The 70,019-nt window shown below is 39.5% G+C and overlaps 1 protein-coding gene, 1 non-coding gene and 1 pseudogene across 2 annotated transcripts; 2 read left to right on the forward strand and 1 right to left on the reverse strand.

Moving 5' to 3' along the window:
• Window positions 1–4,095: 4,095 nt before the first annotated feature.
• LOC104773674 (GPCR-type G protein 1-like) lies at window positions 4,096–46,647 on the reverse strand (annotated as a pseudogene).
• Window positions 43,169–43,275, forward strand: LOC147943821 (small nucleolar RNA R71). The gene has a single exon (XR_015558686.1). It is a non-coding gene; the product is annotated as a small nucleolar RNA R71 (small nucleolar RNA).
• A 3,701-nt stretch (window positions 46,648–50,348) lies between the features above and the next one.
• LOC147943822 (uncharacterized) lies at window positions 50,349–50,732 on the forward strand. Its single transcript, XM_087452739.1, has one exon. The coding sequence runs from the start codon at window positions 50,349–50,351 to the stop codon at window positions 50,730–50,732; it is 384 nt and encodes a 127-aa protein (XP_087308865.1).
• The last annotated feature ends 19,287 nt before the right edge of the window (window positions 50,733–70,019 follow it).

A 70,019-nucleotide genomic window follows, 5' to 3' on the forward strand; every position in this document is an offset into this window, starting at 1 on the left:
TTTGTTTGATTAAGTTAGAGGTTGTGTTTTATTAAGATTAGTTAAAGAATCAAAGCGAAACCACACTGTGAGTAAATTAGAGGTTGTGTTTAGATCTCTTAGTAAATTTAATCCTTGTGAGAATCTCCCAGTTCTGTCTGTCGATCACATTCACAGGTTTCGCTTTGTTAGATTGTTTGTTAGATTGTTTGTTTTGTTGATTAAGTTGAGATTAAGATTGATATTGTTTGTTTTGTTTTGAGATTAAGATTGATATTGTAAATTTCGTTTTGTTCATTAAGTTAGAGGTTGTGTTTGATTGTTTCGATAATACTGATTGTGTTACTTTGTATTGGTTAAGACTGATTGTGTTTGTTTTGTGACAGGTTTAACAGACAAAAAGGAAAAATTTCTCGGGTGATCTCTGGAATATTTAGAAGGAAATTCGATGGTCCTTACTACAGCTGGAAGGTTACTCCTAGACACATTCAAGAGAGATATTTCAGGACATTTGCGGTAATGTCTTATAGCTTTCAAAGTTTTATTATCTCTCATAACTGACTTAGTATTATCACTAACCATTAACTCAATTGTAATATGTAGCGGAAGTTCTATTGGGATACTGGGATTACTGAGCTTGTCAGAGAGGGGTTCTTAAAGATAGCCAAGAAGCGAATGAAAGGCATTGTTAGTCAAGCTAAAAGCAGTGGTAAACAACCTGTTTGGATCACCAGTGCAGAACTGTGGGCTGAGATGTGTGATCATTGAACGAACCTGATGTAATGGAGAGGAGCTCAAATGCCTCGCAGTGCAGAAACTCCGATCGTGGTGGTCTTGGAGTCCACAAACACCTTGCCGGTCAGAAATCATATGTGCAAGTTCATCAAGAAATGGTAATTTAACATTGCTTCCATGATATAACACCCTAAACACCTTGCTTCCATGATTATAACACTCTAAACACCTTGTTTCCATGATTTTAACATTTAACAATTTCTTTGTAGGAAGAAGAGTTGGGCCGTCCGGTATCATTTGCTGAAGTGTTCATGAAGACACATACTCGAGCTGACGGATCGTTTGTTGATCAAAAAGCTAAACAAGTAGCTGAGACTTATGAGAAAACATTAGAGGAGAGACTGTGTGAAGTGGACGATGATGGTCCAGAAAATTCAGTGAATTCTTCTGAATGTTCAACTCATCGTACTCTCAGCATTGATGAAAAGAATGATATCTTTCTTAAGGTAACTCCTTAGTTTCTTTATTTTGATGAGTGTGTATGATTATTCTTCATGATAACTTTCTAACCTTGATGTTTCTAACCTTGATGTTTTTCTTTGTTTTAGTGTACTCAAACAGATGAGAAGGGAAACCTTTTTGGTCTTGGATCTCTTGTTGAGACAGTAAGGAAAGGGAAAAGGAAGGAAAGCTATGCAGAATCTTCTCAACCATCACTTCTCGAGCTTCATGAAGAACTTCGCAAGAAGATAGCTCATCTAGATGCTGAGAATGCCCGACGTGAGAAGGAGCATCAAGAGCTTCTCATCTACGTGAAAGAGAAAGATCCAGCATATGATACTATTATTGCTTCCTTGCGACCAAGAGTACCAACAACAACACCAGCAACCACACCTGAAGACAACATACCACCAGCCACCGTGTCAGGTACTCACCAGCCACCAAGTTAGACACAACACCAGCCACCACATCCCCTTTCTCCACTTACTCCAAGTTATAAACATTGTCTTTTTATCTAAAAAAACATGAATTGCTTGTTTGAGACATTTATTTGTTTTTGCTTTAGGATGATCTTTTTGGTTAATACAATGATTATGCTAATCTTTATGTTTAATGAATGATTTTGATATCTTTTGTGGTAATTTGGTTTTCAATTTTAATGTATTTTGATTCATACAAAATTTGATAGATAAAACAGGTATATTATATGCTAAAATCTCACCAATTTGTGACCAAATTTATTTCTATGAAATTATCAGACTAGTGGCAAAATGGTTACTAATAAACGAGGACTATTTTGCGACGATAGAAAGGATTCTGAAAAAGGTCACATATTTTACTCACTAACTTGCGACTGAACTGTAACTACCTTTATGATCGAAGCTTCCTAATATAAAGAGTCTGTAAAGAGTCGCTTTTTAACGACTATATTAGAGCAGTCATAATTCCGTCGTAAAATTGCGACCATTTTGAGACACCTAAATTTTGCGACCATTTTTTAACGACTATCTGAAATAGTCGCATAGTAGTCGCAAAATAGGTTTTTGCAACAGATTAGCGACGAATTTCGGAGTCGCTAAACGCAGGTTTTCTTGTAGTGTTCTCGTTGCAAATTAACGAAAAGTATTTGGTGGCCATTAGAAGCTACTAGTTATGCAGCTTTCAGTTGCTTTGTGTATCAAACAAACACAGTAATTCGTAGCAAATGGTAGCATTTTCCCACAAATTGTGTAGTCTCTAATTGGTAGCACTTTGCGACACTTAGTGACGATGGAAAAATTTGCTACGACCAAATAGTTATTAAATTTTTTGGTCGCAAATTTGTAACTAATCTTTTCTTGCTACAAAAATCATGAGATAACTACGGAATTATTAGTAACTATATGACAAGTTTTTACTAGTGTTCACTAAGAGATCCTCCTTTTTTAAAATCAATTGCAAAATCCCAGACTCCTCTATTGTTTTGTTTCCACTCCCACAAACTGAGTATAACTCAATCATAGTCACGACCTAATCCAAATCTCTAAAATTCGAAAAACTAATCAAGTTAGAAAACACATTGCGATCGACCACTACCAAATTGAGCTTGCGAATTGAGAGGAACCGCTACCAAATTGAGCTTGCGAATCTAGAGGAACTACTTCCAAATTGAGCAGGATCAATTCACTAAACTAATATCTGAGCTAGAAAAAGTTAACAGATATCACTGTAGATGATGGAACACAACGATGAGGCCTCAACAAAGCAAACATGTCTTCACAAATTGAGCATAATCAATTGACTGAAATGCGAGAGAAACAATTATACTCCCTCTGTTTCAAAATATAGGATGTTTTAGTTAAAACACGCATATTAAGAAATAGTTACTTTTTTAAAGTTTAACCAATCATAAACAAGACTGCATAATATAAAATATAAAATTAATCAAAAAGTTGCATAGAATGTTGTAAACATCCTATATTATGAAACAGATATACTTCTCTAAACATCCTATATTATGAAACGGAGGGAGTAGAATTCAAGGAGACGTCAGAGGACAACAACGACGGAGCTAATTGTAACCGGAAGATCTCGTCAGAAAATTTTGTGCCTTCATATCTCGTTAGGGAAAATAATTCGAGTTGATAAAATCTTCACACAATTTGAGTTTAGAATATGCAAGGGTAAAAGAGTCATTGTGTTTATTAATGAATGGTATTAATGGGAAAATAAGGAATGTGTGGCATTTGAGGAAGAAAAATTATTTGGATGGTATTTCAGGGCATTTCTCTAAATCAGTAAGTTATTATTGTATTAGGCCCATTATGTTATTAGATGGTTTTGAGTATCTTATCTTAGGTCCATTATTCTTGGTTTATAATGTAGTTAAAATAAAAATTATAGGCTACTTCAGTTCGAATAAACCAAAATAAAAAATAATTTGGTTAATTTCGGGACAGTTTATAAATCCAATAACCGATCCGAATAAACCGAGTACCGAATAAACTAAAGGCATTGATTAAAGCGAATGCCCAGGCCTGTGTTGGTAGCTTAAAAGCCGGAATCAAATTTTAAAGGCATTGATTAATTCTGAAGAGAGGTTCAAAAGCTTACATCAAGAGTACTTCTAGCGAGACCAAACATACAGAGATCGAAAACCTTCTTGACTTAATCGTATCATCACTCCTTTAGCAGGTGCAATGTACAAATAGACATACTTCAATGTTAATGGTACAAACAAGTATGAATCTTTGAAATGAATAATTTAATCATTCACATAAACGTCAAAAGTATACAAATAGCCAACGATAAGCTATACACTAAAGCAACCATTCCTTTAGTTTGTGTAAGCCCACAAAATAACAATAGAATTCTCTCAGACACCATAATTGACTAAGAAAGTTACTCGATGGCGTGCTTATCAGATTGACGAGACGTGTAATATGCAGAAAGCAAAAGGAGAGAAAGAAAAGCGCTCGCCACAAAAATTGCATCAAACCATCGATGATAGAAATCAAACTGAATATCTCAACCTAACACATCCGTTACAATTCCCCTGCCAAATAAAACATCACTAAAGCTTTAGATCCCAGTCTCAGATCTTTCATACATAGGAAAATTGTGGACAAAAAGCAGATAATTAGACTCGGAACATAGAAGCAATAATGACTATAACTCTAACCAAGGCAAGCCAGTAAGTACTTGTATTAAGAATATAAAGTATTATTATCTTCATCATGACCAGAGAATTTTGGGTGCCTGTACTCATTTCTCAAGCTTTTTCTGATTAGAAGAATGGAAGACCAAAAGTACATTCCCATGATTTCAGATAGGAAAAGCACAACATTCCTTGAAGACCCACTTCCCACTCTTGAGACTGCAAAGAAAAACTGCACCATCCACAAACTCCAATTGATTAACCAAAACTACATATTTCAAATTCAGGAGACTCTTATGAACCTCTTTTAGTTCTTGGAAATTAACAAAGACATGAATGCTTAGCTCCCTCTTAACCCTAGTTCTCTCTTAGAGATTAAGGTTAACTCTTGGGGCTTCTTTATTATTGATGATGTGAGGATCCTTATATAGACCCATTACAACCGACTTATCTTATAAAACAAATAAGTAGAGATTCCAAAACCCTAATCATATATATATAATTAGAGTTCTGATCTCTCCTTATTGGTCGATTGATATTAAATGGTTTTCTAAATTTATTGCCTCTTTTAAATTGCTCCATGATCCTCTTAGTTACACCACATCTTCGTCTTAATTGTTTCCCATAAATGGGTCAACATTTCTCTTTATTACACCCCTTAAATAGTTCTACGATCTCTTATATTCCCATATAAACGAAATTAACACAATATCCTATATTCAAAAAACGCTTTGCTCCACGATCTCCTTAATTACACGGTCAACAATTTATTGTCTCTCTTAAATTGCTCCACGATCCTCTTAATTACACGGTCAACAACTCTCATTAATTCCCATATAAACGAAATTAACACAAAATCCTATAAATTTATTGTCTCTCTTAAACCTTAAAAAACCGTAAGTCATTAATTTCCATATAAACGAAATCAGCACTATAAATTATAAATTAAATCTTAGATTCCTAAAATCCAAAATCGGCTCATTCAGATATGATTCTACGTGTTCCTCAAATTGTCTCTGGCCGGCTTCTACGTAAATAGCATGCAAAAGCTTTCCATCAAAATGGCAAGATTATCAGCCTAGATTTCCTCCTACTTAATGAACAGGTATACAACTTCCATATATTTATATACATCATTCCATCTTCTTTATTTTTATATATTTTTAGTTCTATCTGCAGTCTACCTTGATTCAAGTTTCAATCCCATCTAACTTTTACAAGTTTTCCCCCACCTACTAGAACTCAGTCAGTCACATGTTTTACAAAATGAGAACCTTTAAAGAAATTAGCATAACCGATTGTCATCCTCACCGTTTCACCTTTTCTTTAAATTGTATGTCAGGTTAGATTTATCCCGTTTTGATAAAGCTTTGCATTGTCGCATCTCTAGGTCCTGGCTATAAACACCGAAAAGAAAACAACAATTACTCGAAATCATCTTAATACTAACCAAAACATATGTGATCACAAACATTAGAAAGAATAGAAAACTAACATGTTTTAGTGAAACAGGGAATGTGATTTTGCCAGAGAGCTCAAGACTTTGACCAATGTCTTTGCACATATCTCTCCAAGACTTGTCTTCGAGCAGGCCACACGCTTTCGCTCTCTTCAAGCCTTTTGATCACATCTCGCAATAGCTCTGGAGGCAGATTCGCCCAAGGGGTTTCTTGAACCGTTACCAAAAATTTCCTCGTGAGAATCTTGAACCGAACCACGAGATTTCTCACCTTCTTTGTTCAAGCTGCTTAACTTAAAGTCAAAACTACGCCTGGACAGACTTCCAATAATGTCTCTCACATCACGAACTATGCTGTGGAACGAAATTTCTCTCTACCTCTCTCTCTCTCTCTCTCTCTCTCTCTCTCTTTCTCTCAAGGTTCTGAAAGACAACAAAAGCAGACTTTGATTCAAATTCTGAATGATACTTAATAACAAAGCAATGACAGAAAATAAGATTCTCATCAATGGACCAAAAGCAGGAACCACCAGAGGCAAAAGAGAACATAAAAATTTTCAAAATTGAAAGACAGAAACTGACAATTCAAAATGAAGAATCTTCAAAAGAAGTACCAACAAAAAAAAACAAAAGGAAACACAACAGTCTCTGCTCCCAAGAACAAAGTCTCGATTGATATATGATTTGTCTCAATTCTCCCCAAATAATTGAGATCTGATTCCAAGTATAAACCTATTATTATTCTTTGGATTTAATTGACAAAAGATAAGTCTTTACACTACTTCAAGAGGAGAAAAAGCAAAAAAAAAACTTTGGTTGATTAAATTGGTCTATAAAGAAGATAGATCTAGAATCACAGCTTTAAAAGCAAATCAACCAAACTTACAAGAAACACACAAACAGCCTCCATCAACTGGAAACGTCGGTCCCTGATTGTCAACTTCACCATTTGAAACAACCCGACCCCTTTTTTTTTTAATAATTAAAAACAATATATAATTAAGCATCCCATACTACTTAATTAATCAACCCAAACCACAACTCAACATTAAACCAGCAATAACATTAAGCACAGCGGAAACATACCAATAATACAAAACCAACAAATCATCAATACAATAACATTCCTAACCATTCTATCCGGCAACCTACCATAACACTAACCAAGATTCCAACAACATAACCAACAAATCCAATAACACACAAACGAGACCCTAGATCATCCTCGTCCTCATCGCCATGATTCCACGATCACACTTTTGCCTTTACCTGCACACCACAAACAACAATTGAGATGCGTAAGTATTATCATAAATACTTAGTGAGGCCGTCCTCCCATCTACTAGGTTATACACACAAGCATATGAGACCCTCATGTTTAAGCAAAACAAACAACACACAACAATACATCAAACCAGGAAAACAAGTCTCGGCTGAGACCAGTGTCGACCGATGCCTCACGGTGTCGATCGATACTACAAACAATGGTGTCGACCGATGCTAAACAGTGTGGACCGATGCCTCTTCTGCAGACACGATCTGCGCAAACACGAACGTCGAACTCCCCTTCCAAATCATCTCGAATCATCTCAAACTCACCCAATTACCTCGGAAATCACTGGGAATCACAAAAGCAACGAACCCAAGCAACAAAACAACACAAACAGCAAAGAAAACACCCAAACAAGAGAGATCTCATGCTTAGATCAACCATGGTCAAGCACTCACCTTATCAACGGATTATAACAACCAGTTGAGACCCTCCTAACGTCTGAAACAGCCGAGAAACACCCTACAACAAGCCATACAACCAAAAACGACTTATAGCAAAACTGGACAGAAACATCATAAAAGAACAGTCTCAAAGACGAAACCCTAAACTAAAACCCAACCGTTAACTATCAAATCGCTGCGGTGAAAAGCTACCCCTAGACGTCACGAAGCTTCCCACAAAATTTCATCACGATCAGGCACCACACGAGACCATGATCTCAGTTACAATCTCCGATGGTCCCAACTCGCGTCTGAGAAAACGTGTCTCACGAAACTGCCAATAACTCATCGAGTTTAAATCCAAATCTACTTCTGTAAAAAGGCGAATGACGATGAAAGACTTGGAAATAAACCTACCATATTTCATTACCTTTGAGAACGATTTGATATGCCGAAACTATTTCCTCCCAAACCCTAACGATTCTGACCTTTCTCCTTTAATCTCCTTCATACCACAATAGGCTCTCTCCTCTCTCTCTATCTCTGAAAACGGTGACAAGACACCCTAAAACCCTTAATTTGTCGCTTCTCCACTTATAACACGATTTATGGATTTTCCTTGAATCAAACCGAACCAAACAGCAATTAAAACGAACCGGACCAAACCAGAAAACATGGTGTCGATCGATACACCAAGGGTGTCGATCGACACCCACACCAAAACCTTAAAAATTGGTTCGCGGATGTTACAATTCTCCCCCACCAACAAGGATAAGTCCTCGAATCCCCCAAAACCGTCCAACTGTAGGACCTCCGTGCCACCGTCAACACGGCGCGCACGTCCCCGACCGGACTAAATACCGTCAGCCAAGGTTTCCCTTGCACTGTCGCAACAGCCCGCACACCTCCGACTGAACCACGAGGTCTCCCTCTAGCCAATATACTCGCATCAAAGACACTATTTGCTCACAACTCAGTGCTTCCTCCGTCCGTGGTCGCAACCAACGAATCATGCCGGCTCGCTATCAGGCCAACCGCCTTAAACTACGGCATCCGGGAAGTCACTCACACACACTTTCCCCGCTCTCGGGTCGCAACCCTTGAGACATACCGGCTCACTGCCAAGCCGCGGCTCACAGCTACGGTATCTAGGGAGTCTCAAATATCCCGCTCTTGGGTCGTCACCCTCAAGCACGCTCTCGGATCGTCATCCGAAGCCTCATACCACTCCCACTCTCTGGCCACAAAGTCCATCGAGCTATCGGTATCACATGAGTTGGGCCCACACGGCCTTGAGCAAAACAAACCTGATGCCATCGAGTATCTCCCGGCTAGATCTACCTCAACACTTCCCACAAAAATTCCCCTTTTAGAAACTTTCTAATTCTGGAAACTTTTCTTTTGTGGAAACTTTCTATTTATGGAAACTTCCAAAAATAGAAACCCGAGCTATTTCTCTTTTTTCCCATGACGACAACAGTCAAACATAAAGGAAAATACTCATCTTATTAATCTCAAAATGTCATAATCATTACAACCTCAACGAAAATACAACAGAAACAATAAGATACAACAATCCAATCCATCAACCCGCATTCCGAGCACCACCCGCTCAACTACTCTGCACGGACCCATGTACCTCAGACTCAACTTAGTCTCTGACAATGACCTGTTCGGACCCCGCAACATAGCCATCTTGAGGTACACTCTATCGTCAACCTGAAACTCAAGATCCTTTCTCCTCTTATCAGCATAGCTCTTCTGCCGATCCTGAGCCTCCCTCATGTTCAGCCTCAGAACCCGAATCTTCTCTGAGGTCTCCTGAACAAAATCCGCACCATATATGCTCCTCTCCCCCACCTGAGTCCAACATAACGGTGTACGACATGGTCTCCCATACAAAGCCTTATAAGGAGCCACCTTAATACTTGCCTGATAACTGTTGTTGTAAGCAAACTCTACCAGGTTCAGGTGATCTGCCCAATGGCCACCCCAATCCAACACACAAATCCTCCAGCGTCTGGATCGTCCTCTCAGACTGTCTATCTGTCTGGGGATGATAAGCTGTACTCATATGCACCTTAGTGCCCATCTCTGCCTGAAATACCTTCCAGAACAGCGAAGTGAACTTAAAATCCCTGTCAAACACAATGCTCGCTGGCACCCCATGCAATCTGACTATCTCTCTCACATACTTCTTAGCCAAGACCGCTGCTCCATCAATCTTCTTAATGGATAGAAAATATGCTGACTTAGTCAACCGGTCCACAATGACCCAAATAACATCAAAAGTTCGTGACACTGGCAATCCTACCACAAAATCCATCGTGATCATATCCCACTTCCACTCTGAAATGGGTAGACTCTTTAGTAATCCGCTTGGAACCTGATGCTCAGCCTTCACCAGCTGACACACGTCGCACCTCGCGACCCAACTAGCTACAACCTTCTTCATCCCAACCTAATGATAGTACCTCTTGAGATCACGGTACATCCTAGTCGCTCCTGGATGAATAGAAAAACATGCTCGCATGAGCCTCCCTCAAGATCTCCTATCTCAAATCCTCATCCTTGGGCACACAAATCCGACCGTGCACCAAGATAGTACCATTAGTTGAGACCTGATACTCTGAATCAACATCCTTAGAGACATTCACCAGCCCCAAATCCTTCTCCTGAGCCAACCACACCCTGCTCAGAAGATCCGCTCCATAAGCCGCCTCCTAACCCAATGGTTCTCGAGGAACCACACACAAGCTCAACACACTGACCTCTCCTACCAGAGACTTCATCTCATGGTCCTGTAGTAACCTATCAAACCAAGGAAACTCCTGATCTTAGTGACATTCTGTTGTCTAGGCCAATCCCTGATAGCCTGAATCTTCTCCGGATCTACAGAAACTCACTATGGAGAAACAATGTGACCCATAAAGCCCATCTCACGCTGCTAAAAACTGTACTTGCTCCACTTAGCAAACAACTTCTGCTCCCGCAGCTTCTCCATAACTATCCTCAAATGCACTGCATGCACCTCAGGACTCTTAGAATAAACCAGGATATCGTCGATGAAAATGATGACAGATACATCCAGAAACTCCTGAAACACATTGTTCATCAATCTCATAAACGATGCTGGCGCGTTAGTCAATCCGAAAAGCATCACCACAAACTCATAGTGCCCATACCTCGTCCTGAAAGCAGTCTTCCTCACATCTGCCTCATCTATCGGTATCTGATGATAACCCGACGCCAGATCCACCTTAGAGAATCGAGTAGCACCTCCCAGCTGATTCAACAACTCATCAATCCTGGGAAGAGGGTACTTTTCTTGACAGTGACCCGGTTCAAACCCCATTAGTCAATGCACAAGCGGAAACTCCCATCCTTCTTCTTAATAAATAACACCAGTGCTCTCCACTGTGATACACTAGAACGTATAAATCCCTTGCTCCATAAATCCTCTAGTTGCTTCCTCAGCTCAACTAAACAAATACTCAAGTATGCCGACATCAACTCGCCGCCACCTAAATATCAACCCTCTTGTTCGTCCAAGAACCTCTAGTAACTTGCCACTTAGGGAAACTTCCCAAGATAACTTATTCCAGAAATAGCTTTTCCACTTGGCAATTCTCCACAGTAAATCAACAATACGAGCGTAATAAAACAAACAAGTACCATACGTTCGCATATTCTGATTCACCGCGTCAAATGCTTTGCAGGCAGCTAACTCAAACAACTTGACTTATTCCCTCCAACAAGTTTACCAAAACCTTGGATCTAGCAACCCTGTCCAACTCCAATGAACTTCATCCAGCATCGTTACAACGATTAGTTTATCCTGCCATGAAGGCTTTTCGTGAACTTGTGTATCTGGCAAACATGCCTCTCCCGGCTCAATCCTGCTGTAACTCCCCTTCCCGGGACTCCGGCACCACCGGCCTCACAATCCTGGCACACAGCCAAACATTCATAAACGCTATGGTCATAAAACCTTGTCCCAAAAGTCAACACATTCAAAACCCGAGATTAAACCACCGTCAATCTCTCAAGGTCTACATTCAATCGTTATGTTTATACTCACGTCCTAGGAATTTCTTGCTCCCAACTCTTCCACTCTTAGGTCGCAACCTTCAAGTCATACCGATCTCACTCTCAGACCAGCGTCTTCGAGTTATACTGTCTCAATCTTGGACCACAATCCTCAAGATCTCGGTATCAGGGGAACTACTCATCCCCTCAGGAGAACAACATTCCCTCTGCCACTCTCGGAGCCCTCAGCCCCTCGAGCTATCGGTATTCAGGGGAATCACCATCCCCTCAGGAGCAACAATCCTTAACGACTATAAACATCTCTCGACACAACTACCTCCTGTGGTCCGAGTATAACATTGCAATGTTACACCTGCCCACTCAACTTATATCCAACTGGATTAACCACCAAGCAGAGAAGTATCTGCTCCAACTGCATATGTCCACCTATCCGCCTCTATAGGCCCGATGCCTCTTGAGAATAATCTCATACCGGTCATCTACAACCGCTCCATCCTCTTAACATAAGGTGGAAAGTCCTCAACATCCGTAGCCCTCGACTTCACCCCGCCACATGCGGCACAACTGGAGCCTACACTGGTACCCCTCTCGGTAACCGCTCCAACAGCACGCCAACAGATCCGCCAAGCGATCATCTCGACCCTGGGCTCCACCTGCTGCAACCCCACACCTGGGTTCCCAGCACCCCCGACACGCTCACCGGCTAATCCCCTCTGGTCCCTCCTGATACGCTTGCAACCCTCTGACATACCTCCTCGTGGAACTCTGGACCACACACTCGCTGGCCTCGGGACCCGCCCGACAATGACCATGACCACGTCCCCGTCCACGACCAACTACTCAAACACCTTAACCACTGATCTTCCAAGAGCAGAGGCTAACAAGCAGAAAACAAATCAATACCACACAAAGAAACATAGCAATAACTCACCGTGGAATCTCATTGAAGGCTCGAAGAGGATGTTCTAAGACTCCATGCCACACACAATTGACTAACTCACATAATCAATTCAAGCATGCAAATCCCAAACATCTACAGCACAAAGCCTAGTGAACCCAAACCTAGAACCGTAAGGGCTCTGATACCAAAATGAAACAACCCGACCCTTTTTTTTTTAATAATTAAAAACAATATATAATTAAGCATCCCATACTACTTAATTAACCAACCCAAACCACAACTCAACATTAAACCAGCAATAACATTAAGCACAGCGGAAACATACCAATAATACAAAACCAACAAATCATCAATACAATAACATTCCTAACCATTCTATCCGGCAACCTACCAGAACACTAACCAAGGTTCCAACAACATAACCAACAAATCCAATAACACACAAACGAGACCCTAGATCATCCTCCTCCTCATCGCCATGATTCCACGATCACACTTTTGCCTTTACCTGCACACCACAAACAACAATTGAGATGCGTAAGTATTATCATAAATACTTAGTGAGGCCGTCCTCCCATCTACTAGGTTATACACACAAGCATATGAGACCCTCATGTTTAAGCAAAACAAACAACACACAACAATACATCAAACCAGGAAAACAAGTCTCGGCTGAGACCAGTGTCGACCGATGCCTCACGGTGTCGATCGATACTACAAACAATGGTGTCAACCGATGCTAAACAGTGTCGACCGATGCCTCTTCTGCAGACACGATCTGCGCAAACACGAACATCGAACTCCCCTTCCAAATCATCTCGAATCCGTCTCAAACTCACCCAATTACCTCGGAAATCACTGGGAATCACAAAAGCAACGAACCCAAGCAACAAAACAACACAAACAGCAAAGAAAACACCCAAACAAGAGAAATCTCATGCTTAGATCAACCATGGTCAAGCACTCACCTTATCAACTGATTATAACAACCAATACAACCAGTTGAGACCCTCCTTACGTCTGAAACAGCCCAGAGACGCCCTACAACAAGCCACACAACCAAAAACGACTTATAGCAAAACTGGACAGAAACATCAGAAAAGAACAGTCTCAAAGACGAAACCCTAAAATAAAAACCAACCGTTAACTATCAAATCGCTCCAGTGAAATGCTACCCCTAGACGTCACGAAGCTTCCCACAAAATTTCAGCACGATCAGGCACCACACGAGACCACGATCTCAGTTACAATCTCCGATGGTCCCAACTCGCGTCTGAGAAAACGTGGCTCACAAAACTGCCAATAACGCATCGAGTTTAAATCCAAATCTACTTCTATAAAAAGGCGAATGACAATGAAAGACTTGGTAAAAAACCTACCAAATTTCATTACCTTTGAGAACGATTTGATATGCCGAAACTGTTTCCTCCCAAACCCTAACGATTCTGATCTTTCTCCTTTAATCTCCTTCACACCACAATAGGCTCTCTCCTCTCTCTCTATCTCTGAAAACGGCGACAAGACACCCTAAAACCCTTAATTTGTCGCTTCTCCACTTATAACACGATTTAGGGATTTTCCTTGAATCAAACCAAACCAAACAGCAATTAAAACGAACCAGACCAAACCAGAAAACATGGTGTCGATCGATACACCAAGGGTGTGGATCGACACCCACACCAAAAACTTAAAAATTGGTTCGCGGATGTTACACCATTTAATCATCTCCAAAAATATCTCCGCTCTGCAGCCTCCATCTTAACACTGTCTAAAATTGTCTTTATTGTTTCCAATCTCGACCTAATTTCTTCGACCCGTTTGATTTTCTCTCACAAATTCTTTGTCTGGAAAGTAGATTCTAGACGAAGAAGAAGATATACATATGTATGTATAGTTTCAGCTTACCAAACAAAAAAAAAAAGAGGCACACGAAATTAGTTTTGGATTGTATTATAAGTGGCCCATGAAATAGTTTGGGCAATTGACAAAAATAGCACATTTTTAAGTTTTTCTTCCATAATTAGCATATGTTTTTAAATGTTCCAAAACTAGCACACATTTATATATCATCAATTTTGGAAACAATTAAATTATCAATAAATTAAAGTTTATGTCGTTTCCTCTCTGCTTACACCGACACGATTCATCCCTTACCCAGATTTCAATATGAACACCACCCACGAATCGGTAACTAGACACGAAGAGCGAAAATATATGTGTTATTCTCAGGCACAATCGAATCGAGAGGGCTCCGCGTTTGAATCGAGACGTCTCCGTGTTTGAATCGAGACGTCTCCGCGTTTGAATCGAGACGTCTCCGCGTTTGAGCAGCTGGGCGTTAGCTTCTCTCTCTCTCTCTCTCTCTCTCTCTCTCTCTCTCTCTCTCTCTCTCTCTCTCTCTCTCTCTCTCAAATTGTTGAATTCACTTTTTTGAACTGGTTAGACTTGCTTATCGTCTTGTATCATGTGCAGCATCTTAGTCTTGGCTTTTATGAATCATCAACTACGATTTTTCTCTCTGTTTACACTGTCATTGATTATCACTGAATTGTGAAATTCTTCTAAGAATGGAATTTTATTTGTTTTCTTAGTTTGCAGTCCAAAGCAGAGAAGAAGATCCTTATAGTTGAGGAACTTGAGCGGGAGAAGAAGAAGAAGGAAGAGAAGGTTTGACTTCTGATTTCTTACAAAAATTTTCTTGGTTACAGCTTATTTAACACTTACAATCTCATAGACTATTGTGATTTAGATTGTGTTCAGTTAAGGGAGTGCTTAGATTGTGTTCAAAGGTAACTGCGAATCTGTGGGATTTAACTCTTACGGGGAGGTTCATTAGGAGGATCAGCAACTGTTGCAGTAAAAAAATGTACGATGTCACTTGGTCGTGATACTGGTGAAATTCAGGAAGGATTACACGAAATTCAGGAAGGATTCTTAGAACTTCATGATGACCTTCATAACAAATTTAGGTTTCAGGATGACTTACATAAAAATTCTGGATATTGGTAAACACTAGGGTAACACATAAATGATACCATTACCCTTTACTAATGGAGTTTTCTTTCTATGTTTCACATTTTTTTAGTAATGCTGAGTTTTTTTGTTGAACTTTTCTTTGTTTCATGAATTCAAATTTATTTTCATAAAATCATTATTTATAGATGGTTCCTTGATAGATTGTAGTTACCTTCTCATGTTCTTGTAACTTGGGAAACCAACAACATCTATCATTACTACAGAACGTTTAAACTTTTGTTGATAACCCAGTTATATTACACTATGGAACCTATTTTTATGCACAATAAAATATTTAGGAAGGATATCTCGTATTTTAGTAAGACCTTCATAAAAATAAAATAAAACATCATGCTAGATATTCTTATTTTCTACCTTTGTTGTAAAACACCAATATGTGCACCAAATCAAATTATTATACATCATTAATGGAGTAATATGTGAATGTGATACAATAAGGCACAAAACACATATAAAGAAATTTAAGAACACATTTTTAAAATATTTAGGAAGGATTCAATAGCTTTTAGGAAGGCATTCTTGAAATTTAGGAAGGCATTCCATAATGACCTTAACTTTTATGAAGGTCTTCCTAATTGTCTGAAACCAACATCTATTTGAACATTTTCTTCAGGTGTGGGTTCACCACTGTAAAATATCAAAATGTTCAATTTTCTTGTTGTCAAGTGTATTAAAGTACCTGCCTGCACTCACACAACAAATGACAAGCATATCAAGACATATCGACAAGCATATGAGAAAATCATGTGACAACCCGTCCCGCGGACCCCACTAGCCCACCGCTAGCTGCCCCAACAGACCGTCTGTGGACCCTGCTAGCCCACTGCTAGCCGGCCCAACAGACTCCAAGCTGGCCCTGCAGGGCATCTATCCTAACCCATCACTGTGGATATCCCAATCCCCCAGTAGGTTATTGGTGCGCCAGGCGTTCCTCGAACCCTGGTCCTCACCCTTTAACAACCTTCCCACAGGACAAGCTGTCACCAATTGATCTGAAGGTCAATTGGTGACAGCTTGTCCTGTGGGAAGGTTGTTAAAGGGTGGGGACAAGGGTTTGAGGAACGCCTGGTACACTAATAACCTACTGTGGATTTGGATGAATAGTTCCATTTGCCCAGTGAGGGGTTAGGATCGATGCCCTGCAGGGCCAGCTTGGGGTCCGTTTGGGCGGCTAGCAGTGAGGCTAGCGGGCTAGCAGTGAGGCTAGTGGGGTCCACGGGACGGGTTGTCACAAATCAAATATAGGTACATACAATGCAGCTCCTTGAAAGTGGACGCACTTACCTTTTTCTTAGTGCAACATGAAATTTGAGTTCCTTATCTGTCACATAAATCAAGAATCAACCTGATTTTTATGCACAATAAACACAGTTGAGCAATGCTTAGCATCTGTTCCAAAATCAACCTGAAGAAAAAAAGAGAGACAGAGAGAGAGAGATGTATCAGTTTTCACAAGTATGATCAAAGTCAACAGAATAGTGTCTTACTCAATGTTCCATCATAATTATCAAATACAAACCTCATAGGCGCTCATATCAGAGAGCCTCATAGGCGCTCATGCAAACCTCATAGGCGCTCATACAAACCTCATAGGCGCTCAAATCTTTTCAGGAAAGCCTTCACGAATATGAATTATGTACCAATATGAATTTCTAGAAAGCCAATATGAATTTCATGAAAGCCTTCATGAAGCGTCACTTCCAATAATCGTGATTGTGTTTTGCAATGGAACAGAGCGTCACTTCCAATAATCAGTTCCTCGATGCTCCATCGTAAGGGTCACAAAGATTGAAAACGTAATTAAATTTATCCCACTCAATTCTGAAACTTTAAACCATAACAATTTCCAACAAAACAGAGAGCTTAATACACATATAGATATAACAATCCAACAAAACAGAGAGCTTAATACACATAAATTATGAATCCCAGAATCATAGATTAGAGGGTTTGGTGGTTCGTACAGTCCCACTATAGCAATGAAGGTCACCTTCGCTGAGTCCATTTTCACGGTCGTGGCGGTGGGAATTCGCAGGACTGAAACAACGGTGGCGGTGGTAGAGGAAAAAAGAGGAGGTTTGACGATGAGGTTGGAAGATGAGATCTCAACGTGGATCTAATGGAGCTGGAGAAGCTTCAGTCGTCGATCGATTTGGCAAGTAATTGAAGCTTTAGTCGATTGTTTTGGCACTTAATTGAAAAGATATGAGATCAGAAATGAAGATCTCATATCAGAATCTTCATCGCAAGCTTGGTCGGAGCTATGACTGTAAAATTGTTGAGGATGAAGGCGAAGTAAAGGCCCAGAAATAATAATATTTCTCTCTATTAATTACTCAGTATTAAGAAATGCTAGTTTTGGAACATTCTAGCGTGTGTGCTAGTTTTGGAACAAAAACCCAAATATGTGCTATTTTAGGGTATTTCTCAAATAGTTTAGGTTTTTCCAAAATTGGCCAACACAAAAAAAAACCAAATATTCTATTGGACGTGCCTAATGTTACATGTTAGAACAATCACATTTTATGGTTTTAGAATGGTAATTGAAATATGTAGTAAACCTTCTTGACAAAAAGTTATAAATATTTCTATTTTACTTATACAGATGGAATACATTTAAAAAAAAAATTGTCAATATTAATTATTGTATTTTAATAGTCTATCAAAATGATTCACATCTAAAAATTGAAAACTTTTAAAAAGTTTTAGCTATTTTTATGACATGTTCTAAAATATTTTATATTATTATAGTTTGAAAATACAAAACAAAAATTGTTTAATAGATATGAGTTTTAGGAGAAGCATATATTATTATATCATCATATATATAAAAAATAACATAACTATTAATTTATGATATTATTGGACCATATATACATAGAATTCCAGAAAAACTATTATCTTATTATCTTATCATCATCATTTGCAAAAATTATTAATTTATTGGATTTAATAATTTATAGAGTATTGATTTATAGTGGTTTAATTGTATTTTTATAGCATGTTTACATATTTTGATGTCAAATATTGGCAATTGAGGGGGAAAAAACAACACAATGTTTTATCACTATTTAACTCAAATATAACTTCTGTCCAATAATTCTACATTCATTCCTCCTACAAATTTTGTTTTTTTTTTAAATGTTGAAGGTTATATTTAAATATTATAAAATAGTAGTTAGCTAAACTTATAGTCACATATATATATAATATATACATATGAAATTATATTACTTAAAGTTTTACACCCATACTTCGCTCCATCATTTCCTTAACTCAAAACCATATATTACATAAGCAGTTAATGAGAAAATATAAAATACAATAAATGTATTGGGAAGGATATCAGTCAATGAAATGATTGGATCCTCAGTAGCAAAAAACAACATCCTCGTTATTCTTCGGACAACAATACTTGAAACATAATTTAAATTCAGACACAACAACAACTATTGTCCACATTAAAAATAAAATATTAAATAAAATATAACTCCCACAATTGTACATCTAAACAAATGGTATAAAAATATAGTATATATATACAAGTGACGCCCATATATGCCTACTTAAAATAAAATAATACAAAAGAGAGAAGAGGAAGACGAGAATAAAAAAAAAATTGACTACACCACAGCCCACGCGTTGCATGGGCCAGCACCTAGTTTAAGACACTTCTCTAACCGTAATCACGTATCAGAGACTTCAGCACGCCCATAGTTATGTTTCCACTACAATCACAGTAGTAATATGTGACTAGTACCTACTAACAATTATCACCACCTTAAGAAGTGGAAAAATTCTATTTGAACATGATTACCTCTAAGAAGTAGTAGTTTGATTATATGGTGCGGAAATAAGAGTGAAACTACATCAAGGATTGTATAAGAAATCCTTACCAAATAATTGAAGGACAGTCAACATGCACACAATTATAAAAAAAAAAAAATAAATAAATAAATAAAGAAAAACTAGAATCATAATTCACCTTCATCAGGTTCGTCAAGAATCCCCTCACAGAAATCACAATCAGGATCCCAATAAACAAAAGGGAAATATACTGCAAACAAGAAAGACAGAAACAGAATTAGAGAAAAGTTGCACAATCCAATAAACAAGACGCAGAGAACTTGAGAAGTCAGCATATATTTTACATTTTATAACAAATAGTCAGGATTACAACTAGGACATAAGAACACTCTTGTCTCTTCAACCAACTAACTTTGCATCATCAAAGAAAGTAGGTTGCTTTAGGCTTTCAATTTGTTGTAAAGAAGAAAAACCGTCCACTACTCCATTATCAGAGATAGCAACGCAAAAGTAACGCAAACCTGTGAAAGCAGTGTAGCATCTACTCCAATATCAAACAACCACAAGAATATGCTGATCATCGTCGTGATAGGGTCTTTTGTAACGGCCTGTATACAAGCTGATTATTAGCAATTTCAAGTACTCAGAGGTGCACATAATGATTCATTAGAGAACAGAAGTGATGGTGTATAATTGAATGAAAACAAATTAGTGCATGTGGGTACCTCTTTGAAGACGACACTTTGTAGAGACTGCAAAAATAGAGCACAAAAATGGAGAAACTAGAGTTAAAGAATGGCACTAGGGTGAAGACTTTTAATAAGGGACATCGAGAACAATTTTTCTCGCATACATGTCCTGAGAATAACTGTACAAACCGAACAAGATAAAGGGTTTCAGAGAGAGAGAACTAGATAAACAAACAGGAACAAAATTCCCAAATCTATTCATCAACTGATTACCCAAAAACCTAAGGCTTTGAATGGTAACTTAAAGAGGAATAAGAGGAATCATTCAAAAGTTGGATAAAACATTTTGGTCGTATGAATATATTCTGTAACTAGGAATGTTCTTTAACTATAAAAGAGGTGTTCTTACATAGTTACAAAAGGGGATGATTAGAAACGAAAAATTTTTTCTATAAAAAGACTTATTCCAACCGAAAGGAAACTGGAGCATCATTATTCATCTACTTTTCAATCTTCTAAAAATATTACCATTCAAACCTAAAAGTTACCCATACGGTGTCTGACACACTCTTTTTAAGGAGAGTAAAGAACTCAAAGAAAAATTAGACAACTTGTTGAAGTTATATATGCCTCAAATATCTACTAACAAAACCAGCATTGATAGCAAGAAGAGCTGTTTTCACATCCATTAAAAATAGTTTTAAAATTCTTTTGCAATTGATCTAGGAATAGGGTATAACTTAAAAATTAAAAGCTAGATCATCATTAGAAGAATAAAGAAACTTACCGTCAACATTTTATACACACAATAAATGGAACATGCATAACCAAGTAAGTTCTGCACATGACCCTTCCAAGTTCTAGAATAAGCAGCAGCATCCTGCAAATGAGTGAAGCCAGAGCAAATGCTTTTAAAATATCAGAACCAAGGAAGGCACTCAGAAGCACTAATCTCAAGAATAGAAAATTCAGCCAAAGTACTAAGATGTCACCACCAAGTCAATGAGTAGAAAAATCTTTAGTGAATCAAAAACCAAAGCAGCTGAAAGCTAACCTTTGCTTGGTGCAGCTCATATATTTCCAAAAATATCTGTTTTGAAAGCTCCTCTAGGGCTTCCACCTCCGCCTCCAATATTTTAATGTCTTCATAAAGAAAAGTTATCAATTAATTGGAGGGACTTGACCAGACAATCTATTCATAAAATAGACTAATATCTCCCCATGTACACTTGAATTTTTTTACCTAATTGAATCATCCTCTGTTAAAGGTTCAATATAGCAATGCTAAGGTGATAACTACTCAACAAAATACTAATTCAAACAAACAAGGAAAAAACTGATCTCAAGTTGGTCTACGTGAATACATTTCTTCTGTACAAGATTCATGGTCAACTCAACATATTTATGGGCAAAAATAGACGTAAGTCTCCCCCCTGTAGTAAGTATCAACATTACTTTTTGGTTTAGACTATTTTGGAATAAAGGACAGTATGTTTTCCATTTGATCTTGTAGTTGATCTAGTTACTACTTACTAACAGCACCATCAAAGCACAGAACACATGCACAAATAAATATCTAGTTATTACCAAAATTCCGTGTTCAACTAAATTAATCCCTCTGACCAGGCTCATTCTCCTCAAGCCAAAGCCGCTAATGATTAAAGATAAACAGTTTTCACGCTAAATTGTGTCGAGGTAATGCATCCAGAGTATACTCATTTCAGTTTTTGCACAGTGAAACAAGATCTTTTTGGTGTGGGTGATGAATGATGATGAATGTATGCAATGAGATATGAATGGATGGATGGTAAGGTGTTTCAATTCCCCTTATGCAGTTGCAGTATAAGAGGTGTCAATCCTAAATGAGTGTTTGTGAACAATTAAGATATGTATATGAATCTAAGTTAAGCCAAATGTAAAGATTGTTTGTCACACTACAGGAATTAATGGTATTAATAGCATAACATTATAGCGTTTTTTATTTTTCCGCTATAACTGAGTATAGAGAAACTATAGATAGCATTTTCCAAAAGGTAAACGCTATGGTAGGCGGAGCGCGAAAAATTATTTCAGAGTGGCGCTTAGTATTGGTTCTATTATAGCATCGGTAAACTTAAAACGTTATTGTAGGTTAACCCGGGAACCAAATTTGTCATTGGCTCGAAAATTGGAAGAAAAAGACAAAAAAAAAAAAAAAAAAAAAGCATGGGTAAAAAAAAGAAAACAAAAGGTTTTCTAATTAGGTTTTTCTTTTCTCGATCTCGTCTCTCTTGATCCCATAGATCCCAATTAGCTTGATTCCATAGATCGAAATCTGAAACACCATAGATCCCAATTTGCTTGATTCTTCCACTATCGATCCTGCTCAGTCTAATCCTTCTCATATCGATCGCCGAATTTGATACATAAGGTAAACAATATGTATGGGTTTTCGTTTTTCTAAACGATTTAGTTTTTATTTCGTGTTGGGTTTGGTCTGTTTCAGTTGTTTCTGAAGTAATTGGGTTTTGGATTGATGTTTGTATGATTGGAATCGATTTCTTCTTATGTGATTTTGGTGTTCGACTTTCAATCTGTGTTTTTGCATAATTTTTGTCTGCGTTTAGATTCTATATGAAGCTAATTTGAATTGACACAGTTTTGTCTGATTGTTGTTGAGAGGTCAAAGACTCTAGTAAATAATGCTAGAGAATCGAGTTTATATAAGTTCTTATTTACTGTCTTGTTTCTGTGATGCATAGATTCAGAAAAGTTTATACATGTAAAGAACATAGAAATCAATTCTTGTGTCTCTAGTTTTCTACGCTTATTTCGATTTTTCCTGCTGCTCTCTGGTCATTACCAGTTGCTGATGATATTTTGTTGGCTTGTAATTGTGAATTGTAGTTGGATTTTCGGATCTGTAGTTGCGGCTTTGTAGCTGTTCAGTACAATAACTATAAGGTATTTACGGCTTTGTAGCTGTTCAATTAAAGATTAGTTGTGTTGTAATGATTCTGATAATCCATGTCGTTTTTTTGTTTGCAGATTTTTGATTCATAATCTTCAAACTTTTTGTCCGTTCCTACCTTGTTCTTTGAATTGTGTAAGATATTATTTCTCTACCTTTTTGTTATACATTTTGTGTCTAATGTGAGTGTTTGATCATTAAAGTTATTATGATAATGTATGTATAAATTGGTGGTGGAGATTGGGTCGTATTGGTCTAATATGGACAAGGCATGGGTTTGGCTTCCAAGGTATGCATCTCTCTGTTATTTTCATAGATGGTTTCATTTATAGTGATTCTGAACTTTGGTTTTTTTTCTTAAATTATTATCTTAGGAATAGCCTTGAGTATGAGATTGGAGCAAAGAATTTTGTGTATGGAGCATCAAGTAGTATTGGTAATCCTGCAGAGATTCTCTGTCCATGTGTCGATTGTCGGAATGTTTGCCATCAGCTGCTAGATACTGTAGTGGATCATCTTGTGATGAGAGGTATGGATTTGAAGTACAAGAGGAATACATGTTGGTTTAATCATGGGGACAGGAGAGAGAGCACATCTGGAGATGTTCTAACTTCAGAGGAAGAGGCTTATGACTTGATAAGGACAGCTTATTTTGAGTCTGAAGTTGGTGATGAACATCCATCTGATGGCTGATGCACAGTATAAAGAAATCCAATGGCCACTTAATAAGATAAAACGCATCAGTCAAAATGCAGAGGTGCCTTCAGTGAGAAGCTCGCCTGGGGTAAGTATTGATGTTGCTATGATGTGTATTTCATTTTAAAGATGACTTTCTGATGATTGTGTGATGATTGTGTTATGATTGTGTTATTGATGTGGTAGAATGCAAGTTCAAACTCTGGTTCCAGCAAAGGGAAAAACAAGAAGTGCTTCCTGTTGGATTGCAAAAATTCTGAAAAAACAGTTGCAGAGGGCCGAGTGTGTTCAACTGATCCTGCAGAGACAGTCCGTAACAGACCCTTAGGACCAAATGCTTGCAAGGTCTGGGTTGATGTTTCAATGATTGATAATGCTAAAGTGTGGAGGCCAGATTCAGAAGTGCAATTCATCGTAGATGCACAAGGCACAACTGTTGCTTGGCCTAAACAAGATAGTCTATCTCTGAAACTTCTTAAGTACTAAGTTTTTTTCCTTTATGTCGAACAATTTGTTGTTTTAAGTGTCGAACACTTTGTGTTTTCTTTTATTACATGTACTTGACTTTGTTTTCTCATGTTACTATTTATATGTTGTATCTTGGCAATAATGTTTTAATACTTAAAACATTTTAATTGGAAAAAATTGAATTAATTATTTTTAGGCATGTACTATAGGTTTCAAGTTAAATGATTTTAAAGATTTTTAAAATTTTTAAATGATTTTCGAATTTTCTAAAAGAAAAGTTAAAAAATAGATAACAAAATAATAAATATTATAATTACATAATATTTTAAATGATTTTCGAATTTTCTAAAAGAAAAGTCAAAAAGACATAAATAGATAATTATAATATAATAATTACAAAATAATAACAAAGTTATAATTTTAAAGAGTTTAGGGTATAGAATTAAGGGTATGAAATGTATGGATTAGGTTTTAGGATTATATTTGTTTGAAATAGTAATAATATTAATTATAAAAATAATAACATAAATAAAATTCATTTTTAAAAATAATTTAGGGTTTAGGGTTTGGGGTTTAGGGTTTAGGGTTTAGTTTTAGGGTTTAGGGTTTAGTGTTTTATATAGTAACTAATATTAATAGTAAAAACACATTTTTATGCCTATAAACTAAATAAGCCATTCATAATGTTTCACTCGGATTGCTGATGTGGCGAGATCTCAGCCATTCATCGGATTTAATACATGATCAATTTACTCAATCCAATAATTGAGTAATACTCGGATACATGACGTGGCGAAATCTCATCCTTTCATCGCCCAACCAAAGGCTGTGATGAAATCTTGTTTAATGAAATCTCATCCGTTCATCGCCTCTACATTCTCTTCATCCTTTCATCTCCTCGACATCGACTGAGAACAAAATTCAGAACAAAATTAATTCTTGGCTGATTCAGAAAAAATTCTCGCAACCTACTTCTTCAAACATAAAATTCATTTCCATCTCCGACTCGAATCTGAGAGAACCAACGAAGAAGACGAAGACGAAGAATGTTCTGTCGAAGGTACTATAATTTACATGGGTTCTTATAACCAAAAATTGACAGAAAATTGTTTATAAGAGTTTTGTTCAACTGAATCTAATACTTTTTATTTGTTTGACAGTAAACCCCACTCGCAGTTTTGTTGTGTTTTGGTCTCTCGGTGGTGTTTACGCTTTCTCACCTTCTCTTCCTGAGTCAAACATCACCTTCTCTTCTCGATAGAGTTATATGCTTCTCATTTGGAATAGTTTGAGCTTGATTCTTATTTGGAATCCAGATTTGTTGAATTTATGATTTTGCCTATTGCTTCAGCTAGCCACGAATTTCAGAGTAATTTTGTATTGAATTTATGATTTTGCCTATTGCTGCACAATTGTTTGCTAATAATACCCTTAATTCATGGTTTTGTGTATAGATTGTTTCTGGGTTGACTTCGTATACAAGTGGAGGAAAACTATAATGGAAGTGGAAAGGTGTAGAGGCTCTGGTTTACAAATTTGCTAAAGAGGCTCACGTTTTGTATCGAAGCTTTTTTATGGGCTAAAACAAGTGATGAGGGCCAATATTTAGGAAGTAGTAAAGAAACAATTTTTTTTGTATTTTATTTATTTTATTTTTTGTAAACAAACAAATTTTCTTATTTTATTTTTTGTAAAAAATTGATTATAAAAATACTCCTTTGTACAATACATTATTTTTATAAAATGTATAATTTAATAGTACAAAATACTGTCACGTATAAAAATTTACGTATATATACTTCTACAAGAACGCTATAAACTATACGTAAAAATACGCTATCTATACAAAATTATACGTATTTTATAGTTTCATACAAATGCTATCTATATAAAACTATACGTAAGAAAACGCTATCTATAACCATATATTAACTGCTATTGTAATTCATAATAGAATAATTAACTCTATATATTAGCAAACAACAGCCGCTATTGTAAACTTAACGATTGCATATTTAAAACCGCTATGTATTAAAAAGATACCATAGCCAAAGAGGAAAACGCTATGTAAAGTGTCAGACCTATTATAACGGGCGGAGATACAGCGTTTACAATAACGCTATAGTAGCTTTAGATAGCGGTTTTTGGACGCTACGAATACCTTTATTTCCTGTAGTGTCACTACCAATCCTAAGATAAAAAAGTAAAATGCAGAAAGTAAACTACAAGAACTAAGAGCTAAATACAAATAGAACAGAATGATTGCAATAGTTATGAACCAAGGACAGAAATAGAAACTATGCTAATGAACTAATGCAATACAATAATGAACAGGACAATGAGTAAATGAAACAGAAATGCAAATAGAATGATACTAGAGATAAGACAGAACAACTACAAAACATAAACAAGAGTTCTGGGGATGAACTCGAGCAAGCACTCGATCGAGTGTAGATCGAGTGCAGGGTCGAGCTAGATAAATCCGGGAAACAGAGCAACACAATAAAAACAGAGCAATGCAAAAACGAATCAAACAACAAGCAAGCAACATGATTAATACTTAAAAATCAATAAACAAAGAAGGCCTTGAGGAGGGATTCATGGGCTAGACTAATGAATGAGGTTATCACACTTTGGCCAACAAATCTCAAGCAAAGCTTTGAGCTAATCTCTAGACATATAAATCTAAGACAAGTTTCTTCCACTCTCATGGCAAGAATCAATCAAACCTATGCATCTCTAGACTTGTTCTCACAAAGTAAAGAATCTACACAAGCAGGCATTAAGCAATACATCTCATACCAAACAAGACCTCTAATCTCTTAGCAAGCCTATTGGTAAGTGAAACAACCTTCCTTTTTTTTTTTTTTAATAATAAATAATAAATATAATATATTAAAATAAACTACAGCTAGTGGTCCCATACCCACTAGCCATCTAATCACAACACAATCAACAGCGGAATAACATAATCAATATCCAATAATAAACCAATAATAAACCAATATTATAGCAAAGCAATATCTCAATACCAAACAACAAGAAACATGAAACCAGCAACCTAGCAATGTTTCTAATGACTCAACTCTAGCACCCTAGCAAATGCCAGACAACATCCAATCGAGTCCCTAGAACATCCTCCTCTTCATTGCCTTTGATTCCACGATCACACTTTGCCTTTACCTGCACCACAAACACAAATTGAGATGCATGAGTATTTGATAAACACTCAGTGAGGCAATTCTCCCATCTACCGGGCTATACACACAAGCAATAAGATCTCTACATGCCACAAACAACAATCAATAAAACAAACCAGGCAATATACAAAGCATGCGACGTCCATCGTAACTGAACAAGGGGTGTCGACCGACACCAGACGGTGTCGATCGATACTGAATATCTGGTGTCGACCGACACCAAACTGGTGTCGACCGACACCCTGCCCGACACTCCCGAAAACCCTAGTTTGCATCGACCGACACCTCCACATGGCATCGTTCGACACTCGCTAAAGTCCCGAGCCGTCCTCGCGTTGGTGTCGACCGACACCCCAACTGGTGTCGACCGACACCGATGCCGAGCAGCGATTTCCCTCGATCAGAAACTCCGAATCTCGCCTCCAAGCTTCTCCAATCCGCTCCTTGCACTCCCAGAAGCCAAACCCAGCCCAGACAGCAACGAAATATCATAGAGAACTCAAAGAAACAACCACATAAGCACCAAATCACATAGAATCTAGAGATCTTAGCTTAGATAAGCCATGGTCATGCACTCACCTCTTTGCAGGAAGTTTCTGACCAATAAGGACGAATCCCTCACTCCTAGCAAGCTTCTAGCACCTTCCCAGCCTCCAATCTCTCAAGAACAGCCAAGAAATCTCCCAATCTCACTCACAATCTCAAGAACACTTGTTTTCTCTCTTTTCCTCTTTTTCAAACAAAAACGGCGACCACAACCTCTGGAACACGACCTAGGTCGTTTCCTTCCTTTAAAGACCCAGTTCAATGATTTCCTTAAACCAAACCGAACCAAATCGATTAAAAACTCATTCTGATCGAACCGAAAAATAAGTGGTGTCGACCGACACCCCCTTGGTGTCGATCGACACCCATCCCCAAAAACCAATTTTTGGTTTGCGGATGTTACAATTCTCCCCCATTAATCTAGATTCGTCCTCGAATCTCGAACAACCATCAGTCAAGGACTCCCGTGCAACCGTCTCCACGGCCTGCACTCCTCCGACCGATCTACAGAAGGTCACCTCTAGGCGATAGACTCACGCTCCAGGCGTCATTTGCTCTTGACTTTTTGGACTTCCCTTTACTCATAGGCCTAAACCTTGAGTTTTATTGGCTCCTCATCAGACCTAAGTCTGCATGCCAAATGTTGGCTCCTCATCAGGCCAAAGCCCGCATGCCATAATATATAAGGAAAAGTCCAAACTCGTATCTCGGGTTGCCACCCTACAGCGCGCCCCCGGATCGTCATCCGGAGTCGATATACCAACCATACTCCCGAGCCACAAAGTCTCTGAAAATGGCAGTACTAGGAGAACCTAAGTCCCCCAAGAGTCGCGAGCAAACAATTCTGAACACGTCTGAGTCCTATCCCTATCCAGGTTTCCTTCCCGTGGCTCGCGTAAAACATCTCAATGTCTTACCAACCACATATTCCCACACCGGGATACCCCATGACCGCACAAGGATCATATATACGCCACAAGGGCCGCCACAAAGGCCAACAAAAATGTCCTCACGAGGACCGCCACCAAGGCCAAACAAAATGTCCTAAAAAGGACCGCCACCAAGGCCACTCGTCCCCAAAGGACCGTCACAAAGACCGTCTGTCCCGAAGGACCGTCACAAAGACCATCTGTCCCGAAGGACCGTCACAAAGACCATCTGTCCCGAAGGACCGTCACAAAGACCATCTGTCCCGAAGGACCGTCACAAAGACCATCTGTCCCGAAGGACCGTCACAAAGACACTCTGGCTAAACAGCCCGCCACAAAGGCCAACAATTGGCTAAAAGCCCGCCACAAAGGCCACACAATTGGCTAAAAGCCCGCCACAAAGGCCATACAATGTCTAACAATACCGCCACACACAGGCACTCTGACTCAAAAGTCCGCCACAAAGGCACAAAAGCCCCTCCCAAGGCTTCCCACCGCTAAAATGGACAAAATTCTGACTCCCGCAAAACTTTCCATATTTAACACTTTCCATTTTTGGAAACTCCTCTTCACAACCCTGCCTCACGGAAACTTTGTACCCCAAACACCACCTCATCTTGTTACTGAGTCGCACAACCAACCACCCCAAGCGACCGAGTAACAAGAGAGATGGGCTGGAATACTCCATTCCCGCTCCAGCCACGGATTACAGATGGGACCAGGCTAAACAAGCTCAAGTCGCGGCTTGCTTCTCATACCACTTCTTGAACCTTGCCTTCATCTTTGCCTCAGGCTCCCAAGTCTGTTCCTCAACACCATCACAGTCCCACAGGACTCTCATCAAAGGAATCTTCTTCTTCCGAAGTTCCTTGATCCTCCTCTCGAGAACCCTCACTGGTCTCGCCTCCAAAGTCATGTTAGGCTGAAGATCCTCAGGAATCTTAGCCAACACCTCCTCTCCCTCACGGAGACACTTCCGCAACATAGACACATGGAAAACCTTATGGAATGCACGCATCACCTCAGGTAACTCCAATCTATATGCCACTGGTCCAACCCGCTCAATCACCCTGAATGGACCCATATACCTCGGACTCAACTTAGTCTCTGACAATGACCTGTTCGGACCCCGCAACATGGCCATCTTGAGGTACACTCTGTCTCCCACCTGAAACTCAAGATCTCTCCTCCTCCTATCTGCATAACTCCTCTGCCTATCCTGAGCCTCCTTCATGTTCAGCTTGAGAACCCGAATCTTCTCTGAGGTCTCCTGAACAAAACTAGCACCAAACATGCTCCTCTCCCCCATCTGAGTCCAGCATAATGGTGTACGACATGGCCTCCCATATAAAGCCTCATAAGGAGCCATCTTAATACTCGCCTGATAGCTGTTCTTGTAAGCAAACTCTACCAGGTTCAGGTGATCTGCCCAATGGCCACCCCAATCCAACACACACATCCTCAGCAAATCCTCCAGCGTCTGGATCGTCCTCTCTGACTGTCCATCAGTCTGGGGATGATAAGTTGTACTCATATGCACCTTAGTGCCCATCTCTGCCTGAAACGCCTTCCAGAACACCGAAGTGAACTTGGAATCCCTATCAGAGACAATGCTCGCTGGCACCCCATGCAACCTGACTATCTCCCTCACATACTTCTTAGCCAAGACCGCTGCTCCATCAGTCTTCTTAATGGCCAGAAAATGTGCTGACTTGGTCAACCGGTCCACAATGACCCAAATAGCATCAAAGGTCCGTGACACTGGCAATCCCACCACAAAATCCATAGTGATCATATCCCACTTCCACTCAGGAATGGGTAAACTCTTCAGTAACCCGCCAGGAACCTGATGCTCAGCCTTCACTAGCTGACACACATCACACCTCGAAACCCAACTAGCTACATCCTTCTTCATCCCGACCCAATGATAGTACCTCTTGAGATCACGGTACATCTTAGTCGCTCCTGGATGAATGGACAACTTGCTCGCATGAGCCTCTCTCAGAATCTCCTGTCTCAACTCCTCATCCTTGGGCACACAAACCCGACCGTGCACCAAGATAGTACCATTATCTGAGACCTGATACTCTGAACCCACATCCTTAGAGGCATTCACTAGCCCCAAATCCTTCTCCTGTGCCAACCGCACCCTACTCAGAAGATCTGCTCTATCTACTGCTTCCAAACCCAACGGTTCCTGTGAAACAGCACACAAGCTCAAAGCACTGATCTCCCCTACCAGTGACTCCATCTCCTGCTCCTGAGCCGAAGCTACCCTCTTCCGACTCAGAGCATCTGCAACCGTGTTAGCCTTTCCAGGATGATAGGCTATCTCCAAATCATAATCTGCCACAAGCTCCATCCACCGCCTCTGTCTCAAATTCAGCTCAGGCTGAGTGAATATATACTTCAGGCTCTTATGATCTGTAAACACCTGTACCTTTGCACCGTAAAGATAAGACCTCCAAATCTTCAGGGCAAAAACTACAACACCCATCTCCAAATCATGGGTAGGATAGTTGCCTTCATGCACCCGCAACTGCCGCGAAGCATAGGCAATCACCTTCCCATGTTGCATCAGAACACAACCTAACCCAACTCTAGATGCATCTGTATAAACCACATAGGGTTCTCCCTGCTCAGGCAAAGCCAACACTGGCGCAGTAGTCAACATCTCCTTCAGGCTTGCAAAGCCTTCCTCACACTCTTCTGACCAGACAAAAGGAACATCCTTCCCTGTCAATTTAGTCATAGGACGTGCTCTGCTTGCAAACCCCTGCACAAATCTCCTGTAGTACCCTGCCAATCCAAGGAAACTCCTGATCTCTGTGGCATTCTGCGGTCTAAGCCAATCTCTGATAGCCTGAATCTTCTCTGGATCTACAGAAACCCCCTCTGCAGAAACAATGTGACCCAGAAAGCCCATCTCACGCTGCCAAAAACTACACTTGCTCAACTTGGCAAACAACTTCTGCTCCCGCAGCTTCTCCATAACTGCCCTCAAATACACTGCATGTTCCTCAGGACTCTTAGAATAGACCAGGATATCGTCGATGAAAATGATGACAGATACATCCAGAAACTCCTGAAACACACTGTTCATCAATCTCATAAACGCTGCTGGCGCGTTAGTCAATCCGAAGGGCATCACCACAAACTCATAGTGCCCATATCTCGTCCTGAAAGCAGTCTTCCTCACATCTGCCTCATCTATCGGTATCTGATGATAACCCGACGCCAGATCTACCTTGGAGAACCAAGTAGCACCCCTCAACTGATCCAACAACTCATCGATCCTAGGAAGAGGATACTTGTTCTTCACAGTGACCCGGTTCAAACCCCGATAATCAATACACAACCTGAAACTCCCATCCTTCTTCTTCACAAACAACACCGGCGCTCCCCACGGTGATACACTAGGGCGGATGAATCCCTTACTCAACAAATCTTCTAGCTGCTTCTTCAGCTCTGCCAACTCTGCTGGAGCCATTCTGTAAGGAGCCTTGGATAACGGTGTCGTCCCCGGTTCCAGTTCAATGATAAAGGGATCCGACCGAGATGGTGGTAATCCCTGCAAAGACTGAAACACATCCTCAAACTCTTCCACTACTGGAATACCGCTAACCGTAGACTTCCCCACTGACTCTGGCATAGATATAGTAACCAGATAGGCCTCACAGCCCTTCTCGATCATCTTCCCAGCCTGAATGGCTGAGATCACGAGACTCCCCAAAGTCGGTCTAATACCCTGAAAGACCAACTTCCCTCCTGAACGCTCAAACTCCACTCTACCCCGATGGCAATCCAAATGCACCCTATGCCGATGCAACCAATCCATCCCGAGAATAACATCATACAGCTCCACTGGACTGATAAGCAAATCTGCTGGCCACGACTCTCCTGCGATCTGAATATCAATTCCTCTAGCTCGTCCAATCACTCTCAGGAACTCGCCTCCCGCAACCCTGACAACTCCTGCACGCTCTCCAGGATCCCCGCTGATCCCCGCACACTCTGCACACTCTGGAGTAATGAAGCTATGCGAAGCTCCAGAATCAAACATAACATGGGACTTAAACCCGCCCACCAACAAGGTCCCTGTGATCGCCCCGGCACTGGTTCCACCAGTCTCAGCTGTCGTGTAAACCCGAGGCCCCTGCTCAATCCGTGCCACCTGCTGTCCACCAGGCTGCACCTGCTGCAACGCTGCCACGGCTGCCGGCTGCAACTTGGGACAAAAAGGCCTGATGTGCCCTGTCTCCCTACAGTGATAACATACCCGAGGTCCTGTCGACGGAACACTCCTCTTGGGACAACTAGCAACCCTGTGATCTCTGCTCCCACAACCGAAGCAACCTGCACCACTCGGCTTCTGCGTAGCCTCCCATTTCCTCTTGGTTCCCTGAGCATGCCTACCGCCCCTGCTAGAACCACCCTGCTGCTGAGCCTTACTAGGCTGAACTGCTGGAGTAACCAACACTGACTGTGCCCGGATATCCTCCTCAATCTCTGCTGCAGTCTCCACCAGCTCTGCACGCGTAGCATAGTACCTCCCTCTACAATGAACTCTCAAATCATCCCGTAGAGCTCTCATGAACCTCCTGACCTGAGCCTCCTCAGACTCCATGGCCCGACCCCCATAACATAGAAGTCGACTGAACTCCAAGTCCAGCTCCCGCACTGACCGCGTCCCCTGAGATATCTGAAGGAACTGCACCTCCAACCGGTCCAATGCCTCCCTAGGAAAATACTTGCGGTTGAACTCCAAGACGAAGTCAGCCCAAGTCATCTCCTTCTGCACCCTCCTAGCAACCACGGATCTCCACCACAACTCAGCATCACCACCCAAAAAGTAGACCCCTATGTCCACCCAAAACTCCACAGGACATCTCAGAGTATGGAAGTTACGTTCCACACTCGTCCTCCAAGCATCCGCAGCTGTAGGATCTGTACCACCCAAAAACCTCTCAGTGAACAGACCCTTCATCTCCTTGAGCATAGCCAAATAACGTCCATGCTCTCCCACATCCGCAACCACTGGCTGCCGCTCCTCCGCCACCACTGGTGGCACTACCTGAGCCCAAGCCGGTACCACAGGTGGTAACCGCTCTAACAACTGTGCTAGCAAAGCCGAAATGTCAACACCAGGGACTCCACCCGCTGGGACCCCCACACCCGGGACCCTAGCATCACCGGCCACTGGAGCATCAATACCGCCCCCTCCTGCCACACTCACGGAATCCCCCGGAACATCCTGCGACTCGCCAGCACCCTCAGCTGTCACACTCTGGTCCTCGGTCTCACTAACCACTGGGGCTCTACCCCTACCACGACCACGTCCGCGACCACGTCCGCGTCCACGACCTCGACCAGTCACAGCATCCTCTCTAACCATCTGCACTACCATGAACAGAAGGCTAAGCAAACAATTTCTATTATAACACAGAAACATAAACTCACCGTGGAATCACACACTCGGCTCGAAGAGGATGTTCTAGGACTTCATGCCACACACAATTGACTAACTCACATAATCAATCACGACATGCAATCCCAAACATCTACAACAGAAACCTAGTGACCCCAAACCTAGAACCGTAAGGGCTCTGATACCAAAATGAAACAACCTTCCTTTTTTTTTTTTTTTAATAATAAATAATAAATATAATATATTAAAATAAACTACAGCTAGTGGTCCCATACCCACTAGCCATCTAACCACAACACAATCAACAGCGGAATAACATAATCAATATCCAATAATAAACTAATAATAAACCAATATTATAGCAAAGCAATATCTCAATACCAAACAACAAGAAACATGAAACCAGCAACCTAGCAATGTTTCTAATGACTCAACTCTAGCACCCTAGCAAATGCCAGACAACATCCAATCGAGTCCCTAGAACATCCTCCTCTTCATTGCCTTTGATTCCACGATCACACTTTGCCTTTACCTGCACCACAAACACAAATTGAGATGCATGAGTATTTGATAAACACTCAGTGAGGCAATCCTCCCATCTACCAGGCTATACACACAAGCAATAAGATCTCTACATGCCACAAACAACAATCAATAAAACAAACCAGGCAATATACAAAGCATGCGACGTCCATCGTAACTGAACAAGGGGTGTCGACCGACACCAGACGGTGTCGATCGATACTGAATATCTGGTGTCGACCGACACCAAACTGGTGTCGACCGACACCCTGCCCGACACTCCCGAAAACCCTAGTTTGCATCGACCGACACCTCCACATGGCATCGTTCGACACTCGCTAAAGTCCCGAGCCGTCCTCGCGTTGGTGTCGACCGACACCCCAACTGGTGTCGACCGACACCGATGCCGAGCAGCGATTTCCCTCGATCAGAAACTCCGAATCTCGCCTCCAAGCTTCTCCAATCCGCTCCTTGCACCCCCAGAAGCCAAACCCAGCCCAGACAGCAACGAAATATCATAGAGAACTCAAAGAAACAACCACATAAGCACCAAATCACATAGAATCTAGAGATCTTAGCTTAGATAAGCCATGGTCATGCAATCACCTCTTTGCAGGAAGTTTCTGACCAATAAGGACGAATCCCTCACTCCTAGCAAGCTTCTAGCACCTTCCCAGCCTCCAATCTCTCAAGAACAGCCAAGAAATCTCCCAATCTCACTCACAATCTCAAGAACACTTGTTTTCTCTCTTTTCCTCTTTTTCAAACAAAAACGGCGACCACAACCTCTGGAACACGACCTAGGTCGTTTCCTTCCTTTAAAGACCCGGTTCAATGGTTTCCTTAAACCAAACCGAACCAAATCGATTAAAAACTCATTCTGATCGAACCGAAAAATAAGTGGTGTCGACCGACACCCCCTTGGTGTCGATCGACACCCATCCCCAAAAACCAATTTTTGGTTTGCGGATTGTACAGTAAGCTCTAGATCTAGCTTTATCTATGCTCCTTAAACATTGGTGTGATGCTAAGATGCTTGAAATCAAACCCTATCCTCTCAGTTCAGGATTAGCATTAAGAACATCTAGCCTAGAAGAGATTCTACCACAATCAAGCTTGACCAAAGCAAACAAACCTCAAACACAGCCTAGCCTAACCCATCCTCAAGATTATAATCACTACTCACATGAACACATGATGAACATCAAAGTCATAAACCCAGAAAATCTCGAAACTTGCATTAAATGAAAGATAAGAACAAGATCTACAATGTTGCAAAAGGAATCAAACCCAAATTCTTAATATATATTGAAAGTTATGGAACCAACAATATTGAAGAATCTAAGAATTTTCTTAAAAAGGGTACAAAATCTAAGAAAATAAAAAGGCAAAGGGAATAATTCCTTAAAAAGTCAAAACTAGGTTTCTGACTCTCTAAAAAGTTGCACACTTTGGTGGCTGCAGGTACAAGGCTTTATATAGGAGAGGAGGTGGAAGCCCTAAAAACACTAAAAGACAAAATAGTCAACCGCTCGGTCAACTCGACATGTGCTCGGTCGAGTGGCAGGTCGAGCTGGCTTCTCTCGTGCATTCTCCACTCGGTCGAGTCCTCCTCAGCACACGGTCGAGTGTGCGGTCGAGTTGGACTCTAGACCTTGGTTCTTCAGCCTTAACTCTCTTGCTTTCCCTTCATGATTGGCTCACTTCTCCACAGCATTGCTTCCATGCTCCTTAAGCTCCAAAATCACCTGAATATGCATGAAAAGATGCAAATGCAATGCAACTAAACTCTAATGCATGATTAGTGCTAAAGCTACACAATAATGGCCTAAATGGATAGCAAAAGATGCAAAAGATGTGAATAAACTAAGGGAAAACATGGTAAAATATATGAACATCAACACCCCCAAACTTAGTCTTTGCTTGCCCTCAAACAAATAAGCAAGACATAAGAAGGTAAGTGAGGTTTGAAAGTGGGATCTCAGCTCCTAAAGCTTGCAAATAGACCATCTAGAATCAATGTCCAAGTTACTAGTACTATGATGCAAGGTGAATGAGCTGTACTTAATGATTTTAGACAAGCATATCACAACCTTTATTGATTTGAGCCTTAGTTATCCGCATGCATTCAAATCAACCATTTCCTAACATTCATTAATCAAGAACATGAATCAATTCTATGCAAAGCTTAAATTCATTTGGCTTGGTAATAAAGGGTTTTGAGACAATGATGGTCTCTTAGAGTGGGGCTTGTCAATATCAAGGTTCTCTCATAAAAAATGGATTGAGCTTTAGAAGAATGCTAAAGGTAAGAACACCTAGACACATACAAGAATAAAACCTTGTCTACCCAAAGGCACCAAAAGTGTTTATCCTATCAATCTAAACCCAAATGATCCTAGTGCTACCCTTTAACTTCTTCTTTTCTCTTTCACCCTTTTCTCTTTTGGTTTTCAAGTCTTAGGAGAGGTTTCTTATTTGATCTTTCTAGTGGGATGGGGGATTCTCACTTATTTGCTATGGTTCTCTTTTCTTCTTATTCTTAAGACATACAAGCTTTTTGCTAGACTTTTTTTTTTTTTTTCTTTCTTTCTTTTCTTTAACTAGAACCAATTTCAATAATGTTTACTTCCCATCCTTTCACTAGATTTTGCTTAAGCACATTCTCCTCTTTAAAGACTCTACCCTTTTTGTTTTTCTTTTTCCTCTTTTCTTTTCAAAACAGCCAAGTCCCAAACCCAACAAGTGAACCACCTAGTCCTATCTAGTTTGAAAAATACAAACTAGAACTACACAAGATCTTACTCTTGTCAGTTCAAACCTAACACTTTCTACCAAGCTCAATCCCAAAATAGGCCTTACACACTCAAGAATAAATTTGGCTTGAAAGAAGGATAGGTTAAGGGTAGGGAAACTGATTCTTAATGAGGAAATCAGCTACTTGGATCAACAAGAGTGGTAAAAGGAAAAAGATGATCCAAATATGTATATGGTATCCATGAGTTTTAAGCAATGCACAAGTTGATAATTAAAAATCAATATTAGGTTCTAATAAATAGGAAATGGCATCAAATCACAACATGCTTCAATTTAGACCAAATGCAATTTAGGAATTCAAGGCTTGGTTCAATTTTATGCTTCTAACTACTCAACTAGCATCAAAGTACTATTAACTTGGGCATTGATCCTAGTCTAGTGAATAAACAAGCTAACAAGGAAATACTCATCATAGATCCCTAATGCAAATATTATACAATCCTAAATGAAACATGCTAAACAAGATCCTAATATGCAATGCAAACTACATGAACACTCTTTTTTATAAAGATTTTTTTTAAAAATTTTCAAATTTTTAGGGTTTTTCTATTCCTTAGATGCTTATGCAAATACTAATATGAAGATGCTAAAAATTTGAAATAAGAACACCAAACACAATGTCAAATTCTATCTCAAACCCTCCCCCAAACTTAAATCACACAGTCCCTTGTGTGAAAGAAATTTGATTGAGGATTCAAGACTAAGAGAACTAAACAAAATATGAAATGCAATGATATTTACAAGTGAAGGTGATGGTGGTACCTTAGGGATTGTGGAAGAAGTTGTCCACATCCATCTGCATGCTATCATAGGAGTAGTTGGGGTCTTGTTGGTGACCTGGAGATGGAGTTTGGGGCAGCTCGACGATGGCGATCGACCGTGACTCGGTCGAGTGCGTGTCCGAGTTGGGGGGTCGAGCTGGACCGCGAGTGTCAAAATGTTGACCTTGCTGCTGGCAGAACTGCTGGTAGAGAGCTGGATCCATGTAGTATTGAGGTGGGATTGGACGGTAACTTGGATAACCTGGATAAGCAGCTGGAGGTGGGAAGCCATAGGGTGATCTGGGAAGGTGCTTGGTTGAGTACGTCGGTGGTGCTCGGCCGAGTGGGTGCTTGAGTGACCCAGTCGAGTGCCTCGAAGACTGATGTTCTCGGGTACTTGAGCTCCTCTTCCTCTGATTTGGCTCATACATTGAAGCCCTAGCTGGTTCCAAAGGGTTTGCAACTCTTGAAAGTGCTCTAGTTGAGCTACTTCTCCTCAAAGGGCTTACTGGTGAAGGTGAAGAATTCCCACTCTTCAAGTCAGCAACCTCCTTCTTTAAGCCCTTGATAGACTTAGCCATGTTGGTCATCTTCTTCTTCAGCTTATCAAACCTCTTCCCATGCCACTTGTTCCACTTTTGCAAAAGTGTCAACCTCTTGCTATTCTCCCTCACTCCTCTACTATCCCTTGGGTTGGGCTCATAATCCTCAAAATAAAACTGCTCCTCCCCATCAGCCACTTGTGCATTCCCAGCTTCCTCAACTCTAGCTTGAACTACTCCATCAAATAAGTGCTCCTCAGCTGGCCAAAAGTCAATGTTGGCTCCTTCTTGAATGGTGGTGAGCTCTTGGTTAGGCAAGATCAATTGTTTCCTTCCAAGTGTAGGAAGCTCAAAATTGAAGATGTGATTTCCTTGATGCATCTCCTTGGCTAGGATGAGAGTAGAGGTGAGGTAGCTTGAGTCAATCCATCTTGGTGAGACCCTTTCTCCTCTAAGTGGGACCTTGGCAGCTTGTAGAATTGGAGTAATGATGCCTCCAATGGTTAGTGCTCCTCTTGAGCCTTTGTTCTCCAACTTGCCTACCCAATTTCTCAAATGTATCTTATGGTATATGAGCACCATTGCAAGATCAGTCTCTACAGTGCTCCCAAGGATGATGGTCCCATCTCTGGCTTTGAGGATGATCTCATTGAGAGCCATATCAATCATCTTTAGCTCCCCCTCATTGATATTCCCAGTCTCCTTCCTTGCAAAGAAGGTGTTGGCAAGAGCTTTGTGGAAGTACCTTAGGACTCGGATCCTTATCCTTGAGCTCTTAGAATTGGAGGATGAGTAGAGTTTGTTGTCCCCAATGGTTTCCCAAACTGAATAGAGCTCCTCTCTTGGTATCATCAAGCTCCTATTGCTCCCAACTTCAAAACCAAACACATTGGCTATCTTTCTCATTGAAAGCTCATGCTTCTTCCCCTTGATTGTTAATGAAATGTGACCAGCTCCAGCCTCAGCATCCTTCCTTGCATATGTATGCAACTTTACAGTGGCTAGGAACTCACAACTTTCTTCTTTGTAGCCCTCCATGCAAAGCCCCATGAACTTGGTTAAGTTACTTTTCTCAAAAAGAAACTCCACATCTTCATCAATGGCAAGCTTCTCCATGGTTTCCTTGTGAGGATATCTAGTCCCCAAGAACTCCATTCTCATGAAAGCATCATAAAGCTGCCTCTTTGACAACCCACAAGATTCTGCTTCCCCATCATCCTCTAACTCTTCTTCTTCACTTTCTTCCTCACTCTCATTTTCACTCTCCTCTTGCTCAACCTCAACTGTTGGCCTCTTCCCTTTGGCCTTGTGTCTCCTCATAAACTCATTGAGAGTTAGCTCCCTTTCCTCCTCACTTTCAGTCCTCTCAGGATCTTCCTCAATTGATTCTCTCCTTAGACTCGGTATCTGGCTCGACCGGCTGCTCGAACCACCACTCGGTCGAGTGCATGATCGAGTGGGGCGTCGAGTTGTCTTTCCAGCTTCTCTCCTTCTTTCAAGGCCAGCATCACGACGTTCCATGGATGTTGCAGCGGTTTGTTGAGACTTCCTAGTGATCTTAGAAGACATTTTCAAAAGGAACTGAAAGGAATAGACTCAAAGCTCAAAGTTAATAGGTTAGTGACCCAAAAACTTGAAAGAACAAAGCTTGAGCAAAAGATGAACTTTGAAAGAGATTTTAAAACTTGAATTTAGTTGTTTTTAGCAAATGAGAGAGTGTGAGAGGTATAGGATCGTGCAAGTCCTATTTAAAGAAGCTAAGGGGACAAGGAGACAAGGGTGGAGCGTCCATACCATTCAAATTTGAATTGGGAATCTTTGACTTGCTTTTGGCTGCCACTCGACCCCACACTCGACCAACACGTGGTCGAGCTCCTTTACCCAAGTTTGAAAATTCAAAATTTTGCTTCCTTTTCTCCCTCCACTCGATCATTCTAGAAGAATGGGAATCGAATGGGCCTCACTCCTTCTCCAACTCGGTCGAGTACCTCTTGTGGGGTGGTCGAGTGGGCCTGCGAATCTCCTTGCCCAAGTCCAAATTTCTCCATACCCAACTCCGTTCTCACTAAAAGGCCTGTCCAACACAAACATAAAAGAAAACACATCAAAACTACTAAGAAATTAAACCATATTTACAAAGGATACCTTAGAGACTTCCTCCCTAGTGAGCTTGTTTAGAGTCACTAAGCTTGACCTTTGGTTTCCTTCTTAAACTTGGTCTAGATACCAAGGAGGTGATGAAATCCTCCCTGGAACCTCTTGGTCACTGTGAAGTTGATCCTTGATCACCTCACCCTTAGCACACAAACCATACTTTTTCTTGATTTTGAGCCTTGGTCTTGCTTTCCTCAAAGACCTCTTGTTCAGCTTAACTTGGAGATCCTCAACCATACTAGACAGCTCTTGAACTGACTTCTTAAGCTTTTCCACAGAATCTTCTTGAAGAGAGAGCTCAGCCTTTGGAGTTGCCTTATCACTTAAGACCTCTTGACCACCTTTGTCTTTGATAGTAAAAGGCTGATCATCAATGGTAGGAAGGTTGGTTGGGTTATAGATATTGAACTTCATAACTATACCCTCAGCAATATTCAAGGTCACAAGACCTTCCTTGACATCAATGACTGCTCCAACAGTGGATAAGAATGGCCTTCCAAGGATGATAGGATCTTCAGGTTCCTTGTCCATCTCCAATACCACAAAATCTGTATGAACCCTTGCCTTCCCTATCTTAAGTGGGACATTCTCCAACCTTCCAACTACTTCTCTGTTTGACCCATCAGCTAGGCATACATGGAGGTTGGTGGATTTGAAATCAGTTCTCCCTAGATTTTGAGCTATGGAGTATGGCATCACACTAGTTGAAGCTCCCAAATCACAAAGGCATTGGTTGTAGTGGAGGTAACTGATTGTGCAAGGCAGATAGAATGGTCCTGGATCCTTAAGCTTAATTGGGATGATCACTCCTCCAAGGTTCTCAAGATCCTTCTCATCTTGAGCTTGAGCCTTTTTCTTTGACAAATCAAGCAAAAAATCTCTATAGAGAGGATAAGGTTCATACTGTTCCAAGGGAGGTCCTCTCTCCTCTTCTTGGTAAGCATTGATGATCTCTTGAATAGCCATCACTTCCTCTTGTTTCTCAACCACAACCTCTTCCTTCAAAGCTTTCTCATCCTCTTGTTGCTTAGCCAACATCTCCTTTTTCTCAATTATTTCCCTTAATTCCTTGATCCTCTGTGCTTTGAAACGCCCTGGGAATGGTAGAGGTGGTTTGTAGGCAGGAGGAATGTACTTAGCAGGTTTAACAGCTCCTGATCTTTCAGCTCGATCGACCACTCGATCAGGCACTCGGTCGAGTGCTGGCTCGAGTACCTAGTCGAGTGCAATGACGGATTCAGATTTCTCTGCACAAACTTCACTCAAAGCTTCAATAACTGACCAATCCTCCCCATCTTGAACATCACTGTCCTTAGTGACTTCTTCATCAGAGATATGGATGGCTTTTGCAGTGAACTCCCTTGGATTTTGAACAGCTTTTCCAGGGAGTTGGTTGGGTTTAGGAGCAGAAGTAGAGGCAATGTTGCTCTCCATATACTTCACTCTAGAGTTAAGACCTTCAAACTTCATGTTAAGGTCATTATACTGGGATGTGAGCCTTTGATTCAATTCAGCAAACTGCTTGGCTTCCTCAATCTTTCCTTGTGTTTGCCCAATCAACAACTGCTGCATCATGGCTCTTAAGTCTTGTTCTTGGCCTTGGTTAGTCTGAAACCCTGGTGGGGGACACAACTGAGGCTGGAACACTTGATGTTGTTGTTTGGGGACATAGTTTTGTTGTTGTTGAGGCTGTTGAGGTGGATACACTTGGTCTTGAGGGTTAGCCACATTGGTACTCCTATAAGAGAGGTTGTTGTTCTTGAAACCCCCTTGGTTGTAGCCTTTGAAACCTCCCTGGTTTTGCATGTAGCACAACTCAGCAAATTCAGTCTCCCCCTCTTGAACTGGAACCTCTTCTTCACCAATGAAGTGAATAGACTTTTGTTGGCTAAGAAGGATCTTGTCAAGCTTCTTATTGACCATCTTCAAGTCCTTCTTGTACTTGTCCTCTTGATCAATTGATGATGACCTTATGGTTCTGTCATAGTCCTCATTATAGTTGCCATCTGACTGAGCAAGATTCTCAACTAACTCCCAGCCTTCTTCCACATTCCTGTTGAGGAAGTTGCCATTAGAAGCTGTGTCAAGAAGCATCCTGATCTTGGGAAGCACTCCTCTATACAATGTACTTAAGAGTGACTCATTGCTGAAGCCATAATGAGGGCATTGAGTCTGGAATCCTTTAAACCTCTCCCAAGCTTCACAAAAGCTTTCATTGTTTCTTTGAGCAAACCCAGAAATTTCATTCCTCAATCTAGCAGTCCTTGCATTTGAGAAAAATTTTGCCAAGAAAGCCTTCTTGCAAGCATCCCATGTGGTTATTGCTCCAGTAGGAAGAGTCTTCTCCCAAAGGTGTGCCTTATCTCCAAGTGAGAATGGGAAGAGCCTCAACTTGAATCCATCTTCACTCACTCCATTGATCTTTGTAAGACCACAGATTCTGTCAAACTCATCAAGGTGATCTAGTGGATCCTCCATTGGCAACCCATGGAACTTGTTGGCTTGAATCATGGAGATCAATCCACTTTTGATCTCAAAGTTGTTGTTTGGCACTGTTGGAGGCACAATACCAGCCCTTTGGTTGTGGGTGTTGGGTGCATCTCCAGCACTAATGTGCCTAGGTCTCTGCTCATGGTTAGCTTGTTGCTCCATGATCATTGGATCCTCTTGCTGAACTTGAACTACTCTTCTTCTCTGATTTCCCAAACCCTTTTGCTTCCTATGGATGTTGTCAATAGGCCTTTGAAGATTGTCTTTCCCCTTACACCTTGTGTGCATCAACAAACGCGAGTACAGACTCGAACAAGTTCACAATTGAGCTCAGGCTCGTGTGGGTGGTTGAGTCGACTGGGAAGTGGTGTCCAAATGTACACGGCTTCTGACTCGATCAAGTGCTCGATCACTACTCGGTCGAGTGGTGGTCGAGTGGTTGGTCGAATGGGTACCTGAAATTCAAGACAACCCAGCAACAGAAGATTCGAGTCCAGCAACTTCAGAAGTGTATAAACGATCTTAATGTTAGACTAATATGGATCCTAAATGTCACAAAAACACACTCAGATGGGCACTGGCGCCAAATTGAAACAAGATCTTTTTGGTGTGGGTGATGAATGATGATGAATGTATGCAATGAGATATGAATGGATGGATGGTAAGGTGTTTCAATTCCCCTTATGCAGTTGCAGTATAAGAGGTGTCAATCCTAAATGAGTGTTTGTGAACAATTAAGATATGTATATGAATCTAAGTTAAGCCAAATGTAAAGATTGTTTGTCACTAACAATCCTAAGATGAAAAAGTAAAATGCAGAAAGTAAACTACAAGAACTAAGAGCTAAATGCAAATATAACAGAATGATTGCAGTAGTTATGAACCAAGAACAGAAAAGAAACTATGCTAATGAACTAATGCAATACAATAATGAATAGGACCATGAGTAAATGAAACAGAAATGCAAATAGAATGATACTAGAGATAAGACAGAACAACTACAAAACATAAACAAGAGTTCTGGGGATGAACAAGAGCAAGCACTCGATCGAGTGTAGATCGAGTGCAGGGTCGAGCTAGATAAATCCGGGAAACAGAGCAACACAATAAAAACAGAGCAATGCAAAAACGAATCAAACAACAAGCAAGCAACAAGATTAAGACTTAAAAATCAATAAACAAAGAAGGCCTTGAGGAGGGATTCATGGGCTAGACTAATGAATGAGGTTATCACACTTTGGCCAAAGAATCTCAAGCAAAGCTTTGAGCTAATCTCTAGACATATAAATCTAAGACAAGTCTCTTCCACTCTCATGGCAAGAATCAATCAAACCTATGCATCTCTAGACTTGTTCTCACAAAGTAAAGAATCTACACAAGTAGGCATTAAGCAATACATCTCATACCAAACAAGACCTCTAATCTCTTAGCAAGCCTAATGGTAAGCTCTAGATCTAGTCTTATCTATGCTCCTTAAACATTGGTGTGATGCTAAGATGCTTGAAATCAAACCCTAACCTCTCAGTTCAGGATTAGCATTAAGAACATCTAGCCTAGAAGAGATTCTACCACAATCAAGCTTGACCAAAGCAAACAAACCTCAAACATAGCCTAGCCTAACCAATCCTCAAGATCCTAAGTACTACACACATGAACACATGATGAACATCAAAGTCATAAACCCAGAAAATCTCGAAACTTGCATTAAATGAAGATAAGAACAAGATCTACAATGTTGCAAAAGGAATCAAACCCAAATTCTTAATATATTGAAAGTTATGGAACCAACAATATTGAAGAATCTAAGAGTTTTCTTAAAAAGGGTACAAAATCTAAGAAAATGAAAAGGCAAAGGGAATAATTCCTTAAAAGGTAAAAACTAGGTTTCTGACTCTCTAAAAAGTTGCACACTTTGGTGGCTGCAGGTACAAGGCTTTATATAGGAGAGGAGGTGGAAGCCCTAAAAACAATAAAAGACAAAATAGTCAACGGCTCGGTCAACTCGACCTGTGCTCGGTCGAGTGGCAGGTCGAGCTGGCTTCTCTCGTGCATTCTCCACTCGGTCGAGTCCTCCTCAGCACACGGTCGAGTGTCTGGTCGAGTGTGCGGTCGAGTTGGACTCTGGACCTTGGTTCCTCAGCCTTAACTCTATTGCTTTTCCTTCATGATTGGCTCACTTCTCCACAGCATAGCTTCCATGCTCCTTAAGCTCCAAAATCACCTGAATATACATGAAAAGATGCAAATGCAATGCAACTAAACTCTAATGCATGATTAGTGCTAAAGCTATACAATAATGGCCTAAATGGATAGCAAAAGATGCAAAAGATGTGAATAAACTAAGGGAAAACATGGTAAAATATATGAACATCACACAGCTACAACCAGAACAAATAAACTGACCTTGCTCATTTTGGTAATCTTGAACCGACCGTACAACAGTCCCAACAATTCTTCTGAAGAAAGAGCTACGTTTCTGATTCTAGGAGAAAAAAGCATTAGATGATTAGCTCCCAAAATCTGTTTAGAGTTTTCTATTTTTGTGTTTTGGGATTCTTCTCTATATATAGAGAGAGTCTAGGTTATTGGGAAAACAGTTTTTGATTCTAATTAATAAAAAGCAGAGAGTTTTCATCTCTAATCTGGTGGATTTCTAGAGTTTTTCTTAATCAAGTTCACGCTTGAGAACTTGATTTCTAACTAGGTTTCGTGCTTGCTAATCCTAGAGTTTCCGACTGCGTCAAGTGGTATCAAAGCAGGCTTTTTCCTGTTTCTTTTTCAAGGCTTGATCAGCTATGGGAGATCAATCTGTGACCAAAGCAGACTTTGAGGGTTTTACCGAGGCTATTACCTCGGCTCTAACTGCTTTGACCGATCAGATGACAAATTTGATGACAAATTTGACAACTGAGATCAGAAACAACAACAACGCAAATCAGCAAAGAGGAATAGAAGGAGGACAAGGGCTTAACGAAAATCAGCACAAACACAGAGGAAGAGGAATCCCAAGGGTAGACAACAATCGTGCTATTATTAATGAAAGCTCAAGTTCTGATGAAGAGGAAGCTGTGGAGGATGAAGTTGAGCGAAGAAATCAACAGAATAATCATGATTACCGTGTAAAGGCTGACATTCCATTGTTCTATGGAACTATGAGTGTTGAAGAGTTTCTAGATTGGCAAATAAGCGTCGATAGGTTCTTTGAAGTCATGGGTGTCCCTGAAAACAAGCAAGTTAAGATGGTGGCAATTAGGCTGAAGAGTACTGCTGCTGTGTGGTGGGATAAACTTGTTATTCAGAGGCAAAAACAAAGAAAGGGGCCAGTCAAGACATGGAGGCGGATGAAACAGTTCATGATGGATAGGTTCTTACGAGAGGACTATGAACAGATTCTCTATAAGATGTATATTGAATGTGTTCAAGGAAAAAGGACTGTGACAGAGTATAGAATAGAGTTTCTGAGAGTAATGATCTTGGAGAGACAGAAAATCAGAAAGTGGCAAGATATATAAGTGGGTTAAAGAGCTCTATTCAAGAGAAGATGGGTTTACAAACTGTATGGACTGTGCAAGAGGCTTCTAGCCTAGCTTTGAAAGCTGAGTGAATTGAGAAATCTCCTCGCAATTTCACTTCTTTAAGAAGATATTCACCTCAGAATAATTTTGAATTAATAGGCGATAAGGAGAAGAGTGCAGTAACAAAGGATACTAACCTTGGGAACAAAAGAGCTGGAAGTTCTAATAATGGTTCTAATAATGCTCAGCCGAATAAACCACCAATCCGGAAGCAAAGTAACACTTATGCGAGACCATCCATCGACAAGTGTTTCTGTTGTCAAGGACAAGGTCACAAATCAAATGTTTGTCGGAGTAGGAGAACTACAGTTTTGCTAGAGGAGGAAGAAGAACATGAAGAAGAGGATGAATATGCAGGTGTTGATTTTGCTGAAGAAGAATCGAATGAGATGATAAAAATTGTACTTGAAAGGGTCTTGTTATCATCTAAGGAAGAAGGACAGCGAAAAAAAGTGTTCAGAACAAGGTGTTTAATTAACGACAAAGTCTGCAACTTGATTGTGGATAATGGTAGCACAGAAAACCTAGTTTCTCATAAACTGGTTGAATATCTGAAGTTACCCACAACGCCACTTGAGAAGCCATATGCTTTAGGATGGGTGAGTAAAGGCTCTCGATATCGAGTAACACTGTCTTGTAAGGTTCCGATCTCCATTGGAAAATATTACAAAGAAGAGGTATTGTGTGATGTTCTCGACATGGATGTTTGTCATATCATACTTGGTCGTCTTTGGCAGTACGATAATGACGTTACATATCGAGGAAGAGATAATGTGTTAATGTTTTCATGGAATGGGCACAAGATTGCTATGGCTCCTGTTTCACACCTTGATCATAATTCAGGGAGGAAAAATACTAATTTCTTGGTATTGACATATAGTGAAAGAGAGCTAGGTGAAGCAATAAAAGAATCTAAATGTATCTGTCCGGTGGTTATTAAAGGGCTGATGAGTGTTATAACAGAAGAAGTAACAACTCCAAAAGAAATACTAGAGACTCTGCAAGATTTTAAGGAGCTAATTGCAGATGAGTTACCACAAGAATTACCTCCTATGCGCAACATTCAGCATCAGATTGACCTTATTCCATGATCAAGCTTACCAAACCTTCCCCATTACCGTATGAGTCCTAAAGAAAATGAGATTTTGAGGGAACAAATTGAAGATCTGTTAAGGAAAGGGTTCATTCGTGAAAGTATGAGTCCTTGTGCAGTGCCAGTCCTCTTTGTTCCTAAGAAAGGAAATCAATGGTGGATGTGTGTAGATAGCAGAGCTATCAACAAGATAACTATCAAGTATCGTTTCCCTATTCCTAGATTGGACGACATGCTTGACGAGTTAATTGGTTCTAAGTTCATTTCTAAGATAGATCTTCGCAGTGGATACCATCAGATTCGAATTAGGCCTCGAGATGAATGGAAGACAGCATTTAAGAGCAAAGATGGATTGTATGAGTGGTTGGTGATGCCATTTGGGCTGTCAAACGCCCCTAGTACCTTCATGCGGCTGATGAACCAAGTTCTTTGTCTGTTTACAGGTTATTCTATGGTGGTTTATTTTTATGATATTCTGATCTATAGTAAAACAAAAGAAGATCATTTGGAGCATGTGAGACAAGTGTTGCAGGTCTTAAAAGAGAATAAGTTGTACATTAATCTGAAAAATGTACTTTCAGCACCAATAAGTTGCTCTTCTTAGGTTTTGTTGTTGGAGAAGAAGGAATTCATGTTGACAAAGATAAAGTGAAAGCTATTAGGGATTGGCCTGTCCCAAAATCAGAAAGTGATATACGCAGCTTTCATGGTCTTGCTACATTCTATAGGAGATTTATAAGAGATTTCAGTACTATTACTTCTCCTATTACCGAGCGCTTGAAGAAAGGAAAGTTTCACTGGGGTCTCGAGCAAGAGAAAAGTTTTGAGTTAATCAAAGAAAAGCTATGTACTGCACCAGTTCTAGCATTGCCTAATTTTGATAAAGTGTTCCAAGCTGAATGTGATGATAGTGGAGTGGGAATAGGTGTTGTTTTGTCTCAAGAAAAACGACCAGTAGCTTTCTTCAGCGAGAAATTGAGTGAAGCTCGACAGAAGTGGAGCACCTATGATCAAGAGTGCTATGCAGTATTTAGAGCCTTAAGGCAGTGGGAGCATTATTTGATTCAGAGAGAGTTCATTTTGTTCACTGACCACCAAGCTTTGAAGTTCCTTCACAGCCAAAAGGTGATTAACAAAATGCATGCTCGTTGGGTTAGCTTCCTGCAGAAATTCCCTTTTATAATCCAGCATAAGTCAGGTGCACTTAATAAAGTGGCTGATGCTTTGAGTAAGAGAGCGTCATTGTTAGCTACTTTAACACAAGAGATTGTGGGATTTGAGTTTATGAAGGAGTTGTATGAGAATGATGTTGAATTCAAGGAACTATGGGTCAAATGCAACGAGAAGCATCCTTCTGTAGATTTTCATATTCGAGAAGGCTATTTTTTTTAAAGGAGATCGATTGTGCATCCCTTGCTCATCGCTAAGAGAGAAGTTGATCCGTGATTTGCATGGGAGTGGTCTTAGTGGGCATTTGGGAAGAGATAAGACTATCGCTAGCCCAGAGGAGCGATACTTTTGGCCACACTTAGGGAGAGATGCTGGAGCCATTGTCAATAGGTTTTATATTTGTCGTGTCAAAAGGCCAATCGCAAAACACTGGTCTTTACATGCCTTTACTTGTTCCTGATGATATTTAGCAAGACTTGGCTATGGATTTTGTGTTGGGATTGCCTCGTACACAACGGGGAGTGGATTCTATGTTTGTGGTAGTTGACAGATTTTCCAAGATGACACATTTCATTGCTTGCAAGAAGACTGCAGATGCATCCAACATAGCCAAATTGTTTTTCAGGGAAGTGGTGCGCCTTCACGGAGTTCCTAAGTCGATTACTTCAGATAGAGACACAAAGTTTCTAAGTCATTTTTGGATTACTCTTTGGAGGATGTTTGGAACAGCTCTAAATCAAAGTTCTACAGCTCATCCTCAAACAGATGGACAAACTGAAGTAAGTAATAGAACTTTGGGAAATATGGTTCGAAGTATTTGTGGGGATAAACCAAAACAGTGGGATTTAGCTTTGCCTCAAGTGGAGTTTGCTGACAACAACGCTGTACATTCTGCAACAGGGAAATCACCTTTTTCTCTAGTGTATACTTCTGTTCCTAAACATGTGGTTGATTTGGTTAAGTTGCCTATGACTCGTAGAGTTAGTGCATCAGCTGAAACCATGGCTGAAGAAGTTTTGGCTGTTAAAGAAGCTGTTAAGGCTAAGTTAGAAGCTACTGGGCAGAAGAACAAGGTTGCTGCTGATAAACGTCGAAGACTCAAAGTTTTCAAAGAAGGTGATGAAGTGATGGTGTTCCTGCGTAAAGAGAGATTTCCAGTTGGTGCCTACAGCAAGCTGAAGCCTCGCAAGTATGGTCCATTCAAGGTGTTACGAAGGATCAATGATAATGCTTATGTTGTGGATCTCCCAGAATCGATGAACATTTCAAGTACTTTTAATGGCGCTGACATTTATGAGTATCATGAAGATGGGGTTCTATATCCAGAAGAGAACTTGAGGACAAGTTCTTCGGAGGTGGAGGAGACTGACGTAGGAAGGATTTAGTGAATTTAACTTTTCTTTTGATATATTTACTTATGATAGTTTTCTATTTCTGTTTAGAGTTTTCTATTTTGTGTTTTGGGATTCTTCTCTATATATAGAGAGAGTTTACGTTATTGGGAAAATAGTTTTTGATTCTAATTAATAAAAAGCAGAGAGTTTTCTTCTCTAATGTGGTGGATTTCCAGAGTTTTTCTTAATCAAGTTCACGCTTGAGAACTTGATTTCTAACTAGGTTTAGTGCTTGTTAATCCTAGAGTTTCCGACTGCGTCAACCACATAAACGAGAATTTTTGGATGCAAAAACTAGTATCAATCAGAAGTAGACAAAAAAAAGAATAATGAGTCGATCATTTTAAGCATTTTTTTTCTAAAGGTAATTTGAAGTCAAGTAACGCTATAGCCTCTAGCTCTCACTATCGTTTCATGGCAGACAACATATCCTCTAATGTAGACATTTAGATTTCAGTATTATCTATAACATTTGGGGCGTATTATAGATAAATATGCCACATAATTGCTACTGGCACTAATTACAATAACACAGACAATCAGCCATCTAAATCGGTTTGATGTCAACTAATGGATGTTATAAATTCTGTCTCAAAGATATCAAAATAGAAGCACATTAGTATATACCATCTACAAGGATTATCTCATGGCCAACAAGACTGACAAATAACAATAACATGGTCATATATAATGTCATATTCATCTATAACAAATTAGGTATAACACTGGTACCAAGCTTAGTTCTAAGAGTTTATTATAATAACATTGGTTATAAGTAAGCATTCAGAAGTTCAAAAGCAAGGTATAAATGATCTTAGCAACAAAAAAATGAGTAGCAACTAGCCACATAACATGCAGTTCTGGAACAAGAGGAAAGATTACAGGTAGTTTAAAATAGATACCTTTATCTATTGAAGGCATAGGAAAATGAACTCCCATACGCCAGAATGCATAAAGGAATGCAGACAAGAATAAGAAAGCCCCAGCAGAGGCACACTCTCTTCTTACACCTGAAATATTATTTTAAGTTGATAAATTACAGACAGTCCACACAAAATGCTGTAACATGTGGCAGCAAAATGGTAATCTAGGATTTAATCAAGAATAGAGCCATGAATACAACAGTTGTTAAGGCGGCAATAAAGTAATGCTTTCTCAAGTCTATCTATCTCCATCTAATTGAAATCTCGACTGTTTGTCGCTCACGATTATCGTATGGAGCGAAAGACTGTTATTACATAGTTGTAAACAAGTTTTGTATAGAGAAATACCAGTTGGGTAGCATTTCTATAATGAAAATGGTTTCAAGAACTCCTAAGAAAGTTGCAACGACACATTGACCAATTATAACGACTACCTTCTAAACAAGAAATATGAGATAAAAGAATAAACAAAGAAATCCACAGATGAAATAAGGCTTACTACTATTACAAATCATCAAATAGCAATGGTAATACGACAACATGAAAAAAAGGAGAAGTATCAAACAAAAGAGATCCACCTTCCAGTATATCATCCTTGCCGTGCAACACAAACAGAAATATTGGCCCACAGCTGAAAACTAAATTGATAACCATATATACAATTCACATACCATGGCAACAAATGTGTCACACATACCATGTAGTATTGTACCAAGTTTTTCATATGATAATGAACAAGAGGAGATGCTATAGAGTTTCTATCGTAGATAAAACTACACATACACTAATGAATTCTCAAGCAGTGCAAGAATCAATCTATTTACAAAATGGTTTTTTCTTTGTTTGATTGACTTGATTTCACTTTTCGACATAATACAAAAGGCAAGTGAGCAAAACTTTCTGCGAATCCATACAAGAAGGAGATTGTTGATCTCTCTGTATCACTGATTATTTAACAGAAGATTGTTGATCTCTTCTGTTTATTTAACAGTTGATTGTTGTTGATCTCTTCTGCTTAAGATGTATGTTTTTATTTTGAAAGAATTACTCAAATGTTATCCAAAAGTTGGTTTATTACTCATATCTATAAATCTTTTGAAAATTACTAGAATGTTTAGTGCCCTGGGTGTAATTACAATTTACCCCTTGGGTTTTGTTTCTCGAATTTGAGTAAATTTTTTTTTAAAAAAATACACATCAGCAAATTAAAATACACATCAGATATGATTTAACACGTCATTAAGCAGTTTTTTTTAGATCCACAGTTTTGTTTTCCCTTGTTTATATCGAAGAGAAGGAAATTGAATAGTTTTAACTGTTCACAAACCGCGAAAAAAAAATATATATCGAAACTCTCGTCGTCTTTCGTCGCCGGCGATACTCTGTCATTGTCCACTCTCTTGCCGTCAATCTCCCGCCGTCATCTCTCGCCGTCTTTACTCGTTCTCTCTATATTCGTCGTCGCACTCTCTTTCTTCGTCGTCGCTCTCTCTCTCTCTCTATTCGTCTTCTTCGTCTTCGTCTATCCGGTATGTGTCGACTGTTTAGTTTTGAGTTTTCCGGCTGAATGTGGGTTTTTTCGATGATTTACGGCTGATTGTCGCCATTGTTAATGACGGCTGATTTGTTAGATCTATTCGATTCGATGGCTGATTTACTTTTTGTTTTATGTTGCGGCTCAGTTATTTTAGGGTTTATGGCTGATTTGTTAGATTTATTCGATTCGATGGCTGATTTACTGTTTGTTTTATTTTGCGGCTGAGTTACGGCTGAGTTGTGACTGAGATATTTTGTGCTTTAGATCTGAGTTATGTGTTTGTGGCTGAGTTATGTTATGCTTTGTGTATGAGTTTGTTTTATGTTATGGCTGATTTACTTATGAACTATAATTGATGTCGATGGTGATTATTTCTGAAGAACAAGCAAGGGATTACCCCCCCCCCCCCCCCCAAGACTATACGCTAAAGGAAACTCTAATATAGAGTGTAGAGATATTAACACCAATTTCAGGATGAGAGAATTCCCTCAGATTAGGGAATCAATAGGACTGGATGCGTGGGAAAAAACGAAGGATGTACCTATTGGAATAATCTCTAAGCTAGTTGATAGCCAATTCGTCTGGTCTGGTAAGGTTGTACATTTCCTACTATGTAACCTGTTAAGGGTACATAAGAAGGAGCTTTGGTTTGTGGTCGGCGGTCAACCTATCAGGTTTGTGTTGAATGAATTTCCATTATGTGACGGGGTTAAACATAGACCCAACGCCTACTGAACGGTTTGAACTCGAAGAGGAACACAAAGAGTTCTTCAGACTTTTGAAAGTGTTTGGTGGGGCAGGTCCAACATTACTTGAACTCAGGGAAGCATTAAAAGTGTGCCGGGGAAGGGTTAACCCTGATCATCGTAAATGGTTGGGGCTGTTGCTTCTTCAACACATTGGACTTTATGGTTTGCATCATAACTCTAGAATTCCATATGAAAGTGCCAAAAGAGTTTTTGATGATGAAGCAATGAAGACGTATCCGTGGGTTCGGTCAGCATTTGAAGCTCTTGTTGATTCCATAAAGATGTTGAACCCTACGGGAAAGTCGTACACCCTTAGTGGGTTTACACCTGTGTTACAGGCTTGGGCGTATGAGTCCATCAAATGCTTTGGAGAACGGTTTGGGAATGCATCAGCTGAAGATGGTGGCATACCGATGCTTCAATGGGGTGGAAACCGTACACGTTCATCGCTGGAAACCGTAATTGCTGAAGAGATCAAAGCGCTTGGTGAGGTAAGGCTTATATCTTGTTGAGTGATTGTTTAGTAATGGATGAGTTATGATTTAGTTATGGCTGAGTTATGGTTTAGTGACGACTGAGTTATGGTTTAGTAATGGTTGATTTATGCTTTAGTGTTGGCTGAGTTAAAACTTACTGATGGGTTTCATAATCTCTTATATTACGGCTGCGTGTGATTAAAATGGTTATGAAGGAAAATGGCTGCAAGCTATTTCATTCGTGGCCAGAACAAGAAGACGACCCAACAATTGATCGCCTGATCGAAGACATACATATGAATACGTTTGTTAAAGGTTTTTGGGATGTTAAGGGGAGTGTTAAGAAGAAAAAGAAAAAGAAAGCTGAAGCAGTTGTTGAGTCTGAATCTCCTCCCGCAAAGAAGCGGAAAGTCCAAAAGATGAAAGTTTCCAACAGTTAGGGTGGTGAAACTAGTGAAGGAGTTGCACATGAGAGGAAGAAGAAAGGAAAAAAGGCAAGTGAGGAGGAAGATGCTGGGGAAGATGGGTCGGTTAGAACTATCTACGAATTGATCTCTAAGTTAAACACAAGGTTTGACACCGTTGATAGAAACATTGAAAATGTATCAGCAAATCTGGAGAAGAAGATGGATGAAAGGATTGAAACCAGGCTTGGATCTTTTGAGACGGAGCTCAAAGAGATGAAAGAGCACGTGCTTTCAATGGATTTAGGGCAAACTGGTCAAAACACGACTGACCAGATTTTACATTTGAGACATGGACAGGAACTTCAGACATCAAAAGTAATGCCAGATTTATCTTTGTTTTATGGCTGATTTTTCAGAATGTTTAGGCTGAGGTATTATAATTTTAATTGTCTTCACTATGATATACAGGAAAAGAACTCTTTGACTTCTCCAGCTAGGAAACCAGCTGATACGAAAACACGGCCTTCCACGAGGAGAAATGCCAAAGAGTTAGAGGCGTCAGAGAAGGCCAAAGAGTTAGAGGCGGCAGAGAAGGTAATGTCTGATTTATCTTTGTTTTATGACTTATTTTTCAGAATGTTTAGGCTGAGTTATCATAATGTCTGATTTATCTTTGTTTTATGGCTAATTTTTCAGAATGTTTAGGCTGAGTTATATAATTTGAATTGTCTTCGCGCTATGATATACAGGAAAAGAACTCTTTGACTTCTCCAGCTGCTAAGAAGTCTCCAGTTGATACGAAAACACGGCCTTCCACGAGGAGAATTGCCAAAGAGTTAGAGGCGGTAGAGAAGGCCAAAGAGTTAGAGGCGGCAAAGAAGGCCAAAGAAGTAGATGCGTCAAAGAAGCCCAAAGAAGTAGTTGCGGCAAAGAAGGCCAAAGAAGTAGCTGCGGCTGGAGGTAGAGGTAGAGGTAGAGGTAGAGGTGGTAGGCCGCCTAAAAATCCTACTGTTGTTGTTGTTAAGCCGTTGAAATTTGTACTACCTGGAGGTTTGAATAAGGGAGAAGCTGGTGCAGAAGGTGCTGGTGTTTATGATATTACAGACGTGTTTATTGTTGAAGCCAACTCACTTGAACCTGAATCTGAGGATGATGAGGAGGAAAAGATTAGGCTTGATAAAATTAAAGCTTTAAGGCTGCAGAGTGTTAAGCTGTCAGCGGATGGGAGTGCATTGAATACACAAGAAGATCATCCAAGCTAGATTTTCCCTTATATTGGAGACAACGGACTGACGTGCATGAGGAAGAACTGTTCACCTAGACCTGGAATATATGATCCTCTGGCACCTGTTGATCCTGTCAAGTTGCAGAAACTTTTGGAGTTCCTAAAGAGCGCCGAGTATGACCCTTTAGACCCTTTTGCTTAACAAGTTAATAACAACTTGTTAACATTATATTAACTTATGTTTATATGTTTGTTAGGAATATTCCGTTAGGTAAAGGCGAAATCGAAATTGAATTCTATAGGGTGCTAATCACCGAACGAAAGGACTGGCCAGTGAGGCTAGAAGAATATGGTAAATATGGGTGGCTTACTCATGAAGTAAGTTTATCTTAATGTCTTAGTTATTGTTGTCGTTGTCTGACTTATATTACATTGTGGCTGCGTTGTTGTTTACTACTCAGTTTTCTGTTGTACAGCACATTGGCGCGTTTATGAGAGTCCTTAGGTGTAGGTACAAACGAGATCCCTTCCCATTCCACAACAAACGCATTGCGTTTATAGACCCGTGGTTCACCAGTGATATGATTCGTGATCATTATAAGATGTTCCAGATTAAACCCAAGTTTTTTACAATGACTGGCAATAGTTATGAAAGTTTAGTTAAAGGTTTGATTCCACAAGATGAACCGCCTAATTTGAAGTGGATAGAAGATGTGGATCACCTGTATATTGCTCCACAAACTGGAGGCGATCACTGGGTGGCGCTGCACGTAGATCTCATCAGAAGGCATATTGATTGCTATGATAGCATCGTGGGACAAGTAACCGAAGACAGTGAGCTTAGAATGCTGAATGCTTGTAGGGCGTTTACGCGGATGATTCCAGGAATGATGAACGAGAACGTTCCTCACGAAATTCGTACACCTACTTTCAAACAGTTTACCTTTAGGAGAAGGACAGTCTCCAAGGTCCCGCAAAACGTACAGGTTGGTGACTGTGGCGTGTACACTTTAAAGTTTATAGAATGTCTAGCGCTTGGTGTATCTTTCGATGGAGTCTGTGATCAAAACATCTAGGGTATACTTGTTAAAATGGCAGCAGAAATCTATGATGAGTCACCTGATTTTATGAATCAGTTCTCGTAAAAAATATTTGTATTTCTTTTGGTAGGACTTGCACTTGGATATGTAAAAAAACATTTCGATTTCTTTTGGTAGGAATTGTACTTGGATATTGAAAAAATTTGGATTTCTTTTTTGGTAGGAATTTTACTTGGATAAGAAAGTCCTTTATTTAGTATCTTTTCAATGTTACGGCTGAGTTATGTACTTCACACGACTGAGTTATAATTAAATATTAAATAAACATATATGTTATGGCTGAGTTATCTATTTCGAACGGCTGAGTTATCTATTTCGAACGGCTGAGTTATCTACTTCGTACGGCTGTGTGAGTTATGGCTGAGTTATGTACTTGGTACGGCTTCGTTTAGTCTTTCATGCCGTGCCTCGATATTACAAAAAGTGTTGTTAGGGAAGCCAAAACCATAATTTTGTGCCTGCTCAGATCCACACGCGTAATAAATTTATAAAGTTAGCTTTTCACAATATATTATACAAAATAATTAAAATATTGAATTCAAAATTCGAATAAAAAATCTAAAAATTCCGACAAAGTGACTAAGTGATGGCTGAGTTATTGACTTAGACGGTTGACTTATGAAATATTCGTAAATTTACATTATTATAACTCAACATTTAAATGTACTGTTGAATTATGAATATTACAATTATTATAACCAATAAAAAGTAATAATTATAGAGAAAGATTGATTTTTACACATTCTCACCAAAAATGTGTAAAACATACAACACATGATGTTTAGGGGTTAGGGTTAGGGTTAGGGTTGGGGTTTAGGGTTTGAGATGTAGGGTTCAGATGAGTAACATTATTTGATTTTTAGTTTTGGTTCTAATGTGTTTTAATGTGTATGGTTTAAGTTGATAATATGGATATACTAATATTATTACCATTTGAATATTTTTTTAAAAAATCAAAAAATTTTTGGTTATTTCCTCTTATGGGTCGGTTATATTAATATCTAACAATAAATAACCCAAAATATATTGTAATTAAGTAGATTAGCCTAATATAACCGAAATTAAGCTGAATATATCCAAAATTAACCAAACATACCAATTCAAAAATATCAAATTGGAAAATTTATTTTATCGGTTTGGTTCGGTTTAGTCAGTTATTTAGTCATTCTAATTTGAGGGTTGGCTGAGATATCGTTTATGATGGCTGAGTTATAATTAATCATGACTGAGTTATTAAAATAGATTGATAAAACACCACAACATAGAAAGTTCATATCAATTCCAAATAAAAAATAAAACAACGGAGCTTGACTAATCTCATAGATACTTGTTCAAGCTCTCAAACTTCTTCTCCAGCGCGTCATATTTCTTTTCCAAATACAAGATCATTTATTCTTGAATCTCGATGCGCTTCTTGGATGCATCCAAGTCCTGCTTCATCTCATTCTTCTCCTCCTGAATAACCCTAAACTCTTCACGCACTGCATCAGTCCACCACTTTCTGAAACCGCAGCCTTGACCGGGACCCTTACAAATAGTACATAATTCATATTAGACTAAAAAAAGTCAGAAGCAGAACACAAAACTCAAAAATAAGAGTACAAAAATCTTTACATTTGTGATGTCATACGAACAACTGAAATAACGTTCTCCTCTCGTGGTAGGATCATTAGAAGTGGCAACAAGAAGAACCGCACCGCAATTACACCCGATTGGAACGCCCTTGTCACGCCTCCGGATTTCGCTGTACCTCATTTTCATATTTATTTCATTACGATTCAGCTCCTACAGTTCCACAAACACAATATTAAGATAATGCTTTGAGATTTCAGATAGTCCAGAGATCTACCTCAGCTAGTGCTTTAGAAGCAGTTTTCGCATCAGCCCTGGATTTCTGCCGTAGATATCTCTATTTACCATCATCTTGACTCGATCCCATAATTTATACTAAAATAATATATCGAACGACGTTGTTTGACAATAATATGTTACGGCTGACTTAGGATAGTCAGTTAAATTAACAACTATGTTACGGCTGACTTATGCAACAGCCATAATAATGGTGTTACGGCTGAGTTATCCGACGGCCATATTAATTTACTATATACCCGCTCGGGAATGCAAAAAGGGTTGTTGGGGAGACGCAAACAATAATTATGTTTCTTGTTATCATCCATACGCGTAATAAATATATTTTAAACGATTTATAATTAAAAAGGAATTCAAAAATTTGAAATCAAATTTTTGAATTTATTTTTATTTATTATTAAAAAAAGGAGCCAGTAATTTGACTAGGTAGTGGCTGAGTTATTGACTTAAACGGCTGAGTTATGAGATATTTATAAAATAAGGTTATTATAACTCAAAATTAAAATTTAGAATGGAAAAATTAATATTACAATTATTATAACCAGTAAAAGTAATAATTATAGACAAAGAGTGATTTTTACACATTCTGATCAAAATGTGTCAAACATACCAAAACATGACGTTTAGGGGTTAGGGTTAGGGTTAGAGTTTATGGTTTAGGGTTTAGGGTTTAGATGAGGTAACATTATTTGTTTTTAATATAACAGTTTGGTTTTGGATTTAATGTGTTTGGATTAAGGTGGTAATATGGATATACTAATATGAGTACCATTTGAATATTTTTTAAAAAAATTAAAATTAATTTTTTGTTATTTCCGGTTATGGGTCGGTTAGATGAATATATAACCATAAATAACCCAAAATATATTGTAATTAAGTAGACTAGCCTAATATAACCGAAATAAGCCGAATATAACCGAAAACTAGGCAAACATATCAATACAAAAATACCAAATTGGGAAAAATTATTTTTTCGGTTCGGTTCAGTTTAGTCGGTTATTTAGTCATTCTAATTCGAGGGTTGGCTGAGATACCATTTATGACTGCTGAGTTTTCTTTCCAGAATCGACAGTTTTCAATGAGAGGGAAAGTGAACGGTTTTTAAACTGCAAAAAAAAACTCTCTGTCCCTATCGTCGGCGAAATCTCTCTCTCTCTCAACGAACCCTAATTCCGCCGGCGATAATCTGTCTTTTTCTACTCTCTCGCCGTCTTCTCTCACCGTCCTCGCTCGATATCCTCATTCGGTCGTCGCAGTCTTGTTCGTTTCCGTCTAAGCCGTCTCGTCTTTGAGTTTCGGTATGTGTCTTCCTCCTTATTTTTGAGTTACGGGTGATTATCGCCGTCGTTGATGGTTGAGTTTGGACTGAGTTATCTTATGCTTTACGGCTGAGTTATGTATTTGTGGTGGAGTTATTATATGCATTGTGTTTGTCATATGTTATGGCTGATTTATTTTATGCTTTACTATCATATGGCTAAGGATATTTCTGAAGAACAAGCAAGGGATTACCCACCAAGACTTTGGCCAGAAATGAAGTCTATTCTACATACTAAACAAATTAACACCAATTTCACGATGTTAGAATTACCTCAGATTAGGGAATCAATAGGACTGGATGCGTGGGAAAAAACGAAGGATGTACCTATTGGAATAATCTCTAAGCTAGTTGATAGCCAATTCGTTTGGTCTGGCAAGGTTGTTCATTTCCTACTATGTAACCAGTTAAGGGTACATAAGAAGGAGCTTTGGTTTGTGGTCGGCGGTCAACCTATCAGGTTTGGGTTGAATGAATTTCATTATCTGACGGGGTAAAACATAGATCCAATGCCTACTGAATGGTTTGAACTTGAAGAGGAACACAAAGAGTTCTTCAGACTTTTGAAAGTGCCTGGTGGGGCAGGTCCAACGCTACTTGAACTCAGGGAAGCATTAAAAGTGTGCCGGGGATAGGTTAACCCTGATCATCGTAAATGGTTGGGGCTGTTGCTTCTTCAACACATTGGACTTTATGGTTTGCATCATAACTCTAGAATTCCATATGAAAGTGCCAAAACAGTTTTTGATGATGAAGGAATGAAGACGTATCCATGGGGTCGGTCAGCATTTGAAGCTCTTGTTGATTCCGTAAAGATGTTGAACCCTACGGGAAAGTCGTACACCCTTAGTGGGTTTACACCCGTGTTACAGGCTTGGGCGTATGAGTCCATCAAATGCTTTGGAGAACGGTTTGGGAATGCATCAGCTGAAGATGGTGGCATACCGATGCTTCAATGGGGTGGAGTACACGTTCTATGATGGTATCGGTAATTGCTGAAGATATCAAAGCGTTTGGTGAGGTAAGGTTTATATCAGGTTGAGTGATTGTTTAGTAATGGATGAGTTATGATTTAGTTATGGCTGAGGTATGGTTTAGTGATGGCTGTGTTATGTTTTAGTATTGCCTGATTTATGTTTCGTGATGGCTGAGTTATTATTTACTTATGGGTCTCATATTCTCTTATGTTACAGGTGCGTGTGACTAAAATGGTTATGAAGGATGATGTACGCGAGCTATTTCATACGTGGCCAGATCAAAAAGACGACCCAGCAGTTGATCGCCTTATCCAAGACATACATGAGGATAAGTTTGTTAAAGGTTTTTGGGATGTTAAAGCAGCTGTTGATTCTGACTCTCCTCCCGCAAAGAAGCAGAAAGTTGATTCTGACTCTCCTCCCGCAAAGAAGCAGAAAGTCAAGAAGGTGGTAGTTTCCAACAGTCAGGGTGGTGGATCTGGTGAAGGAGCTGAATAGAAGGTGGTAGTTTCCAACAGTCAGGGTGGTGGACCGGTTGGAACTCTCATTGAGTTGGTGTCTAATTTAACCTCAAGGTTTGACACCTTGGAAAAAAACATTGGAGATAGAATAGAAGAGAGGATGAATGAAAGGTTTGAAACCAGTTTTGTATCTGTTGAGAGTGATCTCAAGCAGATGAAAGAGCACGTGCTTTTCTTGGGTGTTGGGCAAACTGGCCAAAACACTGTTGAAGACCTTCAGGATGAACTGTTGTCACAAAACACTTATAAAAATTTCAAAATAAAGAACCTGTTACCAGAAGACCTTCGGGATTAACTGTTGTCACCAAAAAGTCCACCAGTACCAAAAGTTCCAGGAAAAATGCACCAAAACTACTCTGTCAACTGTCCTCCCGTAATGTCTGAATTATGTTAATGTTATGGCTGAGTTTCCAGAATGTGTAGGTTGAGTTATCATTATCTTTAATTGGCTTTGCTATTTTATACAGGTAGTTGGCATTGGTTTGGCTGGGATCAGTAGGAATCTGAATAAAGAGTTTGATAAAGATGATCCTCTTAATTTCATGGAGTTGTTTCCAGCTGCTACAAAACCAATTCAACGGCCTAACACGAGGAAAAATTCCATATATGAAAAGAAGGATAAAGATTAGATGCAAAGAAGGCCAAAGATGAGGCGACCGCTGTGAAGAAGATCAAAGAGTTGGCGGCAAAGAAGGCCAAAGATGAGGCGGCGGCTGCAAAGAAGGCCAAAGATGAGGCGGCGGCTGCAAAGAAGGTCAAAGAGTTGGCGGAAAAGAAGGCAAAGGATGAGGCGGTGGCTGCAAAGAAGGTCAAAGAGTTTCCCGAAAAGAAGGCAAAAGATGAGGCAGCGGCTGCAAAGAAGGTCAAAGAGTTGGCGGAAAAGAAGGTTGGAAATAATCCGCCAAAGAGAAGAGGTAGAAAGACTACTAAGCCTAATCACGTCATTCAATTGCAATATGTAGAACCTGATTTGAATGAGGGAGTATCCGAAGCGGGTGCAAACGCTGATGCCGACGCTGCTGATAGCAGTATATGCAATATGACAACCGAGATTATGGCTGAAAACAATATCCTTGAACCTGAATCTGATGATGATGAGGAGGAAAAGATTAGGCTTGATAGAATTAAAGCTTTAAGGCTGGAGAATGTTAAGTTGTCCTCTGATGGAAGTTCATTGAATAAACAACAAGCTACACAAGCAAGGATTTTTCCTTATATTGGGGACAACGGACTGACGTGCATGAGGAAGAACTGTGTACCTGGAGCTGGAATATATGATCCTCTGGCACCGGTTGATCAGGTCAAGTTGCAGAAACTTTTGGAGTACCTAAAGACAGCCTAGTATGACCCTTTACACTCTTGTTAATCACATCTTGTTAAAATTATATTAACCTGTTCTTATTTTTTTCTTAGGGATACACCATTAGGCAAGTCAACACCAAATATTGAATTCTATAGGACTCTCATCACCGAAAGAAAGAACTAGCTGTCTCATACATTTGGGTGGCTGTCTGATAAAGTAAGTTTAACTTGATGTCTAAGTTATTATATTTACGGCTGAGATATAATACATAATGGCTGAGTTATTATATTTTTGGCTGAGATATAATACATAGTGGCTGAGTTATTATGTTTACGGCTGTGTTATAATACATAATGACAGTAGGTGGCAGTGGTATGATTTGTTATTGTTTACGAGTGACTTATATTACATTATGGCTGAGTTGTTGTTTACTAATCAGTTTTCTGTTTTACAGCACATGGGCGCGTTTATGAGACTCCTCAGTATTAGGTACAAACGAGATCCCTTCCCATTCCACACCAAATGCATGCGTTTATAGACCTGTGGTTCACCAGAACGATGATTCGTGATTATAACATGTTCGATATGAAACCCAAGTTTTTTAAAATTACTGGCAATAATTATAAAGGTTTAGTTAAAGGTTTGTTACCACTAGATGAACCGACTAATTTGAAGTGGATTGAAGATGTAGATCACTTGTATATTGCTCCACAAACTGGAGGCAATCACTGGGTGGCGCTGCAGGTGGATCTCATTAGAAGGCATATTGATTGCTATGATAGCATCGTGGGACAAGTAACCGAAGACACTGATAGAAAAATGTTGAATGCTTGTAGGGCGTTTAAGCGGATGTTTCCAGCAATGATGAACGAGAACGTTCCTCATGAAATTTGTACACCTACTACCAGTCAGTTCGGTTTTAGGAGGAAGAGTGCCTCCAAGGTCCCTCAAAACGTATAGGTTGGTGACTGTGGCGTGTATGCTTTAAAGTTTATAGAATGTCTAGCGCTTGGTGTGTCTTTCGATGGAATCTGTGATCAAAATATCCAGGCTATACAGGTTAAAATGGCAGCAGAAATCTACGATGAGGCACCTGATTTTATGAGTTCAGATTAAATAATGCATTATGTCCTTCGTTTCGTTTCTTTTGTTAGTATATGAATTATGTACTATGATATGTAAAACATTTGGATTTCTTTTGGTAGGAATTGTACTTGGATTTGTAAAACTTTGATTTGTCTATTTTCAAAATTATGGCTGGTTTACGGTTAAGTTACGGCTGATTTACATACTTCACACGGCTGACTTATGAAATATTTGTAAATTAAAATTATTATAACTCAAAATTAAAATATAGAATGAAAAAATGAATATTACAATCATAATAAGCAATAAAAATGAATAATTATAGACAAAAATTGATTTTTACACATTCTGAACAAAATGTGTAAAACATTCAAAACATGACATTTAGGGGTTAGGGTTAGGGTTAGAGGTGTATGTTTCATATTTCCAACATTATGGGTTTTAATATAACAGTTTGGTTTTGGTTATATTGTGTTTGGTTCCAGGTGGTAATTTGGATATACTGATATGATAGCCATTTTTCAAATTTTAAAATTTTATGAAATTAATTTTCGGTTATTTCCGGTTATATGTCGGTTAGACGAATATATAACCATAAATAACCCAAATGTTATGCGAATTACCGTAGCAAGCCGAATATAACTGTAATTAACCGAAAATACCAATACAAAAATACCAAAAGGGGTAAAATTAGTTTTCGGTTTGGTTTGGTTTGGTCGGTTATTTAGTCTTATAATTGTAGTAATGGCTGAGTTATAGTTTATGATGGCTGAGTTATCGTTTAGGGTCATCACAATAATATGAAAACGTATTCTTCTTTCTTTCCTGGGTCTTTCGTTCTGTCAGATTCCTGATAAATTATCTAACTAAAAAAATCTCCATATCACAAAAAGTGTTGTTAGGGAAACGGGAAAAATCACTAATTATGTGCCTGCTCAAATCCGCACGCATAATAAATTCATAAAGTGAGCTTTTTTATATTATGAATTCATAATTTATTATGAATTCATAATAAATTCATAAAGTGAGATTTTTCACGAATTATTATTTTTTGTAAAAGTATTTGTCCGATAATTGAAAATTAAAATTTTTATAACTCAAATTTAAATTTAAAATTATTATTCAAAGTGTTACGATAAAGTTATGACTGAGTTATCCTATATTGTGGTTGACTTATTGAACTTTATGGTTGAGTTATCATTCCGTGATGGCTGAGATATCGTAATAACGACTGATTTATATTAATATGAAAGTATAACATAAACGAAAAAAAAAAAAAAAAACAGAAAATCATAGTTTGTAGTTCATAGTTAATTAGTTCATATAGAATACAACACAAAAGTACAGTGAAAATCACTTTTTGAAACCGACGTCATCTGGGCCAAATTCTTCAAACATATCGACCAAATCATTCCAAACTATGCTAGTCAGCATCTCGGGTTTATTGCCACCACTCGCCAATATCCTCTTGAGAGCACGTATCTGGGATCTGAATAACGTTCTAGCCACCAAATTAAACTGCGTCCAGACCGTTAAAGTATGCTTTGGATCCCACGTGGATTTACGCTACAATTAAAGGAAAGAAACGATAAGAGTATAAAATAATATCACTATGGTTTGTTTTATTGATCTTACCGCGAGGAGGAGAAACCACCATCTCTTAAAGTGGAAGGGAATCAAGCGGTATGTCGGCCACGCATGGTGCCAGTTGTGTTGAAGTATTCCTCCAATCGCGATAGAGAGAACGTGAAGGAACTTTAACCACGTAACAGTGGTTTTGTCAACCAAGGAACCCACACCAGGATTTAGAACCGGAATATTCTCCCGACCAGTGGCACAAATGATCGCTTCGACATCTCTAAAAAACTGTCCATCGATGTGAGGAACAACTTCCATGTCGATAGGAAGATGTAACAGATAGACAGATCTGTGATTTAGGAGAAGATAAAGAGAAACATTAGAAACGAAGAATGAGATGAAAGAGATGAAAGAGAGTCAGACATATGAATGAGGAGAATATAAAGGACAAACAATAGGAAAAACAAAAGGTCGCGTCTATTATTAGGTTAACTTATGGTTTCCTGCCAAAATATCCTTGACGGCTGAGTTATAATATTTACGGAAAAACGAAAGGCCATATTATGGCTCAGTTATATAGAGTAATGGCTGGGTTATCACAAGAAAAATTTTGAAGGTAAATGAATGATATATATGATTTGACGGCTGAGTTATATTATTTACGAGAAAACGAAAGGTCATGTTACGACTAAGTTATAATGAGTTATGACTGAGTTATCAAAAGAAACAATATGCATGGCTGATATATATGGAGAGAGGAGACTTACATATGCATTGATCGAAGGAAATGCAATATATTGATATTGGTTGTAGAGGAGATTTGTAGGAAACCGAAACGATACAATGAGTAAGAAACCGAAACGATACGATGAATTAAGAGAATATAAAGGAAAAACAATAGGAAAACGAAAGGTCACGTCGATTATTAGGTTAACTTATGGTTTCCCGCCAAAATATTGCTTTACGGCTGAGTTATAGTTTTACGGGAAAGCGAAAGGTCACGTCGATTCATGTGATGGCTGAGTTATAGTTATCAAAAGAAAGGTTGCGTCTATTATTAGGTTAACTTACGGTTTCCCACCAAAATATTGCTTAACGGCTGAGTTATAGTTTTACGGGAAAACGAAAGGTCTCGTATGGCTGAGTTATAGTAAGTGATGGCTGAGTTATCACTAGGAATAATCTGAAAGTAGGTAGCTGAAATATATATATATGACTAGACGGCCGAGTTATAGTATTTATAGGAAAACGAAAGGTCTCGTTTATTCATGTGACGGCTGAGTTATAGTGATTTATAGATCCGTAAAGGTGTCGTCGATGCGTCTATTAAAACATGGTTTCCCGCCAAAATATTGCTTAACAATAAAATCATTAGTCTATTTATTACCTCTCAACTACAAATATTTACGGGAAAACGAAATTCATCTTCCAAATAACTTTCTTGTACTCTGGTCCAACCAAATAATATACTATTATTCCATCTCTGTATATATACAAGTATTCCTGTTACTTTAGTCTATTACCTCTCAACTACAAACTAGAATAAAATTATTTTTTACAACACTATGTCCGCTCTAGCACCCAAGATGCCGGATCTCCCCGACGACGTTTTCATAAAAATCGTTTCCCTTGTTGCAGAATATGCTGCAGATTATGGTGGATGGTCCTCACTTGGTTCTATTTTAAGGGCTGGTCGTAGGGGGGAAAATGCAGTATACAGTAAAGAAGTTCTAAAGACAACTGCTATCTATTGCCTTTGTACTGATCCCTCATCAGAAATCAACACATCCAATGCCCCTGATGGTGGCCTCCAAATTGAAGGGCGGCACAGGCCTTTCTTCGTCAGATGCTTTGAGGCCGGCAACCCCATTGCCATTTACTTCGAATGGCTAACGGTTGTGGCTGAGGATAGAGATATCCAGCGTGGATTGATATTCTCAGTCGTATTGTACCGGCCGATGCTTATGCCACCTTAGCATATGGGGTACTAAGTATTTGTCAAGGGAATGAGGTTATGGTCGTCCATTACCTCCAGTTGTTTGATGCAAATCATTATCCTCTGATGTCTTCGGATGCCATTGTAACCGGTAATTATTTTCTGGATGATTTATCTCTTTTTAATACGGCCCAGAAAAACTCATACTCAGCCTCCCATCGCTATCCTGACAGCCCGCCACTCCCTTCACCCGCTTGTGATGTGATGTGTTGTTTGGATTATGGTTTCCATTCTCTCCGCTATGGAGACTAAGAAACCATGTGCAAAAACTGTTACCTTCTGTGGTTGTCCCTCAAAGTCTCTGAGATCCTTTAGGGTTTCCAGCAGTGATTTCTAGTTTTACCTTATCAATTCGTGTCTCTAATTTCTGTTTATTTTAAAATATTTATTTTCCATTTATTCGTCTAGTTTCCCATCTTTCTCATGTATTAAACGTCCCTTTTTTCTTCGGCTAATTCTATGTATCCACCTTTCATGCTTCCACATTTTAGTATATACTCTCACTTTGAGGCTGAGTTATAGTTTTACGGGAACACGAAAGGTCACGTCGATTCATATGACGGCTGAGTTATAGTGAATAACGGATGAGTTATCAAAATGAACAATATATATGGCTGAGTTATCAAAAGAGAGGTTGCGTCTATTATTAGGTTAACTTGCCAAAATATTGCTTAACGGCTGAGTTATAGTTTTACGGGAAAACGAAAGATATAGTCGATTCATGTCATGGCTGAGTTATAGTGAGTTATGACTGAGTTATCGAAAGAAACAATATGAAAACAAACGACTGATATTTATACGACTGATTATATGGCTGAGTTATATTTTATGACGGCTGAGTTATCGTGATACAGGACGAAATGTCTCGTCGATTCGATGCGAAAACTTGTGCCCAACTTGCTTACATCGCGAACATGCGTGTTGCTTCCTAGGGCGTTTAATCCTACGCTTCTTTGGCCTTCCTGGCTGGTTCACAACAATCGGAGGCAAGCACTTCTGATATCCACAACTTCAGGAGCAGGGAATGTAACATCTGGAGGCATGATTGAACCAGCCCATCCGTTAACCAAATCTACACTCCTAAATTTCGGATCGCACATGGATATACGAGACACATCCATATGCTCTGCAGCTGCGATTGCATGGATGCATGGTATTTTCTCGTGGTCGAAACGACGGCATGTGCAACTTTTTATTTCTAAATTTACAACATGCAAAGATGATCAATATTTCACTTGCACGTGTACAGCATCAATCGTTTGTACCTCCATAAGTCTTGCTGCGGTGACACGGTCCTATTAAGAAAAAACGTTTTAGGCTGAGTTATGAAAACAATTACGGCTGAGTTATTGAAACAACAATGGCTTAGTTATGAAAACTATAATGGTAATGGCTGAGATAAGGAAACAATAATGGCTGAGATATTGTAACTGTTATGACTGAGTTATCAACATTGAAGACTGACTTATGTAAACTTACATGTAACAGTTTCTCAACACCTCGAGTGAGCGTTGTTAGCTGCGATTTTGCATCCTCTCTCCGTTCAGAAAACCATCTGGTCATCATATCCCGTATCGATTCTAGAAGTCGAACTATGGGAAGACTTCTAGCATTCAACAGTGTATTGTTCATTGATTCTGCAATATTCGTTGTCATTAATTTGTACCTTTCACCCGGGAAATGAACACGCGCCCACATTCGGACACCAGCTCGTTGGAGGTATCCATGTAGTTCGGGATGACGTGCTTCAATCTCATTGAAAGCCTCATTAAAATCAGTTAGCCTAAAACTCTTTGCCGCTTTTTTCACCAGAGGGAACAAATGTTTTCCTTTGAACTTCACCAAGATGTTCTTATACAAATGGTAAGTGCAAATTCCACGCGAAGCCAACGGATACACTTGACCAATCGCTTTCCCTATTGACTTATGTCTTTCAGAGATTATCGCAAGATCCTTTTCGTCTGGAATGGCAACTTTGAGTTGTGTAAAGAACCAATGCCAAGACTCATCATTTTCAGTGTCAACAACAGCGAAAGCAAATGGGAAAATTTGAAAGTTACCATCCTGAGCTAGGGCTGTTAGAAGCGTCCATTTGTAACTACCATGGAGAAACGTTCCGTCGACAACAACAACTTTGCGCATGAAAGCAAACCCAGCAATACTCGCACCAAAAGCAATAAAAACATATTTGAATCTATCTTCATCACCTATTT

Source organism: Camelina sativa, chromosome 5 (genome assembly GCF_030686135.1).
Source record: "Camelina sativa cultivar CO46 ecotype springtype chromosome 5, ASM3068613v1".
In the NCBI taxonomy this organism is placed as follows: Eukaryota; Viridiplantae; Streptophyta; class Magnoliopsida; order Brassicales; family Brassicaceae; genus Camelina; species Camelina sativa.

Coding starts and splice junctions, on each gene's coding strand:
- LOC147943822 (XM_087452739.1), top strand. CDS start 50,349: ATGGCTGAAGAAGTTTTGGCTGTTAAAGAAGCTGTTAAGGCTAAGTTA.